The following is a 72,089-nucleotide window of genomic DNA, read 5'->3' as shown; positions in this document are numbered from 1 at the left end:
TCGATTCCCTGCCATTGTCCCCTCGCTGGGAGCGAGCAGGGAATCGGCGGAAGCAAGATCCGTCCTGTCGGATCTTATCAATCAAGCCGCATCAGCAGCTCGATTGATAAGGAACATCGCGGCTGCATCTACGCGTGTAGATGAGGCTTTAGAGACTTTGGACCCTGTCTTTGTGAGAGTATAGCCCCAATTGCTGACTCAGAGTCATCTACTTTAAGAATAAATGGTAATGTTGGATTTGCATGTTTAAAGGGAAGGTCCAAGCAAAATAAAAAAATTAGTTTCACTTACCTGGGGCTTCTATCAGCCCCATGCAGCCATCCTGTGCCCTCGTAGTCACTCACTGCTGCTCCAGTCCCCCGCTGGCAGCTTGCCGACCTCGGAGATCGGCAGGCCGCATTGCGTACATTTTTACGCATTCCCGCTACTGCAAACATTAACACATACATTTTTACGCGTTAGTGTTGCAACGCGTAAAAATGTACGCATTGAACCAGTAACGCGTAAAAATGTATGTGTTAATGTTCCTGCACTAGCGGGAATGCATAAAAATGTACGCAATGTGGCCCGTCGACCTCTGAGATCGGCAAGCTGCCAGCGGGGGACTGGAGCAGCAGTGGGTGACTACGAGGGCACAGGATGGCTGCATGGGGCTGGTAGAAGCCCCAGGTAAGTGAAACTCATTTTTTTATTTTGCTTGGACCTTCCCTTTAAGGATCGGGGCTGATGTAAACCAGTTTTTTCAACTTGTCAAATGCCGTCTGAGCGTCTTGATTCCAGAAAAAATGTTTCTGCTGTTTTGTAAGTTGCGTTATAGGTAAAACGATGAAGGAAAAGTTTTTGATAAATCTCCTGTGAAAGTTTGCGAATCCTAAGAACCTTTGAACTGCCTTCTTGTCCACAGGAGGAGGCCAATCCTTGATTGCTTGAATTTTATGTGGGTCCATAGTAAATCCTTCAGCGGAGATTATTAATCCTAACCATTGGATTATTTCTTTGTGAAATTCACATTTTTCCAGTTTTACATATAGATTATGTTGTTTTAATCGATTTAGAACTAATTGCACTTGATTACAGTGTTCTTCTTGTGAGGCAGAAAATACCAGGATATCATCAAGATATGCAATGACGAAGTGATCAATTATATCCTTAAATATATCATTGATGAAGTGCTGAAATGTAGCTGGTGCATTGCATAGTCCGAATGGCATAACTAAATATTTGAAATGTCCGAAGCGGGAACGGAATGCTGTCTTCCACTCATCACCGGCGCGTATTCTCACTAAATTATATGCCCCACGCAGATCAAGTTTCGTGAAAATCTTTGCTTCTCGTAATCTCTGAAACCACTCTGGAACCAATGGCAGTGGATAACGATTTTTAACCGTCACTTTGTTTAATTCCCGATAGTCCACACAGGGCCTTAAAGATCCATCTTTCTTTTGCACGAAGAAGATTCCAGCTCCGGCTGGAGACTTGGATGGCCTAATAAACTCTTTTTCTAGATTTTCATGGATATATTGCTTCAGAGCCTCCTGCTCAGGGTCTGATAGTGAAAACATGCGTCCAAAAGGGATTGGAGCACCAGGTACCAGGTCAATTGGACAATCATAGGGTCGATGTGGGGGAAGTTGGTCAGCTTTCTTTTTGTCAAATACATCCAGAAATTGATGATAACATTCTGGTATACTTTCAGCATGAAGGGATACATTCAGTAAAGAACCAGTAGATTCCTTGTATTCTGGAGTACAGCATTCCCCACAATAGTTGGATGAGAAGATGACGGATCCTGTGGCCCAGTTAATAATGGGGTTGTGGGCCTTAAGCCAAGGAAGACCCAGGATAATCAGAATCAGAATCGTTTATTTCGCCAAGCATAACAGTGTCATGTCCGGAATTGGGTTTGGCACAATACATAGCTCAAGAAGAAGACATGGATAGATAATGGTGAACAAATATGCAAGAGTAGACTAGCGGAGGAACAACAATCAAGTAGAGGAACATCAACCATCAATTACATTACATCAATTACATTTACATTACATTAATCACATTTACATTGTGCATAACAGATCATCCTGTATACTGTTCCAGTCTGACATAGGGATAGAGTTAGCCATTTGGTTTAATTGATTGATTAATCATGTCACTTTTGGGGTGTGTGGGCACAGATGGGAGAATGTGGAGGGAGTTCAAGAGGCTGACAGCTGAGGGGAAAAATGAGTTCATGTGTCTAGCGGCCCTTGTGGGGATGACCCTAAGCCTCCGGCCCAATGGAAGCAACCTGAAGTAGTGGTTGCCTGGGTGGGAAGGGTCATTTGCAATCCTCAGTGCCCCTAGTACGCAGCCTTGCATTGAATACGTGGGCAAGTGAGGGGAGGGGTCTACCAATGATCCTCTCCGCCGACCTGATGACCCTCTGTAGTTTGTGCTTGTCACTGGCGGTGGTGCCGGCATGCCAGACCAAAATTGAAGAGCAGAGGATCGATTCAATGGTGGCAGAGTAGAAGCTTGTTAGAATCTCTTGGGCCTTGCCGAACTTCCTCAGTTGGCGAAGAAAGAAAAGTCTCTGTTGGGCTTTCCGCTGGATGCTGGAGATATGAGCCTTCCAGCTGAGGTCGTTGGAGATGGAAGTGCCCAGAAGACGTGCGCATGATACCCTTGCTACCTCCATGCCGTCAATGCAGATCAGAGGTGGAGTGGAAGCAGCCTTCCTGAAGTCTATGATCAGCTCGACTGTTTTTGCCGTGTTTAGCACCAGACTGTTCTCCTTACACCAACGGCAGATTCTCTCTACCTGCTGGCAGTACTCCTGAACATTATCATTGGTGACCAGGCCAACAATGGTAGTGTCATCAGCAAACTTGATGACCTTAACAGAGTCAACTTCGGAACTGCAGTTGTTCGTGTAGAGGGAGAACAGGAGAGGCGACAAGACACAGCCTTGAGGTGCACCAGTGTATGTTGTCATTTGTTTTGAGTGGATGTTCCCCAGTTTGACGACTTGGGTCCTGTTGGTGAGAAAGTCCGTGATCCACAGGCGTAGATCGGGATGGACACCAAGTGTAGCTAGATCATCCTGGAGAATGCGTGGGCAGATGATATTAAAGGCCGAACTGAAGTCTAGGAGTAGTATTCTGGCATAAGTGTCTGGCCTGTCAAGGTGGTCATAGATGAGTTCCAGGCAGGTGTTAATGGCATCGTCCATGGACCTGTTTGCCCTGTAGGCGAACTGGTAGGGGTCCAGAAGGGGCAAGGTGGAGTGCTTGAGAGTGGATAGGACTGCCCGCTCCAGAGTTTCCATGATGACGGACGTCAGGGCCACAGGCCTAAAGTTGTTAAGTTCGGAGACACCCTGCTTCTTAGGGACCGGTATGATAGTGGACCTTTTGAAGCATTCAGGGACCTTGCCTTCCTTTAGTGACTTGGTGAAGATGGTGGAGCAAGTTGCCGAGAGCAGGTTTTCAGAGTGATTGGGGACACGCCATCGGGGCCGCAGGCTTTCCTAACGTTTAATGTGGACAGGAGGTGCAGCACATCAGCCTCGCCCACCACCAGTGGGGAGGGTTGATCCTGGGTGATGTTCTTGGGACCCAGAAGGGAAGTAGGTGTTTTTAGAAGCTCCCCGAATCTACCGGTCTATACAGTTTATGGCTGGTTGGTGCCTGTTGGGGGGGAGGCTTGTAGTTAGTAGCAGCCTTAAGTCCTTTCCGTACAGCATGTGAGTCATTTGAGCGCAGATCATGTCTCAACCTCTCAGCGTACTGCTTTTTTGCAGCTCTCAGCTCTCGTTTCAGGTCATTTCTCGCCCTCCTGTAATCCTCTTGGTTGCCGGACCTATGTGACAGGGTATAACAGGATACATAGGAGATGAGACCAAGTCGAAACTGAGAAATTCTTGATGTTGAGTTGAAATTGTGGTTAGGATTTGCGAGGTTTCCATAATAACAGGTCCTGAACTGATAGAAGATCAATCAGCGAGATGAATATATAATGGATTTTTCCAGTTTTGTAGAGGGAATTGATGTTTGGAGGCAAATGCTGTGTCCAAGAAACAGCTGCAGGCCCCTGAATCGATGATAGCCGAGGTGTTAAGGGTTTTTCCTGGGAGCTGAAAAGAAATGGAGTCAACACAGTAATTAGTAGGATCGGTAAGCGTTTCCGGAATAAAGGTGATGTTGGGCCTATTCTTACGCGCAGGTTTCACGGGACAGGTCCTCACAAAGTGACCGGCTGTGCCACAGTACATACATAAGTTCTCTCTTCGGCGGCGTTGTCTCTCCTCAGGACTTAATGAGGAATGAATCAGTCCGAGTTGCATGGGTTCAGGCTGATCTGAGGGATTAGGGGGTGTTGTCATTGGAGGTCGGTTCCAGAAGAGGCGAGAGGTGCTACTCTTCTCCAGTTGTCGTTCCCTAAAATGACAAACAATCTGGATGGCCAGTTGAATTAATTCTTCCAGAGTTCCAGGAATGCCTACACGGGCCAGTTCATCCTTCAAACTTTCTGAAAGTCCCAGACGGAATTGATGGATTAGTGCAGACTCATTCCAGGTCCTATCTGTGACCCAACATCGGAATTCAGAAGTATACTCCTCAACAGGCCTCTTCCCCTGACGGAGGTTTCGGAGCATCGCCTCTGCAGTAGCCAGCAGTTGCGGATCATCATATAATGAAGCCATGGCTGTAAAAAATGCAACCACTGAATTCAAAGCTGGATCTTGTTTTTCCCGAATGTTATGGGCCCAAGATTGTGGGTCACCCAGTAGTAATGAAATGACAAACCCCACCTTAGTGTTTTCCGTAGCAAAGGTGCGGGGCTGTAGCGAAAAATATAGTTCACCAGAGTGACGGAATGCTCTGAATTTTGTACGATCTCCGGAGAATCTCTCAGGCATTGGTACTCGGGGTTCCGGGGCAGCTACGGCTGCAGTTGGAGGATCCACAGGCAGAGGAGCTGCGTTTACAGATCCTGCAGCAGGAGGAGCAGTGCCAGAGGGCGGAGCTGATAACTCGTTAAGCCTAACTTCCAGGCGGGTGTAGCCAGCTTGCAGTTCTTTAAAGGCATCGGTTAGCGTCGCCATTTGTGGCGTTCAGCACACTCGCTGCCTCCCCAGACTCCATTCTGTGGCTGTTGTATTTTGTAACGAAACAGACCACGTACCTGCAGTATTGGAGTCTGAAGTGTGGAGGACCGCAGCTCTTGCAACTCACCCCACAGAGCCTCTGAAGTGAGGACAGAATCTCTGGGAAGCAAAGGGCAGAAGCGCTAGCAGACCAAGCGGCGTGATGACCAAGCGCGTGACCAAGATGAATCTGCAGCACTTCCACGGGCTGAGTACGGATGTGCAATAACTCAGCAACCGATGCAGGAGTTGGATAGTTAGGCGATAGGGTAGTCTTGATCCTTTTCCAGAGGTCAGCAACGAAGCGGGTTCTCATACAGGCCAGGGTCGATAACAGAGCAGGTAGTCGTCCAGAGCAGAAATCGGTAACAAATCGGGTAGTCAGACAAGCAGGGGTCGGTAACAAGGCGGATAGTCATAACAGGCAGAAGTCGGTAACCAGGTAGGCAATCATACAACAGGAACTCAGGAACAAGGGCAAAGTCAGAACTCACGTCACGGGAGAACCTCTCACTTGCTGCAATACAACAGCACTGAGGCCATGTTCTCTTTGGACTTATATAGGCCGTTTGATGCACAGCCGCGTCAACGCATGCATGCGTAATTACGTCATGTACACGTAGACGTCCCTCCGCAACGCGCCTGCGCAGTACACTCAACCCACGCCTTCCGGCGCTGAGGCCTATGCCACCGCACATGACACGTACGCAAAAAAACTGCCAAACCCCACGCCTAATGGAGCGGCGGCCTGCCCCAGGACAAACGCGGACATCAGTTCGTGTCAGCCGCCGAGTCCGCACAGGTAGGTGAGCGTGACATCACCGTTCGGGGAATAGTCACTTCTGAAGGCTTAAAGCCTGTGAGCAATGTGACGTTTAAAGAAAGGTTACTGGGGCCATATATGATGCAATCTCGATTGTATGTCCAATCGAGAAACTAAAGTTATCGATTTTGCACAGGAAATCGGGTACTAGCTAATCCTAGAGGGAAGAAACGGTTATTTACAACCTAGCTAGCAAATCAACAATTTATAAGAAAATCATAAAACAATGCGGTAGTATGACTGACTCTTCAGAGGGCAGATTCGTTGTAGCAGCAATCAGATGACCAGAACAGGCACAAGACTGAACGATAAAATCGTTAGTTTTTATTCTAAACCTACATACACATAGCCTAATTTAGTCCACAGGTAGATATACCTGTCCGGCAGAACAGATTGGTTTGATAGAAAGAGAGTAGAGATGAAAAAAAAAAACAGAATGTCTTATTGTATAGTTCAAATACCGTTATTGGTAGTCCATGCGGCAATCAAAGTCCAGAATGGCCGATTGCCATGCGGCCTTTGTGAGAAATAATTCAAGATGGAGGTTTTGGCCCGTGGCCTTGAGGGCTGGTCGATTTGATGTTAATTCGATGTCAGATTAAAGGTGAAGGACCCTGGATAACCTGGGCCCAGTTAAGTTATACCCCTCACTTCAGCAAGGAGGAGTTAGGGGGCGTGGATCACACACCTCTTTGGAACATAAGATGTGCCCGCCCCTTCTCATGGACACAGGAATATATCTGAATCATGATAGGTATGCAGGCAGAGAAAAGGATGAGAAATGCCGACACTGCTGTAAACTGCTTGTTTATTCATAACACATGGTGCAACATCGTGGATTCAAATGTATGCATATTGAGACGTAACATACCGTTTTGCTGGTAAAGCTGTGCGGTGGGTGCTGGGGGATGAGAGCCTTACAGCCGTTTCGCACAGATGCGCTTCTACGGAGGCTGCAGTAGAACCCGCAGCCTCCGTAAAAGCGCATCTGCGCGAAACGGCTGTAAGGCTCTCATCCCCCAGCACTCACCGCACAGCTTTACCAGCAAAACGGTATGTTACGTCTCAATATGCATACATTTGAATCCACGATGTTGCACCATGTGTTATGAATAAACAAGCAGTTTACAGCAGTGTCGGCATTTCTCATCCTTTTCTCTGCCTGCATATGATGTCTATCTGAGCCTGAGCACGCTGGTCTATCTGCATCGCACCGGATACCTGGTCTGCACCCCTGCAACCCTCCCTGAACCCTTAGCTGCAGTGCCAGCACCTTTCTATCCTACCTTCCATCATGATAGGTATTCTGTCTCCAAAACCGTACAGGTTATGTTAAATTTAATAACATTTTTAGGTTGATCAGAATTTATCGATAACAATGATATCAAACTTGAGAGGTCAGACCCCTGGGGTATTAGAGGGTTATTTTAAAACAGTCTTACTTCAGTTCTGGGAGTCCGATTGGTAAGGAAACCTTTCAGAACCAGTGTCACGTGAAGTCCAATAAACTCTGTAAATTTGTAGGACCTGCTATCTTGGTAACACCAGAAATATTACAAAACTGCCTATTATTAAATATAGTTTTTAAGGTTGGTTGAACTTTTGGGAGTCCCCAGCTGGAGTGATAAGGATCACTTCTGTGTCTTTTTCAACTCAGGCCAGAAGTCTTTGAAGCTAGGACAGCAGGGCTACGTGTCAGATTCCCTGCTGAGATCGGGGCCGATCAGTCTGGACAAGACTGCTATTTATGAGGTTCTGTCAGGCTGATATCTATCCTTCTTCTGATGGATGAGCTATATAACTACCCAGAAATGCTAGGTGACAAATTCCACACTTGGATGAGAGAGACTATGTGATTAGAAACAGCCAGTGTTTGCTAGCAGAGCCAGAGAGTGGGGAGAGGAAAAAAAAAGTTGATTTAAACCAAAAATGTCATTTTGGTTGTTTTGCAAAGAAACTTGCATTTGTGACTCCATGATGCATTCGATATGTCATATCGAAGGCGTCACAGTAGTCAAAATCCAGGCTGAGGTCAGTGCAGGCGGCAGGCAGAGCGTAGTCAAAATCCAGGCAGAGGTTGGTGCAGGCGGCAGGCAGAGAGTAGTAAAAATCCAGGCAGAGGTCGGTGCAGTCAGAGTAGTCAAAATGCAGGGAAAAATAAGTAACAGTAAGGTAGATCAGCAGAAACACTTAGCTCAGAAGCAGTTGGGAACTTAATGGCTATTTTGTTAACATCCTGTGCTTTCAAATGAGCTTATCTGCCATCTCTGCCATGGCAGTCAGGTGACACGGGAGAGATCAAATTACAACATGTGATTAGAGACAAATGAGGAATTTGACAGGCTTAGGCCCGGTTCACATTAGCGGTGGCCGTCCGGAATCGCCGTGCCGGAGCCGGACCGCTTGCAGAACGGACGGAACGGACGCACGGCATAGCAATGAAAGCCTATGCGTCCGTTCACATGCGTCCGTTCTGCCGGACCGGAGCCGGACCGGATCCGGACTCCGGCGTCCGTTCCAACATGCGCTATTTTTTGGTCCGGCTCCTCCGGCAGCCGTATCCGGAGCGGAGCCGGACTGCACCATCCGGCCAATACAAAGCAATGAGAGCCGGAGAGCGCACAACACACTGGCTACAAAAACCGGACGTTCTACCCCACTTCCTATGCATTTTGGATGGGGACCACATGGGCCCAGCGTTCAAAGAGTGGGGCAGCAGCGATTTCATGCTGGAGCTCTTTTTGGCAGCAACATGTCTGATATGTCTGACAAGGAGGCGAACAATGGGAAGGAGAGAATTCCCAGGTTTACGAGTAAAAAATGCCTGGATCCATGGTCCCAACTGCAGTCTCTGTATCCACGGATGGTCTCCACACGTCCACCTGTCTCCAACAATGACCCCAGACCCTTCTGCTGACCTCCCAGACCCCAGGTATTTACAGGATGTTATCTCCTTAAGAAACCGGATCCGGACCGCAACCGTGTTCACACCGCACGGAAACCGGATGCAAACGGACCGGATCCGGACCGGATCCGGATAGGAACCGTACGGATCAGGTCCGGTCCGGATACGGTGCGGTCTGGACATCCGGTGCAGTTTTTACTAAACCGCAAGTGTGAACGGGGCCTAAGACCTCTACATACATACAGAGTGGGTTTTACCTATGCTTACCTTCTGTCCTGCGCAGAGATCGGATACAGAGGGGGAATTAGACAGGTTACACTCTCTACCTACATTCAGGCTGCATTTCTCTATGTTATCCTTCTGTCCTGTGCTAGAGATTGGGTCCAGATGGAGGGATTAGACAGGCTTAACTTTCTACATACATCCAGGCTGCATTTCTCTATGTTTACCTTTTGCCCTATTCAAGAGATCGGGATCCAGAGGGGGATTAGACAGACTACAGTCTATCAGAGGAACTGTATTGAAAATAATGTGATTAAAGGGAAGGTTCAAGCAAAAAATAAAAAATGAGTTTCACTTACCTGGGGCTTCTACCAGCCTCATGCAGCCATCCTGTGCCCTCGTAGTCACTCACTGCTGCTCCAGTCCCCCGCTGGCAGCTTGCCGACCTCGGAGGTCGGCGGGCCGCATTGCGTACATTTTTACGCATTCCCGCTAGTGCAGGAACATTAACACATACATTTTTACGTGTTACTGGTTCAATGCGTAAATTTTTACGCATTGAACCAGTAATGTGTAAAAATGTATGTGTTAATGTTCCTGCACTAGCCGGAATGCGTAAAAATGTACGCAATGCGGCCCGCCGACCTCCGAGGTCAGAAAGCTGCCAGCAGGGGACTGGAGCAGCAGTGAGTGACTACGAGGGCACAGGATGGCTGCATGGGGCTGGTAGAAGCCCCAGGTAAGTGAAACTCATTTTTTTATTTTGCTTGGACATTCCCTTTAATAAAATTATTAATAGTCACAATTTTATCATAGGTGGCGACATCTTTACTGCTGGCTGGTGTATCAAAGCCAGTAGAAATATTACCTGGTCTCCCAGAATGCTCGGGGGGATAGAGATGCAGTATTACGCTATGGTTTTTTTCTTTTTTTTTTCTGTTTTCTTTTTTTGAGTGATATCACTACAAGAAAGCGAAGTTGGTGCATGAGAGCGCAGTATCCTGATGAATCTTGGATTATACACTACATGCTTGGTGAATGATATTGCGATCCATGGACACGTATATAATGTTCGACTAGAATTGGTGCACATATGTTGATTATTTTGGATGTAATTTGAATTGTAATGCTTAGCACTGTTTAGTGGAGTTCGTGTGAGCGCACATTTACATAGTTTATTGCTTGTGCAATGATTCCCTATGAGAGTGTTCATATATAAGCGCTGCCTTTACCATTTTTCTGAGCGCTTTAGCTGAATGGAAGGTATAGGGAAATCGCAATGCGCTTGAAAAAGCGCTTTTGTATAGTGATTTCCCGAGCGCTTTCATGATTATTTTTTTAAATACATTGTATTTATTCATTTCCGGGTGAAAGAGTTCACTTCCTGACTGAAGTCAGTAAGTGAAAAAAAATAATTGTTCTGCAAAAGCGCTAGAAAATCGCTAAGGCTGGGTTCACATTTGCGTTAGCAGTCAGGATTTTCCGGACCGGATCCGGAACGTATACTGTACTAACGGAACGGACGTTTGGCAAACCAATGATATTCTATGGATGCGTACATACTCGTCCGTTCCACGCGGACCGGATACGGACCGGATACGGACTCCGGACACTTTTCCAATTTGCTCTATTTTTCACGTACGTCGGATCCTGACTGCACCATCCGCACAGCTGAACCAATGAGAAACGGAAAGGAGGTAACACACTGACTATAAAAAATCTGGACGTTCTACCCACTTTCTATGCGTTTTCATGGGCCCAGCGTTTGAGGAGTGGAGCAGCAGTGACTTGAGGCTGGAGATATTTGGCAGCATGTCGGAAGGAAGAGGTGAGGCCCTACACACCTGAGGACCTGATTCTACAGGTGCAGCAGCTACCTGCCTGGTGCACCCACCATCTCCTGCGAGGAGCACGCCTTCTTCCCACATAGTATAGGTAAAAATCAAAAAGGAGACAATTCCCAGGTAAAATGAGTATAAAAACACTGGATCCATGGTCCAAACTGCAGTCTCTATATCCAAGGATGGTCTCCACACGTCAGGCTGTCTCCAACAATGACCCCAGGGCTTCTGCAGACCTCCCAGACCCCAAGAATTTATTTAGTCTGTATCTCTTTAAAAACGGATCCGGATATCAACCTGATCACCTACTGATGAAAAACCGGATGCAAACGGAATGGATCCGGACCGGATTCTGAGTGCAACTGTACGCATCCGGTACGGATGCGCACGGAACGGATCCGGACATCCGTTACGTTTTTTGCAAAAACGCAAGTGTGAACGGGGCCTAAGAAAGCACAGGGAAAACTCTCAAATCGCTCAACGCTTGCAATAGCGCAGGCGATTTATAATGTGAACATAGCCTTACTTCTTTCTTTCTATACTTTATACTAATACTTTATCATGCTTTTTAATACGTAGCTTTCCCTTTTTCCTCTGTCCTCTTCCTTCATGTTTTTTTCTTCTTCCTCTTTATTGCTTCAGTCTTCCTACATTCCTCTAAACTTGTCTAGTTCCTTTTTTTTTCTATTCCTTTCTCCTGTTCCATTTTCCCTCTTCTTAGGAAAAGTGCACACATAGCAGAAATGCTAGCATTGCGAAAAACGCTGCGTTTTTGCCGCTAATGGCTAAGCTGTGGTACCATGTAACCTTATTACCAGAACACTGGGTGTTCTGGCAATAATGTATTTTTAAAAACTAAGATGCGAGTGCGTTTTCTTTGCTATTAAAAGCTTAAATAAGATCATTATTCACGACTTTCAAAGCGCAGAGAGAGCGCTGTCTTCTGAAGCTTGTTATCTCAACTGTCAGTCACTGTATTTTCTTTTTCTCTCCAGAGGACAGTTCAATAATTCACTGGCCTGCTCTGTAAAATCATTTAGAATGCTGAGTAGTGTAAACTGCAAATATTAGAGAATTATGCAATGTTATAAAAAAAACAAAACTATATGACGAAAATAAAAATGAAAATATTTTCTTTGCTACTAATGTTCTAGTAATTAGCCATACTAAACAACAAATTCGTTATATCATAATTTTTTTCCGCTTTGGTGTCTTTAATGGAAAGAGTATGGCAGCGCAACAACTAAAACAAGAGAACACCACTTACCAAAACTTGCATACTGGACAGTGAGGGCATTTTTCAGAGACGCAATGAAGGTGGCAAGCAAGAAAAAAACTGTAGAGATCCGCAGCCAAGAAAAATATATTTTTTTGGCTGTTATGGGAAATGCCATATGCAGCACAATCCCAACACTTTCCATCACCCTTGAATACCATTACCACAGTGAGGCATTACCAATTTCTGCCAGAAATGTCAAACCACAATAAAGTATCTGTCCATAGGTCTACTTTAAAGAGAGTCTGAAGCGAGAATAAATCTCGCTTCAGACCTCATAGTTAGCAGGGGCATGTGTGCCGCTGCTAAAACGCCGCTATCCCGCGGCTTAACGGGGGTCCCTTCACCCCCAAATCCCCTCGGTGCAGCGGGGGAGCGCTTCCTGGTTGGGGCAGGGCTACCCGCCGCAGCCCTGCCCCACGCGCGTCTGTCAGACACGTCTCTCCGCCTCTCCCCCGCCCCTCTGTCTTCCTTCACTGAGAGGGGCGGGGGAGAGGCGGCGATGCGCGTCTGATAGACGCGACTGGAGGCAGGGCTGCAGCCGTTAGCCCTGCCTCCAGGAAGAAGAAAATTTACGACCAACTTGCGACCAAGTCTTGCGGGGGTGGGTTTGGGGGTGATGGGACCCCTGTTTAGCCGCGGGATAGCGGCGTTTTAGCAGGGGCACACATGCCCCTGCTAACTATGAGCTCTGAAGCGAGATTTATTCTCGCTTCAGAGTCTCTTTAAGCCATAGACTCAACAGAGCAGGGCTTTAAGGGAAAAAAAAATTATACACTCTACATGTAAAAAGGTCAGCTAGTACTACAGTGGCTTGCAAAAGTATTCAGACCCCTTGAAGTTTTCCACATTTTGTCACATTACTGCCACAAACATGAATCAATTTTATTGGAATTCCACGTGAAAGACCAATACAAAGTGGTGTACACGTGAGAAGTGGAACGAAAATCATACATGATTCCAAACATTTTTTACAAATAAATAACTGCAAAGTAGGGTGTGTGTAATTAATCAGCCCCCTTTGGTCTGAGTGCAGTCAGTTGCCCATAGACATTGCATGATGAGTGCTAATGACTAAATAGAGTGCACCTGTGTGTAATCTAATGTCAGTACAAATACAGCTGCTCTGTGACGGCCTCAGAGGTTGTCTAAGAGAATATTGGGAGCAACAACACCCTGAAGTCCAAAGAACACACCAGACAGGTCAGGGATAAAGTTATTGAGAAATTTAAAGCAGGCTTAGGCTACAAAAAGATTTCCAAAGCCTTGAACATCCCACAAAGCACTGTTCAAGCGATCATTCAGAAATGGAAGGAGTATGGCACAACTGTAAACCTACCAAGACAAGGCCGTCCACTTAAAATCACAGGCCGAACAAGGAAAGTGACGATCAGAAATGCAGTCAAGAGGCCCATGGTGACTCTGGACGAACTGCAGAAGTCTACAGCTCAGGTGGGGGAATCTGTCCATAGGACAACTATTAGTCATGCACTGTACAAAGTTGGCCTTTATGGAAGAGTGGCAAGAAGGAAGCCATTGTTAACAGAAAACCATAAGAAGTCCCATTTGCAGTTTGCCATAAGCCATGTCGGGGACACAGCAAACCTGTGGAAGAAGGTGCTCTGGTCAGATGAGACCAAAATGGAACTTTTTGGCCAAAATGGAAAACACTATGGCCTCGATTCATAAAGCATTACCTCATGCGGTAATGCTGAAAACAGCAGACTTTACCGACCAGTTAGCAAAATTTCAATTCATAAAGTCTGTTACCACATGAAAAGCTGACATTACCGACCAGGGAGATAAATTACCGACTTAGCTGCAGTTACCGACAACACGTCAGTAAATTGTCAGCAAATGCCAATTCATAAAGCCTTCAACAAGCGGTAAGCCTGGCGGTAGTTACCGACACCTCTAGTGAGGCGATAACATGTTACCGACAGCTCTGACAGCTCTGATTAATGCAAAGTGCAGAGAGCCGAAGTCTGTTTGAGTCATCAGTGGAGAGAGCCAGAGAGCCCTCTGTGTGAATCATTTCAACAGGCAGGGAAAGACTGTGTGACTCATCTGTCTGAGTCATCAGTGGAGAGAGCCATCTGCGTGAGTCATTTCCGCAGGCAGGGAAAGACTGTGTGACTCATCTGTCTGAGTCATCAGTGGAGAGAGCCAGAGAGAGCCATCTGTGTGATTCATTTCTGCAGGGCAAAGAGAGAATAGAGACACTGCTCTACTCTACCGCTCAATGGGCTGCAGTAATTTACCGACCTCCAAGGGCAGCTGGGGAAATCTTTCTGAATTAGCACACAGACTGGGAAAATACCGAGTGCGGTATTTTCCCGACAAGATTTTTTTATCGCAATGCTGTTTAAGAATCGAGGCCTATGTGTGGCGGAAAACTAACACTGCACATCACTCTGAACACACCATCCCCACTGTCAAATATGGTGGTGGCAGCATCATGCTCTGGTGGTGCTTCTCTTCAGTAGGGACAGGGAAGCTGGTCAGAGTTGATGGGAAGATGGGAGGAGCCAAATACAGGGCAATCTTGGAAGAAAACCTCTTGGGGTCTGCAAAAGACTTGAGACTGGGGCGGAGGTTCACCTTTCAGCAGGACAATGACCCTAAACATAAAGCCAGGGCAACACTGGAATGGTTTAAAACAAAACATATCCATGTGTTAGAATGGCCCAGTTAAAGTTCAGATCTAAATCCAATCGAGAATCTGTGGCAAGATCTGAAAACTGCTGTTCACAAACGCTGTCCATCTAATCTGACTGAGCTGGAGCTGTTTTGCAAAGAAGAATGGGCAAGGATTTCAGTCTCTAGATGTGCCAAGCTGGTAGACATACCCTAAAAGACTGGCAGCTGTAATTGCAGCAAAAGGTGGTTCTACAAAGTATTGACTCAGGGGGATGAATAATTACGCACACCCCACTTTGCAGTTATTGATTTGTAAAAAATGTTTGGAATCATGTATGATTTTCATTCCACTTCTCACATGTACACCACTTTGTATTGGTCTTTCATGTGGAATTCCAATAAAACTGGTACGTTTGTGGCAGTAATGTGACAAAATGTGGAAAACTTCAAGGGGGCCGAATACTTTTGCAAGCCACTGTATTTTTTTTTTTTTTAACTATTATGGTAAACACCATGGGCTTGATTCACAAAACGGTGCTGACTGTTAGCACGGGTTTTCATGGGCTTTACCACGATTTCACGCAAAAAACGATTTTTGCATGAAAAATGCGAATTTATCATGCAAATTCGTGAGAACGCAAATTTTTGCGCACAAAAAACATCACGCGAAATTTCACGCAAAGCACTTTTCAAAGCGTGCCAACAGTCAGCACCGTTTTGTGAATCTAGCCCCAAGTGTGGTGCAACACTTACCATCACCCCTAGTATACTGTTCCCACAATGAAGTATAGTAGTGCCTGGCATCATCAAGCTGTGCAGTTTTACACTGGCAGATAAGATAATTGGTTAGGATTTAAAGAGGAACTCCAGTGAAAATAACGTAATAAAGTGCGTCATTTTTACAAGAATTATGTATAAATGTTTTAGTCAGCGTTTTCCCATTGTACAAGCTTTCCTCTTCCTAATTTACATTTTGACATTTATCACATGGTGACATTTTTACTGCTGGCAGGTGATGTCAGTGGAAGGAGATGCTGCTTGCTTTTTTGGCAGTTAGAAACAGCTGTGTCCCACAATGCAACAAGGCTTGCAGTGTCAGAACCATGGTCCTGACATCACACTGTGGGAGGGGTTTCACCACAATATCAGCCGTACAGAGGTCCCTGATGATCCGTTTGTGAAAAGGAAAAGATTTCTCATGGGAAAGGGGGTATCAGCTACTGAAATTCAATTCTTGATTACAGTTTCTCTTTAAGGAAAGATGGATGGCAATGTTTTGAAGAAAATAGGTTTTCAGTGTATCAGAGAATTGTGACTGGGACAAATATTCAACTTCCAGCAAAACAATGACACTAAATGTGTTGCTAACCCTACAATGTAGTGATTTAGTGGAATGACATAATAAACAATCTCTAATGGAGCTGGAGCAATTTCATTTCAGGAATAGGGGAAACTGCCGGAGCAAGATGTGTTAAGCCAACAGAGACATACACCAAGACACTTGTAGCAAAAAGTGGTTCCACAAATCGACTTTGGGGACAAATACTTATGCACACTCAGTCTTGTTGTACCTTTTTGTTTTTATCTAGTCTTAAAAGAAAATATTTTATTGGTTTAGTTTCTAGTAGTGTGCAAGTCATAAAATTGATGTGAACCACTAGGCCATATTAGCTTGAGGTTCTCCAGAGGGCATAAACTATCATGTCATCCATGTTCTTGAGACTGCAGAACCATACATCTTGAGTACTGGTGAAAGGCAAACAAGGTAATACAATTGTATGGGTATGGTGTTCACATACGGTAACAGACTTCAATGCACCCTAAGGGCTGGAACCCACAGGAGCGGTTTTGGCAGCACTGCGATACGCTAGCAGTTTGCCAAAACGCTGGGCTAATGTTAATGGATGGGGCAACTTCCACAGGAGCGTTTGCGTTTCCCAGAAACGCAAACGCAGGACCTGCAGCATTTTGGGAGCGTTAGCGCTTCAATGTAAAGTATTGAAACGCTAGCAGAAACGCTCAGCAAAACCTAAACTGAGCGGTTTTGCTAGCGTTTTGCGGTTCAGCACACTGTAACAAAATTAAAAATAATTCACAGGACCAATCAGGATAAAAACGCAAAACGCTACGCACCCGCTGGGCAATAAAATACAATGTTGCAAAACACGACCAAAAACGCGCATGAATCCGCTTGCAAACCGCTCAGACAAAACGCTAGCGGTTGCGTTTTGCGTTTGCTGATTTCAGTGGGTTCCAGGCCTTACTGTCGGTAAGCCCGAGCTATATCTGGCTAGCCGCCAGTAGTTCAATGCAGAGTAAAGCGTGCAGCGGACATTTTTACTCACCTCCTGGGGGATCCAGACATCGGTAGCCATTCTCCTTCCTGTCCTCCGAGGCTCTGAATCACTCTGGTGAGAATGCAGTCAGTGATCTCACTACGGAGTTACAGCGCCACCCAGAGGATGGAGGAAAAACTGCAGTGCTGGAGCCCAGGGAGGCAAGTGAGAGCAGGGGCTGCTGTTGGCTTTCTGCCAGCATGATTTTTTTTCCTGATTTTTAGGGTCTGAAACATGTTGAAAAGACCCTAAGATCAAGAAATAATCATACCACCAGGGAGGTTAACCACTTCACAACTGAGGGGTTTTACCCCTTCAGCATCCAAGCAATTTTCACCTTTCAGCTCCTTCCATTCATTTGCCAATAACTTTATCTCTACTTATCAGAATGAAATGTGTTAAATGTGTTTTTTTTTTTATCACTAATTAGGCTTACTTTGGGTGGTACATTATGCCAAGAATTATTTTATTCTAAATGTTTTTAATGGAAAAAGAAAAAAATTGGAAAAAATCCTTATTTTTCAGTTTTCGGCCATTATAATTTTTAAATAATGCATGCTATCGTAATAAAAATCCACGTAATTTATTTGGTCATTTGTACCGGTTATTACACCATTTAAATGATGTCTCTATCACAATGTCTGGCGCCAATATTTTATTAGGAAATAAAGATGCATTTTTTTGCAGTTTTGCATCCATCACTAATAAAAAGCCCATAATTTATAAAGTAACAGTATTATAGCCTCTTGACATACATATTAAAAAAGTTCAGTCCCTAAGAAAACTATTTATGCATTTTCCATAATTGTAAATTTATTTTATTTTTTTACAAAAAAAAATAAATGTTGGTAACTATTGGGGAGTGTGGGAGGTGAGGGGTTAATTTAAAATGTAAAAACAGGTCTTTGCATTTAAAAAAAATGCTTTTAGATGTAGTTTTACTATTTGGCCACAAGATGGCCTCAGTCTTGTTTTTTTTATACGTCCTGTAAGCGAAATATGTATGCTTACAGGAAGTGTACTGAGGATGGGAAACGTTTATTTATTAGAATGATCGTGCAGCTTCTCATAAAAGGTGCCGATCATTGCTACGGGGACTTAGATCAATGATTAGGAATTGCTTTCTCATTCATTGATCTCCTGGCGGGCAGATGGCAACATGAACGAGCGCACAAATAAGCAGGAGCGGGTACAGTAGTGGTAGCAGCGGGAGTACGTATATTTACTCCCCTGGGCGGTTAGATGAAGTCTGCAGGGGAGTAGATATACTGTACTGGAGCTGTGAAGTGGTTAAATATGTCACCTAAATCTTTCAATGTATTGTCAAAATTTTCCTGTAATATTTTTACTTCAATGTTAAAGTTAAACAAATTGGTTAGCTTGCAGTTTTATATAGCAAAGTTAGCTAGGCTTTCTTTAGTAGCATGTCCAACATGAAAATAAACTTTACATTTACAGTGGAGGAAATAATTATTTGACCCCTCACTGATTTTGTAAGTTTGTCCAATGACAAAGAAATGAAAAGTCTCAGAACAGTATCATTTCAATGGTAGGTTTATTTTAACAGTGGCAGATAGCACATCAAAAGGAAAATCGAAAAAATAACCTTAAATAAAAGATAGCAACTGATTTGCATTTCACTTAAGAGTTCTGGCTCCCACAGAGTGGTTAGACACTTCTACTCAATTAGTCACCCTCATTAAGGACACCTGTCTTAACTAGTCACCTGTATAAAAGACACCTGTCCACAGAATCAATCAATCAAGCAGACTCCAAACTCTCCAACATGGGAAAGACCAAAGAGCTGTCCAAGGATGTCAGAGACAAAATTGTAGACCTGCACAAGGCTGGAATGGGCTACAAAACCATTAGCAAGAAGCTGGGAGAGAAGGTGACAACTGTTGGTGCGATTGTTCGAAAACGGAAGGAGCACAAAATGACCATCAATCGACCTCGCTCTGGGGCTCCACGCAAGATCTCACCTCGTGGGGTGTCAATGGTTCTGAGAAAGGTGAAAAAGCATCCTAGAACTACACGGGAGGAGTTAGTGAATGACCTCAAATTAGCAGGGACCACAGTCACCAAGAAAACCATTGGAAACACATTACACCGCAATAGATTAAAATCCTGCAGGGCTCGCAAGGTCCCCCTGCTCAAGAAGGCACATGTGCAGGCCCGTCTGAAGTTTGCCAATGAACACCTGAATGATTCTGTGAGTGACTGGGAGAAGGTGCTGTGGTCTGATGAGACCAAAATAGAGCTCTTTGGCATTAACTCAACTCGCTGTGTTTGGAGGAAGAAAAATGCTGCCTATGACCCCCAAAACACCGTCCCCACCGCCAAGAATGGGGGTGGAAACATTTTGCTTTGGGGGTGTTTTTCTGCTAAGGGCACAGGATAACTTAATCGCATTAACGGGAAAATGGACGGAGCCATGTATCGTGAAATCCTGAACGACAACCTCCTTCCCTCTGCCAGAAAACTGAAAATGGGTCGTGGATGGGTGTTCCAGCACGACAATGACCCAAAACATACAGCAAAGGCAACAAAGGAGTGGCTCAAGAAGAAGCACATTAAGGTCATGGAGTGGCCTAGTCAGTCTCCGGACCTTAATCCAATAGAAAACCTATGGAGGGAGCTCAAGCTCAGAGTTGCACAGAGACAGCCTCGAAACCTTAGGGATTTAGAGATGATCTGCAAAGAGGAGTGGACCAACATTCCTCCTAAAATGTGTGCAAACTTGGTCATCAATTACAAGAAATGTTTGACCTCTGTGCTTGCAAACAAGGGTTTTTCCACTAAGTATTAAGTCTTTTATTGTTAGAGGGTTCAAAAACTTATTTCACTCAATGAAATGCAAATCAGTTGCTATCTTTTATTTAAAGAGAATCTGTATTGTTAAAATCGCACAAAAGTAAACATACCAGTGCATTAGGGGACATCTCCTATTACCCTCTGACACAATTTCGCCAAACAAAATGGCCACCAAAACAGGAAGTAGGTTGATGTACAGCATGTCCACACATAGAAAATACATCCATACATAAGCAGGCTGTATACAGACTTCCTTTTGAATCTCAAGAGATCATTTGTGTGTTTCTTTCTCCCTGTTCTCATGCACTGAAGTTTCAGGCTGCTTGTTTCTTCCTGCAAACAGCTTTGCCTTTGTCTGTAATTCTTCAGTATGTGAAAACCCAGCCAGCTCAGAGGACGATTTATCCAGCTTGTAAAAGATAAGAGAGAAGAGAAAAGCTGCTCTAATCCTAAATAACACACAGGCAGTGTGCATAGAGGCCTGGAAGGGGGAGTTCATAGCAGAACCACAACACTGAAGAACTTGGCAGCCTTCCAGACACAGGCCGACAAGTCTGACAGGGGAAAGATACATTAATTTATTACAGAGACAGTGATAGTATAAAGTGCTGCAGTAAGCCAGAACTCATTAGAATAGCTTTTTGAACTTGTAGGATGATAAAAAACAGGATGCAATTTTTGTTACGGAGTCTCTTTAAGGTTATTTTTTCCATTTTCCTTTTGATGCGTTATCTGCCACTGTTAAAATAAACCTACCATTGAAATGATACTGTTCTGAGACTTTTCATTTCTTTGTCATTGGACAAACTTACAAAATCAGTGAGGGGTCAAATAATTATTTCCTCCACTGTATACTAGTTAAAAAAGTGCACAAGACAAAAACAGTTTAAGGATTTTATTTTAATGAACAAACCGTACAAAGCAATTTACAGTCTTGCCTCCAATCTGCAACAGATAAAATAACTTAATTCAGTTTGAAACATTTTTAATGGAGATACAAAAAAACAAAACCCTTTTGATTACATATTAAATAGCAATGATTTTTTTTTTAACAATAAAATGAGATAATTTATACTACATAAGCCTATAAGTACCAACCTGTGGTATAACATAAGTAGACCCTACAAATGTACAAAAATGGCAAAATGTGCTTGTTAAAATTAAGTATTAGTCACACAGAGCTTGTAGTTTAAAATCTTTATCTGATTTCCTGAATAGGTTAAAATGCTTTATTTATGAAAATAGGGTTTATGTTAAAGTGGTGCACAGCTATTGCAATAGGTAGTGCTTTTAGAACAGTAAAGATGTTTGACTCAGCATTCAATACCAACTTACAAAAAAGTGTGTGTGTGTGTATATATATATATATATATATATATATATATATATATATATATATATATAAATAATATTACATACATACACACATGTCACAAAAGGAAAAAACCCACAACAACCGGATTTTTTTTCTGACATAAAAGCTGACTTACTACCAGTGACTGGCTAAAAGTGTAGTTTTCCTAAGGGTCAAATAACTTATTTTATAAGGGCTGCAAGTTAAACACCATTTTTTTTTAATTTGAGACCCACACAATACTACGTAAACTTAACTCATACAGTATGACATATTTATACACATACGGGTATAGAAGTGTATACATTTACTGGAAAAAAAAAATCATTTTCCAGCTTTTTACGGTAACAAGCTATCCTAAGGTGACAGACTTATTTTGGGGGCTACATACAGCTCTCAAACATCTTCCTTGCAACCATCACCAATATGAACATTTTAAATCTTACTACAGTATCTTAAAATGATTGCAGCAGTTGTATAAAATATTTCTGAAACAAGCTCAGAGTTAATTTGTATGATCCAACAAATCTGTTCAGTAGCACATATTCCTCATCTCCCATCTTTTTCTTCTTCTTTTACTTTGCAATAGAGATGGTGAATGCAGTGCTACTAACTTCAAGTTCAGGCAAATATTGATAATTATATGCAAATGTGTTCAGCCTGGAACTAGATGAAGCAAATGTTAGGTGCCGGAAAGTTTCACTGCAATGGCCACAAAACTATGGTAGAAGAGGAAAGCAAAATAAAAGGAATAGACCAGAGATTCGCAGGAACCATACTGGGAAGGTATGAAGATTTGGTTAATTTTTTACCACTGTCTGTATTAATCTCAGTCATTAGTTATTTTTACATTTAGAACACCATGAATAGTGTAATAGCCACATAGCATACAGACCCACAAATCAAGTAAATGCAAAAGAATGGACTTTCTAAATATCTGTACAATACAACTGCACAAGTATCTACAACAAAATGTATTTAAAAAAACAATAAAAACATTTACATGGTTTTATCCAACCATTTGCACAGCCTGATGAAAGCGGTTATTGCCTGAAACAGCAGGGCTGTTGCTGCACAGCAGCACTCTTTTATGCCATTTTTTTTTTAATATGAAGAAATAAAGAGCTATGTTTTAAAAGAGCTATCATTTACAGGATTAGAGATGCAGATCTCTTTCTTGTGAACTAATTTCAGTTCGAGAAGTACTGAAGAGCAGCCAGATCATAGCTCCTCTTTTACGGTTTACACGTGTGCTAATCTTCTCTCTATTGTTTTATCCAACATCAGAGAGTTTGGCTTGAAACTGAAAGATATGCTCTTCAGATCATGGCCCATATGCAAGTCACATTTTCTTCATATTCTCTTTAAAATACATCAAAATTACTCTGAGTATTTTCTGGCTTGCTGGTAGCTTAAAAAGCATTTCATTGAGACGTTGTCAACATATCACCTAGGAGAAAACTCAGGAAAAACAGTGAATTGCATATGGGCCATTTGCTCTAGATCTCTATTGTAAAAAAAAAAAAATTAAGTAAACATGGCCAGTGCAAAAAACCCATTATTTAGGATATAATTTTAATGTTATAGCTATTGTAAGTCATTACCATTTCATGTTACAGCAGGAACTGCCAGTGTGGTGATTCACTTTCACCAATTTATAAGGTGCTGAGGGGTAAGTGGCACAGTCCTATTTACTTTAAACATTTGCAATCTAGACTAATGCTGGGGAAACACAGGTCGACCAGGCGGCTCGATTAGCCGCCGGATCGACCCCCGACGCCGACCGTATCAATTCCCACTCGTCCCCGCTGGCGCTTATCTTCTGCTCAACTCCCCGCTATTGTCCGCCCGCGGGGTTCGAGCGGGGAATCGATCTGGCGAGTCATCGGACCTGTCGGAAATTATCAGCTCCCAGCATCAGCGGCTCGATACACGGTACAGAAATGTACCGTGTATACCCAGCATTACATAGTGCCTCTAGCCCTGGCACTCCTCATATAGATCACATGGTGCTGCAAAAGGGAACATCCCTTTTCTGCAGACTCGTACCTTGATTAAACACACTAATGAGATGGTAATAATTACAGCTTGTTTGCAAATGTAATGAAAGCTTGGAAGTGGTCCAATATAACAATTTATAGGAAGAACATTTGATTTAATAATGTCATTTCCAAATATTTGCCAGTGTCAAGATGAAAGCTCCTAATAAGTTGCTTACAGTGAACCAAAAAAGAAAACCAGATAAGAATTGTATCTATACTAATAACCTTATGCTAGGAATACAGGATAAAATTTTTCAGCAGATTTAGTGTCCGATCGTTTTTCTGATCAATTTTCATTCACTTCTATGTGAAATCGATTGAAAATCAGATCGGACATGTCAGAAATTATCTATCGAACCATCTATCTGCCAAAAAATGTTGTGTGCTCCCATCATAACCGCTTTCCTGGAGTCCTATATAGCTATTTTGGAATTTTAACATCTACGTTTTTAAACTGTTTATTCAAATTTTACAGAGGATGATAGCACACTGAACTTTCTACTATCACACAGGTAAGATGTGCGTTTTATTTAACCTATTATACAATGAACAGTTTCAGGTACACTGTAGTTTGGTGTGACTTCAAAAATAACAGCCTACTTCTTATGCAAACTCTTTCATAACCACAGTCTGTGCACAATTTTTAAATTTATATAGAAGAGCAGTTACCTTGTTTTCTAAATTTTGGTATCCTTTTGTACATTTTTAGCTCTGGTGAGTGTTTTGATACCCAGCATGCAATTGTAAGTGCTCTAAATTTTAATTATAACAAATAAAAGATGTAGGACAGAAAATTCTAAGAACTCAGAGGCCTAGTGCACACCAGAGCGTTTCCGCTGCGGTTTGCGATCCTCCTGCGGGTGCGGATCCGCTAGGGTAATGTATTTCAATGGGCTGGTGCACACCAGAGCGGGAGGCGTTTTGCAGAAACGCATACTCCCGGGCTGCAGCAGATTTTGGATTGCGGATGCGTTTCTGCCTCAATGTTAAGTATAGGAAAAACGCAAACCGCTCTGAAAAACGGCACTTCAGAGCGGTTTGCCAGGCGTTTTTTGTTACAGTAGCTGTTCAGTAACAGCTTTACTGTAACAATACAGGAAATCTACTACACCAAAACCGCTACACAAAACCGCAAAACGCTAGCTGAAACGCTACAGAAAAAGAAGAAAAAGCGTTTCAAAATCTGCTAGCATTTTGCGGATCTGCTAGCGGTTTTTGGTGTGCACCAGGCCTTATAGTTAATTCCCATCCTCTCAATGTTTAATAGCAGAGTAGGGAAATGTAAAAGCTGCTTATTCCAGAATTTCAAGTTCTTGTGAGAAAACAGGAACTTTTTTTTTTTAAAGCACAACTGAAATAAGAAGTACATGGAGGCTGCCATATTTATTTCCTTTTAAACAATACCAGTTGCCTGGCAGCCCTGCTGGTCTATTTCGCTGCAGAAATGTCTGAAATAACTTAGAAACAAGCATGCAAGCTAATCTGTCATATCTGACAATGTCAGAAATGCCTGATCTGCTGCATACTTGTTCAGGGTCCATGGCAAAAAGTATTAGAGGCAGAGGATCAGCAGGGCAGCCAGGCAACTAGTATTGTTTAAAAGGAAATAAATATGGCAGCCTCCATATCCCGCTCAATTCATTTGTCTTTTAACCTCCCTGGCCCATCTGAGTCCCACACCATCCTCCCACAGACTGCCATTCAGCCGCAATCAGCCCTGGTAGCTGGCTTATTCACTTCAGATCGGTGAGTATCAAATCTTTTTTTCCACAGCTCTGGTACACTTTAAAAGGGACAATTTGGCAACCCTTATCTAACCTGAAGCTAGTTTCTCACTTCAGGTTCAGTTTAAAGTGGACCTCAGCTCAGAACATCCTCTCTGCTCTAAAAGATACGAAACCGCTTAATAACCTTTAAAGAAAACCTGAGGTGGGGTTCTGACAATGCTATCTGCACACAGAGGCTGGATTTGCCTATACTGCCCAGCCTCTGTTGCTATACAGTTACCCTTGCGCTCTGCTAGCCCCCATAAATCACAGCCGTGCTGTCGACACGCAGCGGGCTGTGTTTACCTCTGTACTGTCAGTCTTGCCGCTCCCCCGCCTCCTGCATAGCTTCGGGCCCCGCCCACGTCCCTTCCCGCTGATTGGAGGGAAGGGACGCGGGCGGGGACCGGAGCTATGCAGGAGGCGGGGGAGCGGTTAGTGACAGCTGCAGATGTAAATACAGCCCGCTGCATGTCGACAGCACGGCTGTGATTTATGGGGACCAGCAGAGTGCGGGGAGAACTGTATAGCAATAGAGGCTGGGCAGTATAGGCAGACCAAGCCTCTGTGCAAATAGCATTGTCAAAACCAGGGCTGTGGAGTCGGGGCAATTTTGGGTGCCTGGAGTCAGAGTCGGGAAAAAAATGCTCCGACTCCTAACGAATTTAAACTGTAATTAAAATAGAAAATATGATAAATGTTCTTTCTCAGATAAGTTATTAAAATAATTTATACATACAGTAATAGCTGTGCTTAGTCTACAAAAATGAAATAAACCAATCAAAATTAGTTACTTGTGCTGCTTCAATAAAGTAGTCCCCGTATTTTTAAAGTCAGATATACACATCTGATTGTGACTGCATATATATGTGTACACAGGAATCTCTTATATATACTAAATAACATCTATGCTGTAAGTATAAAGCCTGATCATGTGTAGCAGTGTCACTAATAGAGATGGCCAACGAGATGGAAATAATTCTGCGTTGATTCTGATTTATGCAAATGTACGCACTCCTTTGCTCATGAAATCAAATAATTTGATATGTTGTTAAAATTTGGTTTGGTGACTAAGAATTAAAGGGTGCCTGAGAAGGATGAAAAGAAAAGTTTTACACATACCTGGGGCTTCTTCCAGCCCCCTTCAGGCTAATCAGTCCCTCGCTGTCCACCTCCACCACCTGAATCTTCTGTTATGAGTCCTGGTAATTCAACCAGTCAGCGCAGTCTGGCTGCATGCCGCTTCCACAGCCAGGAGCATTCTGCACCTGTGCAATAGTGCTGCACAGTTGTAGTACGCTCCCGGCGGCGGAGTGTGTGCATTCGCACTACACCAGACTGGCTCAAGTACCTGGACTCATAGCAGAAGTTCCAGGTGGTGGAGGAAGACAGCGAGGGACTGATTATCCAGAAGGCGGCTGGAGGAAGCCCCAGGTATGTATAAAACTTTAATTTCATCTGTCTCAGGTTTACTTTGTTACACAGTAGTACTATACTCTACATATGCACTCTTCACAGAGCTGCAGGGAATCCACTGAGAATGTTTTGCACATTGAACACAGAGGTGTTGTCTTTATCGCCCATAAACCTGGTTCAGATTGTGCATTACGGCCTAGTGCACACCAGAGCGGTTCTGCGGTTTGCGATCCGCTTGCAGGTGCGGATCCGCTAGGGTAATGTATTTCATTGGGCTGGTGCACACCAGAGCGGGAGGCGTTTTGCAGAAACGCATATTCCCGGGCTGCTGCAGATTTTGGATTGCGGATGCGTTTCTGCCTCAATGTTAAGTATAGGAAAAACGCAAACCGCTCTGAAAAATGGCACTTCAGAGCGGTTTGCCAGGCGTTTGTTACAGTAGCTGTTCAGTAACAGCTTTACTGTAATAATACATGAAATCTACTACACCAAAAAACGCTTTACAAAACCGCAACATGCTAGCTGAAACGCTATAGAAAAAGCGTTTAAAAATCTGCTAGCATTTTGCGGATCTGCTCGAGGTTTTTGGTGTACACCAGGCCGAAGAATGTGTAATAGAGGAAGAATCTCCTTATTCCCCTGCAGAGTACCTGCATATCACTCTTACATGTACCCACAGTTACATTGCCTAGGGCCTGACAGATGTTCTTAGTTCTGGTCTGTACCTTTTACAAGTACTCTTACCAAGGACTAGTTTTAGTCTATTACTAAGGGGAATAAATATGGCAGTCTCCATATCCTTCTCACTTTAGTCATCTTTTAAAATTCCTAAGCGTTGCCAGTTAAGAGACGAATTTCATGTTATATACTTTCAATCAACAAGATTGTAATATGCAAATTAGAGGAGTCAGAGGAATCATAAACTGAGTTGGAGGATTTTTGTACCGACTCCACAGCCCTGGTCAAAACCCCACCTCGGGTTCTCTTTAACCTCCTTGCCGGTTATCCCGAGCTCAGCTCGGGGTAACCTGCGCAAGAGGATTTCTCAGGCCCCGCTGGGCCGATTTGCATAATTGTTTTTTCCTACACGCAGCTAGCACTTAGCTAGCTGCGTGTAGTACGCGATCGCCGCCAATTCGCCCCCCCCCCCCGCCGCAGACCCCCTGCGCAGCCTGGCCAGGCAGCGCTAAAGGGCGGATCAGGATTCCCTGTGACGTCGGTGACGTCCTCCCGCCACGTCACCATGGCGACCGGGGAAGCCCTGCAGGAAATCCCGTTCTCAACGGGATTTCCTGCATACTCTGATCGCCGAAGGCGATCGGAGTGGGTGGGGGGATGCTGCCGCTCAGCGGCTATCATGTAGTGAGCCCTGGGCTTGCTACATGATTTTAAAAAAATAAATAAAAAGTGCGGCGCTGCCTCCGTGCCGGATTTTTTAGACCGGCAAGGAGTTTAAAAACACTAAACATTTCTTAGTTCCACCTGATACAAACCCTGCAATCAATCTGCACTGTTTCTACTTCCTGATTCATGGAAGCAGACATAGTTAACCTCCTGCACTTTCAAATGGTTTTATCTGCCATCTCTGCCATACACAGTCATGTGACACAAGGGAAAGATCAGATTACAATTTGTGATTAGATGCAAATGAGGGGGAATTAAACAGGCTAAACTCTCTAACTACATACAGGATGCATGTCACTCTGTTTTCCTTCTGTCCTGTGCAGGAGTTCAGGTTCATTTTATACACACCAAATTAACCCCTTCCTTATCACAAGCAGCCAAAGCCCTTTCCATCACACCTGAATAAGAGTATTCACCAAGTTCCAGGTTGTGATGTCACATTTTCTAGGGTATATCAGTACAGAGACTGTGGGTACATTTTTGATGCAAACACTAAAAGATATTACAGCAGTTTCATTAAAAGTACCCTTGTTATTTTAAACTAGATTTTGATGGGTTTCAGAAGCCTATATTCTATACATGCTTCAAATTTTTTTAATGTTTAAGTCCTGATTCATCTCTGAGTAATTTTTGATTTGGGTGTAATAGGATTTTAAAACTTCAATTTAGAGCTTAATTTGCTATACTTTGTATATTTAATATGCCTATTAAAGTAAATATACCATTTTATTAGCAATAAAAAAAACTTGTCATGCCAAAACAAGCTCAAAATTATTTTCATGAGAAACCTTGTTACAGACCATGTTAGCAAACACACTCAAGCATAGCGGGTTTATGGATAAAGTGTAATGAACATGTTATATGCATGCTATATAACTTAACGTACATTATACCATGCAGAGTTTGTTTTAAGTAATATCTGCATTGTACTGTGGGCAATATACATAGTGTAAACTTGGGCTAACACTAACAAACCAAAAGCATAATCAGCCATTTCTACCAGTACGATATTGTGCAAGGATACAGATTACAATTTTTGTTCCATAACACATCCATAACTTTAAAGAGACTAACAAAAATGTCATCCTTTTTTCGACTATCCTACAAGTTCCTAAACCTATTCTAATGTGCTCAGGCTTACTGCAGAACTTTCTACTATCACCATCTCTGTAATAAATCAACTTCTCTTTCTCCTGTAGGATTTGTCGTCCTGTGTCTGGAAAGGCTGCCAACTCTTCAGTGTTGTTGATCTGTTATGCACACCCCCTCCATGCACACTCCCGTGTGTGTGTGTTATTTACATTAGGCAGCCTCTCTGCTCTCTTGTCAGTGTGAGAAGAGAGCTGCCTGCCTTTCACAAGCTGGATAAATCGTCCTCTGAACTGGCTGGGCTGTCACATACTGAGGAATTACAGACACAGAGCTGTCTACAGGAAGAAACAATCAGCCTGTCACTCTTCAGCAGATGATAGCTGCAGGGGGAGGAAGATAAACACAAAAATGAGCTCTTGAGATTCAAAAAGGTAGAGCGTTTTGCCGGCAATTCCGCTAGTGCTATAAAACCTTATGGGCCTGTTCTTACTTGGACAATTTACACAAATCACAACGCATAGCCTGCACCATTTTCAGGCGATTTCCCGGTGATTGCGTTTCAGTGCTATAGAAGCGCTAAACACAACCACGGAAAAATTGCCACAGTGTCCAGTGATTTTTCCACATGAAATAGAGGAAAAAAAAAATCACTCCTACAAAACGCGTTTTCAAGTGTGAATGGGGCCTAAGGGCTTGTTAACACTACAAGAGCTTTTCTAAGAGCATACAGTAATTTCTTTTAAAACTCACAAGCAGAATTAAGTGGCCCTGCAGTTAGCCCTTAAAGCTGCAGTAATCTAATTAGTAAAAAATGGCTGGGTCACTAGGGGGCATTTAAGCCCATGGTCCTTAACCACTTAAGGACCACGGGGTTTTCTTCTGATCGGTGCTGCGTGGACTCTCCAGCCCGCAGCACCGATCAGGAAATAGCCAGGGCGATCAGACTTCCCCCCTTTTTTCCCCACTAGGGGGATGTCCTGCTGGGGGTTCTGATCGCCGCCGGCTGCCTGCACTTTCCGGGGGGGGGGGGGGGGGGGGGGAGGGGGCTCTTCAAAGCCCCCCTCCGCAGCGCTTTCCGCCCTCCCCAGCTTTCCCTCCCTCTCCCTGTACCTGTGAGTGGCGCGGGACGGAGTTCCGTCCTGCGCCGAATAGGACAAGCTTCTGCCTATCAGATACCGGCGAACCCCGGCCAATCAGAGGCCGGGGATCGCCGATCTACGTCACGGCGCTGCTGCGCAGCAGCGCCGTGTGATGTAAACAGCGGGGATTTTTTCCCCGGATGTTTACATTATGCGTGCGAGCTGCGATCGGCGGCTCGCACGCTGTTCACGGAGACAGTCTCCGTGAACTAGCATGGAAAGGCCGCGTTTCCATGCTATACCACTAACGACCCGCCGACGCCTATAGGCGTTAGAAGGTCGTTAAGTGGTTAAAGTGTACCAGAGCTGAAAAATAAAAATTTTATACAGACCGGGTGGGCTTCCTCCAGCCCCATCTGCCTGGATCGCTCCCACACTACCGTCCTCAGATGTCTGCAGCTCCAGTACCAGGTCCCTGCACTTCCGTGAGTCAGAGCCAGTCTAATTTAAGAAAAGTGCGCAGTTTGCATATCTCTCCAGCAGCCGCTGGGGAGATATGTAGAGGGCAGACGTCTGCGTTGAAAGTTCAACTGCCCGTGGAAAAGAGACCTTAGGCCTTGTTCACATTACATTGCGCACACTATTGCCCGCGCTGAGCTATTTTTTTTTTTTAATCATTCTGCATGTTAAGCACTTTTGTAAGCGCTTTAGCAGAGCAATTATTTAAATTATTTCCTGATGCCAGTCAGGAAGTGATTAATTTGCCCCGGAAATAAATACAATGTATTTATTCATTAACCTCCTGGGCGGTAACCCCGCACTTTGCTAGCTGCGTCAGCACACCGATCGCCCCCCCAAGACCCCGTGCGCTGCCTGGCCAATCAGTGCCAGGCAGCGCTGAGGGGTGGTTCGGGACTCCCAATGCCGTCGGTGACATCATCCCGCCCCGTCGCCATGGCGACGGGGGAAGCCCTCCAGGAAATCCCGTTCTTTGAACGGGATTTCCTGATCGGAGTTCGCCTAAGGCGATCGAAGAGGGCGGGGGGGATGCCGCTGAGCAGCGGCTATCATGTAGCGAGCCCTGGGCTCGCTACATGATATAGGAAAAAAAATAAAACAACTGCTACGTTCCCTCCTGGCAGATTTTTTTTATACCGCCAGGGGGGGTTAAAGCGCTGGGGAAAATAGATATAGAAAGCACATTAAGCAATTTCCCTATATCTTTCATTCAGGGCAAATCGCCTTGAAAATGGTACATGCAGCAGCATCGCTTTTGTCAGCGGCAAGCAAACAGAACACCCTAATGAGATTGGACTCATTGGATAACATAGTGTAAGCGCTTTTAGGGTGATTTGTACAAATAGCTTGCGCTTAAATTCCAAAAACGCCTCTAGTGTGAACGAGCCCTTAGTAAGTTTGACTTCAATTACAATTAAAGCTCAGTTCCAGGAAAAAAAATTTAGTCCTTCAGAGTGTTCAAATATATCAGAGCATGTTATATTTTATTTGCCGTTGTGGTATTGTATGAGAGAATTCAGTTTTTGTCCTAACACAATGTAAACCTTTCAAATGATCTTTTAACAAAATCTGCTTGGTATGGTGGGAAGTAGTAACTTGCCTTCCAGTGATAATGTGATAGAGGTTACCAGGAAATCAAATAAGAATATGCAAATAATTCAACACTTTAATGTTTTTAATAATCAAATTAATGCCATTTCTATTAAATCCCAAAGTTCTGAGGCATCTTAATGCCGCTCTTTTCTGCTGCTATTTACAAGTATACATTGATCTGGAGAATGCACCCATACAATTATTGCCATTATTGGCTCCTTGGTTAAAAAAAAAAAGTCACTGAGATGCTTCAAACTGTTGGCCTTAATGGAAATACTGCAGCATTCAATAAATATCAAAACACTGCAGTGCTGACTTATTTGCATGTTCATTAAATCTTTGATGCAGTCAAACACATTGCCTGAGCACTTTTAACTCCCTGGAATTCTGAAGAAATAGCAGGAAACTGCTCCAACAGTGGCACAGACAGAAGAAAAACCCAGTGACTCCTAACACCTTTTTATACGATTTAAAACTCAAGTTGGACTTTAAAGAGCATCTGTGTACAAAAACTATGGTGTTTCAGGAGTTTTACTAATGGCTGCAAGTGCTTAAATTCTATACAGTGAATCTCTCGTATAACCTAGGCACCATGGTAAATGTGGAGAGACAGTAGAAAACGTATACAAACAGAGAAACCCTCATAGTTTAGTACCAGAGAAGGCAGGATACTGTTGCTACTTTGAAAAACATCTATAAGAAAAATACCAATAAATATCTAAGAGATTAAATGGTTTCCTTCCTGGTTAATATTGGCCAGTGTTTTGCTGCAAGTATTTACTAAAACAATAAACGGACATCTAATTGAAAAGGCTGAGCCTGCCAACTAACCTTTTATTGGGGGGGGGATTAGAATTTTTATTAAAATTAACATGAAAAAAACCAGTGAGTACCCAGAATCTAGTGCTCTAAAACTAATGAGTGCCAACCATGTAGTCACCTAGCTTAGAAAAACATAACATTGTATATTATCAGGCAAGTTGTCATGTAAAAAGGGGGGAGACAAATACTCATTACACAACCATTGTTGCAAAAGACAATTGTCAGCTCTGAGAAATTGAGGAACATCCATATGCATTAGCACATAAACCATTTCTGCAGTCCTGCAGGGGTTATCAGTGACCAGTTTGAATTATTATATAAAAAACACTGAAAGCACCCACTTTACATTACTACTGGATATAAAATAACTAGATTAAAAGTCAATTTGGAAATCATCAGTAGTTTAAAACTGGTTTCCACACAGGTCATTAAAAAGGTAAGTTAAAATTCATCATGTACACTCAGACATCCAATTTTATAAAATGTACTTTGGTCAAGTCAGTGGAACCTACTCCAGGAAATCCTTCAAACCTAATTAATGAAGCTGGAATCTAGAAATTCATGATTTAAGTAATACCCTTTCATAGTGGCATAACTAACACTCTGTTCACACTTGTGTCAGACCAGCAAGAACGGATAGTGTAATATCTCTCCGATGGTCCAGCTGCAGCCCGGAGTAATTGTACCCCCATAGGATAAGACTGGACAGAAGTGCGGTACTCTTACTGCCACATAAATAAAACAAGCCATTCTCTCCATGAGCAGAGAATGGACCAAAAAAAAAAAACCGAACAACATTTCTGTAGTGGGAACAGAACATTAATCTTCAGCAGGCCCGTATACATTTTGTAAAATATTTGTTCACAGTAATAAGATATGATCTTTCCATAGCTATTAAACATGAGCCACAGTTTTTTGTATAGGGGGGGAAGCAGAAGTACTGCTTTCAATCTGCAGATGTGACATTATACCAGGTGATAACTTAAACTTACACTAATTCATACAAAGCTATTTTACACAATAAACATTATCTGAATGCATATGTACACATAAAGACCATATGAATTCATTATGGTCCTAAAACAGTTTATGTATATTTACATATATAAAAATTTTAAAATATGTCAAACACCTGATACATAGCACCTAGCTACAGGTTTAATCACCATAGAAGCTTGCATTTGGAAGTAGAGATTGTGGTCATCTTATGAAGAATGTGTTGTATAACAGGAATATTCCTGACGTGCTGAATAATAGGAGACTGAGAACATGATCTAGGATTCATAAAAATTCACCAAGTTCATGAAGTCCATAAATGACAAATACAAATAAAATAACATCTGCTAGAACCAACTGGTGTACAGTTAACATACACATATACTTTTCCTGTGTTGGTGTAATAAAGGATGTCCAAGTTTCTTCTGGCCTCTAAGACTGCGTCTCATAATAACCCTGTCTGCATTCCTCCTTTTAGGCGTGCTAGTGGGGCTCTCGGGCTGCATGCCACCATTCCTGGCCACACTCCGCCTTGGCTTTTTTAGAGCAGGTCCACTATTAGACTCCTCTAAAGTCCGTTTTAAAGACATCTTTTCAGTTTCACTTTTTGAACCACTGCTACTTGGCGATTTAGAACCCTTTGCAATAGCTGAAGAGGTGCCAGGTAATAGACATATAGGAGGTGAGCTGCTTGGAGATCTACTGGCCCACTGACTATTCTCTTCAGGGTCCTCAGAATCCCCTGTTGTAAGTAAAGGGCTCGCAAGAGCTTTGGATTTGGTTGGCTCACAGACCCATTTGCTACAGCTGTCAGAAAAGGCATTTCGGCGAATAAGGGTTGGAAGGGGATCGGAAAGAGTAAGTCTCCACCATGGATCATCTTCCAGTATCTAAAATAGATGAACAGTTATTGGAAAACGCAATAAAGCCAGGTTTAATTAAATACAGCATGATCATTTTAATAAATGTGATCACTGGAATGGGCAAAATACAACAAATGTCTACCATATGTACAAATTTTAGTAGATTAGGAGATTGCTAATCATTAAAAAAAACAAAATACAAATAGTATTGTAAAAACACTTTATTGTCTTAAGACCAATATGGTTCTGGTTTCCTGCATTGCATCTCCACGGGATGTAAATCTTCACACACATTATGTGCATGAAACATACATCAGTCTATGCATAGTTGACAGGAAGCAACTAACACATTCACAGAATATATGAAAATGGTCAAACTTCTATGCATTCCATAGGCTACAAGAGAACCGTGTATGGTTTTTGCTTCTTAAATTAAAAAGGACCCCAGAAATAGTCCATGACCACCGAAGCCAAACTTAATGAAAGAAGTCCCTAAATAATACGCAAGATGGACATGATCATAAAAATACATTTCATCTTTATTTAAATATCCCATTTTAAAAATATTTGTGCAATTATCCATTTAATAGGTAGGTGCTCTGTCAGAGTTAAATCATATTCAATATCTATTAGCAAACAACCCTTTCATTAGATAAGTAGGTAAAAAACAAACAAACAAAAAATTCGCTGGGTCTATTACATCTCGGGCCTCTTGCACACTACATATGATTCTGATTTTTGTTTAATACGATCTGATTTTTTATTCAGATTAATAATAATAAAAAAAAAGTGTACTGCATGCTGCTACGTTTTTAATCAGAATAAAAAAAAAATCGGATTGTATAAAATACATTGTAATCTCATGTAGTGTGCAAGAGGCCTCACTCACTAGTGAAGTAGCTTAACTGGTTCCAAGGATCAGATTATTTACATTCTCTAAGGGCTCTTTTCACACTAAGACATTACTGTGCATGTGCAACACACACAACGCAGCAGACTTATTGCTATATGCACAGCATGCAGCATTTTCTAAATATTGCTACACGTTACAACGCAACGTGTGCACTGTGAATGTGGCACAGACTTTGCATTGCTGTGCGTTAGTCTGCGTTGGAACATTTTCTAACGTGCGACTTTAACGTCGCACTGTGAAAGAGGACTAAATGTTAGGAATATGCTGTAGACTTCACCAATGCTAGGTACACACGATACAATCTTCTGACAGATTTACTGTCAGATCGATTATCTCCAATTGGTCCAATCTGATTTCCAATCACTTTTCCATAGAAGTAAATTGAAAAAAATCCATCAGAAATCAGATTGGACCTGTTGGAAGTAATCAATCTGACAGAATCCGTCAAAAACTTGTTGTGTGTACCTAGCTTAAAAAGCTGTATTGAAAAGACAAAAACTTGTGGCAGTTTAAAAAAAAAAAAAAAAAAAATTATCACTGACATGCACATTTGCTCACTTCTCAATGTATAGAGCATAAAATCTATTACCAAACATAGTTTATAAATAAAATATAATACACAGACACTTTACTTTGTTTCTTTATGAGTTGCAGGTCAATAACAGGCTCATCGCAAGATTCTGAAATGCAAGCCCAACAGAGTCATGTGTTCTTTACCTTGATTGGTGGAGTGGAGCTTGGTGATGCTGTTAGAAGGTGCAAGTCCTGGCTACTGTAGTGTGGGCTGTCAGACAAGTTTATCAGCAACTCTTCATTAGCACAAGATCTCTGCCTTTCCGAGGGAGGCGATATACAAACAACAATTGCACTAGTGTTGTCTGCTCGTAGCATACGCTGCCTCCACTGTGTCAGCGCCCGGCTAACAAGCATTTTTGCACACGACTGGCCATATTCTCCCTGAAATACAAACATACATTTTGAGTTTCGCTTCTGGCCACATAAACAAAATATTTAAAAGGAAATCAGAGCGGAGAGAAATTAAGTCTTATACATACCTGGGGCTTCCTACAGCCCCATGAGCACGGATCGCTCCCACTCCGCTGTCCTCAGTCTTCTCCCTCTTCGGTACCCGTTCCCTCAACGAAGAGGGAGTAGACTGAGGACGGCAGCGTGGGAGCAATCCGTGTGCATGGGTCTGGAGGAAGCCCAAGTATGTATAAAACTTATTTAAAAAACTCAGCTTTGGTACAGTTTAAGGTGCCAATATACCAGAAGATTATGGGCAGATTTGATAAAGACATTTATCTCAAATCAAATATAATTAGAGATATAGTTATCTGTTCGAAGCTGCCTATATACTGCAGGCAGATTTCAGCGTGAAATCTTACAGGAATCGCTGTGCCCACCACTGCCCCCCAAAATGTTTTTGACTAGTCCATCTCTTCATGTGGCTTTTTTTTTTTTTTTTTTTTACAAAAGCACTCCCTGGAAAAGATCTATGCAAAGATGCAGGTGCCCCAACCCACCCACGTACTGGTTTGCACACTATTCTTGAAGTTGGACTAAGCAACTGTTGTTCACTAAGTGCTTTTGCAAATAGAAAAAAACAAAAACCTGAGATTCCCCCATGAGCAGATTGACTTATTTTAAATCTGTCAGCTCTGTTACATTTCAACTACTGTAAGTGACAGCAACGTATATGAAAGTTGTAGTTGTTTGAGAAATATTTGTGTTTTCATATATACATTTTTTTTCCCCCAATAGTGGTCTTTTAACATCTATGATTTACTTTTTAGAAGCTGAAGCTTCTTTGAACTCATAGAAAAATCCCACTTTCATTTACAATAAATGAAATAATAAAAATAATAATAATAATAATAATAATAATAATAATAATAAAATCCAATAAAATTAAGTCTAAAAATTAAGTTCTAAAAATAAGTCTTTCATGGCCAACCAACTATTCTATAATTTATATTTCCACTTAGCCCATCTTAAAACCTCCAATGTCCAACCTAATTTATGCTGGGCACAATTCATGCAGCTTCCTTTTTCTCTGCAGTGCCAGCATGTGACCTCTGCCCAGACTGATGTTTTCACTTATACAGCATAAGTGGAAGAGGGAAACTACAGACCAGGAGCTCCATGTCAGCTAGGCCAGGCACCAACATTTTAGCTTTTCCCAAACATGTATATTTTTCATTTTTGAAACATTTTCTACAAACTGACAAGGTTTATAAGGGTAAGATAACTAAATGTGATTGTAGTTTGCAATATTACATCTACTGTAACTATCCTGTTAAAACAAAATCAATTGGTGCGAAAAATTTAACTAAACCACATTTAATTGGAAAAAAAAAAAAAAAAAAAAAAAAAAATCAATATTGTGTATTCAGGCCAATCCAATGTGCAGATCAACTCCATAGTTACATAGTTATTTTGGTTGAAAAAAGACATATGTCCATCGAGTTCAACCAGTATAAACAATTATTGTTGAGTGTACAATGCCCTTCAAATTATATTCAGTAATTATCGTTTCACAGCGTGTGCGCAAATGTTGTGTGAAATTCAACTTCTGCCTGTGCATGTAGTGTTCACACAACATTATCGTTTGGAATATCGGTGCGTGTACAATACCATTAAACAAATCATTTATTTTTACCAAGTCATATAATTTGGTTGACGTTGCTCTTTTTGGAAGTAAAACGTGTGCAGATAGATAGATAGATAGATAGATAGTGCCTAGAAGCAAAACAAAAACATGAAAACTTCAAAACGTACCTAACTGTAAATACAACCAAGAAGATTAAAAGTTGGCAGGAAAAATATTTTTATTGGTAAAACACTAACTACTTACAGCCACAAAGCCTTTCTCCAGTTCTTGACACAAACCAACAGCATCTTGTGCAGAAACCATGTTCCAAAGACCATCACTACCAATGATGATAAACTTGTGCTTCTGTGGATCAATAACGTGAACACTTGTATCAGGCTCTGGAGACACCACAAACTCTCCGCTGTAGAAATCATAACTCCATAAATCTCCTGTAAACCAGAAAATATTTAGTAAATTCATCCACACATTTATTTAAAAGCTTCTATGTTAGTGATGGCCAACCTTGGCACTCCAGCTGTGACAAAACTACAAATCCCATCATGCCTATGCCTCCCGAGTTATGCTTAGAGCTGTCAGAGTATTGTAATGCCTCCCAGAACTTGTAGTTCCCACCACAGCTGAAGTGCAAAGATTAGCCATCACTGTTCTATGCACTTCTTGTTCTAAGGTAACTATAAGATCTTAAAGAAAATCTAAAAAAAAAAACACAAAAGATTAAACCCCCCCCCCCCCCCCCCCCCCAAAAAAAAAGGCGCCTGGTGCTACTTTGGAGTTTTACTGTTTTATACCCCTGTTCATTGCCTGAAGAAGCAGGTTATACCTGTGAAACACGTTGCAACTAATATTTGGGGAGTACATCATTAAATTCGTGTCATTTTAAATTGCCAGTCTTGTGTCTACTTATAGGAGGTAAGTCCACCACTGCCTTCCAAGCAATTTTAAACTTTTTAGACTATTTTATTCTATTGGCGTCTTTTTTTCTCTATTAAAGAAAATCTACAATACATAAAAAATAAAATAAAATTACTTTCCCTGCCAAACATCACCACAGACGTCTCAGCACTGGAAACATGTATCCCCCCCCCCCCCCCCCCCACCCATCTCTCATTCCAGAGACAGATGTAAAATATTGTCAAGGAACGCAAGGCAAGTGGAGATTTTCGTGTTCCTTCTACATTAAGCAGCACAAAAAGCATGAATGATAATAGATCTGATCACTGCTGAGATAACATCTAATTAGAAGGCCTTCTATACATAAGAGGACTGTCACAGGAAGAAGGACGACAGATTGGTGCATTAGGAGCATCACAGGAAGAAGGTGGGGGTGGTCAGCCAATGCCTTGGGCCAAGTTGGTGGATCACTTGCTGACATACACATGCTAGATTCACGACAATGGCAGTTGTTATTGGCTGCCTCTGTCAGGTTTAATCTAAAAGGTGTACGTAGCATTAACCACTTCAGCCTATCTGGACGAATATATTTGTCCAGCAAGGCTGCACTAACTGCCGCTGGCCCCGCATGCACACTCCTGTAAGCGAGAGGATGAATAACAAACAAAAAAATCACTGTGGCCATCTTATAACCAAATAGTAATACTACATCTACATATTTTTTTAAAAAATATACACAATCAATTACATTTAAAATTATCTGTTTACCTCCCCACTCCAAAAGACCCCAAATAAAAAACAAAACAAAAAAAAAGTTACCCAAGGGTCTGAACTTTTTTTAATATGCATGTCAAGAGTATAATACTATGCATTTTTTTAAAATTATAAGCTTGTAAATAGTGATGGACGCAAATTGAAAAAAAAAATGCACCTTTATTTCCAAATAAAATATTGATGCCATACATTGTCAGAGACATAATTTAAATGGTGTAATAACCAGGACAAATGGGCAAATAAAATACGTTGGTTTTAATTATGGTAGCATGTATTATTTTAAAGCTATAATGGCTGAAAACTGAGAAAATGATTTTTTTTCTTAATATTCCTTTTAAAATGCATTTAAAAAAAAAAAATTCTTAGCAAATGGTACCACTCAAAGAAAGCCTAATTGGTGGCGGAAAAAACAAGATATAGATAAATTAATTGTGATAAGTAGTGATAAAGTTATTGGCGAATGAATGGGAGGTGAACGTTGCTCGGATGCATAAGGTGAAACAACACTGAAGGCTGAAGTGGTTAAGGTGGCCATACACTTATAGATTTGCAGCAGATTAGACCATCAGAAAGATTTCTGTCAGATGCCTGTCAAGTGGAATCTGACAGGAATTTGATGTGTGCCACACACTAGGAACAGATTTTCAATAGATTTCAGAATTAAATTATTGAAAATAGATCTAAATGCATTATTGCACCATTAGATCCAATGCAACTCTATGGGCCATTGATCTGCTTTCAATTCTCTAGGCAGCATTTCAATGAATTCTTGACATCAGATAAATAGCTAGAAGGACTGTTGCTCTATCCCTTGAGCAACAGTTTGGGGCACAGTTCCGTTGGAACGTGCTGCTCTATGTTGACCACGGCTGGAGCAAGTGCATCTCCCTGTGAACCTGCGCATATGGTATTGTTTTATTAAAACTATGTGCATATTCGGATTGCTTTACAGGGTTGCAAGCAAGCGCAGTGAATTTTATGGTAGTAGTATGATTTTTATGGTTCAAAAGCTTATAAAAAAATTGCACAGTTTTCAGAACCTAAAATCTGGAAATTATCATACCACCAGGGAGGTTATAAAGCACTACATTTATATTTCTGCATTGCTATAGATAAAATCTGCAAACTATACAACTGTTGCAATCTTGTATGTACAGCAACACTGTACAATGCATACTAGAGAATTAAAACTAAACTTTATTAAAGCAAGGCAAAAAACAAATGTAAAAGGACAGATAAATAACTAACTGTTAAAGTGGGATGAAACTGCATATTAACTGAAAATAATTCAACCCATCTAATAAGAATTTACTTATTTCTACTAGTTTCCATCTTTACTGTTTCTCTGTGATGCGATGCCAAAAGTGACATCACTTCTGTCATTTTCTTCTTCTTTTGCTCAGTGTTAATTTATTGCTTATTTTAGATAACAGTACTGTCCCTCACACAGCAAGCATCACCTATATAACAGCCTCTTCAAAGGGAGTGGAGTATTCATTTACCTTCCAGTGTCCTGGTCTTATTTGAAATTTCTGTTAGCATTTTGAGCTAAACTTGTAACTGTAGTTAAGGCGCAGTTCCCAGTTGTGTGCCAGACCACGTCTAGCCAGCTGTCCGGTTGGCACTGCACAGTTCATAAAAAGCACACAGACCAATACAAAAAAAAAAAAAGGGGGGGGGGGGAGGGGGGCATAGAAGGTTGGTTACATAAATATTTGGGGAGCTAGTGTGGCACAAAAGCTTGGCAGATCAGCTTTTTGTCCCTATAGTTGTTGTAGAACTAACAATCTGCGTAAGGCGGAAAAAAAAGTTTTTGCCACCCTATTTACAAAGGGTTTCACAGTGAGAGCGATAAACATTTGAATATCTTACCTCACGAAGTAGTTATGGCAAACTCTATAGTTGCATTTAAAGAGGGCTTGGATGCTTTCTTTTTATTTTTGGAGGTTACAACCCCCTTTAAAATATGTAGTTTTACAGCCCACAACTTACCAAGTGCACGAGCCACTGCTAAGAACGGAATCTGATCAATAACTGTACTTCTCCTCACAGGACCATTGTGCGTTAAACGAGGCCTTTTCCACACCACTCTGTTTACACCAGACTTATTAATTACGCTGTATAGACATAAGATAAAAATTAAGAACTCAGGTAAGCATATTTAAGCCAAGTATGCACATTAAATAGCTGTTAGGGGTGTGGTGACTGATCTGCCAGTATCATATAAAAATCATGAATGTTGTCTACATGGATGGGTGAAAAGATAAGGGAACTAGGGACCTGCCACTGCAGAGGAATGTAGGATACTGAAATGCAGGACAAAATATATTAGGAACTTTTTACTTTTTATTATTTCACACTCCTTGGGCCCCTAACTAAGCTTATTTCACCCTGGTCCATTATCTTGGCTAGGAAGCTCAAATCCCATAATAAAAAATAAAAATTCTAAAATTAAAATTTATACAAAAAAAAAAAAAAAAAAAAAAAAAGAGATTTCAGTCAACACAAAAGTCAATAAGCAACAAAAGAATAAAGGAAAGGTCAAGCCACAAGCAAGAATAAAAAGGCATGCACAGATGGATATTTTTTTTTAAGGGTCTGCTGGAAAGGGGAAAGAGAATGAAAGCGAGAGAGAGCAAGCAAGCGAGTGAGAGCGCGAGAGCAAGCAAGCGAGTGAGAGCGCGAGAGCAAGCGAGCGAGTGAGAGCGCGAGAGCAAGCGAGCGAGTGAGAGCGCGAGAGCAAGCGAGCGAGTGAGAGCGCGAGAGCAAGCAAGCGAGTGAGAGCGCGAGAGCAAGCAAGCGAGTGAGAGCGCGAGAGCAAGCAAGCGAGTGAGAGCGCGAGAGCAAGCAAGCGAGTGAGAGCGCGAGAGCAAGCAAGCGAGTGAGAGCGCGAGAGCAAGCAAGCGAGTGAGAGCGCGAGAGCAAGCAAGCGAGTGCGCGCGAGAGCAAGCGAGCAAAAACAAAAACATGAAAGCCAAGATTACACTGTACAGGAAACCCCCAACATTACTACTGAACTTCAAAGTGTAAAAAAATAAAAACTAATTAGAAAGGCTGCAGGATATACTAGTGGCTTCATGCATGAAATTATGAAACAAAAACTTGGGACTGGAAAAGGTGGTAAAGCAGCTATGGAAAAAAAAAAAAAAAAAAAAAAAAAAAAAATCAGTCTTGGAAAAATAAAGTCTTAAAGAATTAAAAAACATCAGTAAGATTTTTAAAGGATACCTAAAGTGACATGATGAGATAGACATGGGTATGTACAGTGCCTAGCACACAAATAACTATGCTGTGTTCCTTTTTTTCCCTTTCTCTGCGTGAAAGAGTTAATCAGGTATGTAAGTGACTGACTCAGTCCCGACTAGGGCTGCACGGTTTTTCGGTTTAAAACCGAAACTGCGGTTCGTGTCAAGACGAGCTGGTGATCGTCAGCTTTTTGATCCCTTTCAGACCCTTTCACACTCCTAGTAGTTCTGGTTCACCATGAGCTCATTGGGAAATCTGTAACTAAACGTGTTGGAGGCTGAGGAAATAATCATTCTCATGGAGTCTCCCCTTAATCCTGGTCATATTAGTTTGGAACCTTATTCTCCCCCAATGGCACTGCATACATCTAATTAGAATAATACGGATTCCCAATTCCTAATACAGCAGTATTACTAAAAGTAGTTAATAAGTACTAAATATTCTACTATCCCCACTGTAACCCTACACTAATCCTTCCCTATCTATGCCTAACAATACCCTCTCCTAACCTATTCCTAACACTAATCCTCCCCTCAACACAAAACCCCCTTACCTACATGAACCTGTGCTACCCTGCCCATCTACCTTAACCACAGCAATCTTCTGAGGCTCCTACAATAACCTGGCTCCTAACTTACCTCCCACAGTGAGGGACCACATAGACTGATAAAGGCAGGTACACACGCCATACTGTAGCGAACGGCGGGTATGTAAGACCCTCACGCTGGGCGGACGTTCTGCCAACAGTAGCTCGTGTGTACACGCTGTCGGCAGACTGATAAGGCTGTTACTGAACGATCCGCTGAGCGGATCTGTTAGAAACATTCTTACCAGTCTGCCGACAGCGTGTACACACGAGCTACTGTTGGCAGAACGTCCGCCCAGCGGGAGGGTCTGACAGACCTGTCATTCACTACAGTATGGCATGTGTACGCACCTTAAGGGTTGGAAGCTCAAGGTACAAAAAGCTTAAAGGTTTACCTTTCAGCTCGTATATCCTTTTACAATATGGGAAACACTGATGAAGACAGACTGGAGACATTTGGGTTCTATTCACAATAAACTTCTCATAAATGACTTATTTATCACCTAAGTGATAAAAATAACCTTTCAGCACATTTACAAGCAAAATAATCCCTCAAAGTGATTTGTTCCTGATTAACTTCTTATCAATATTACTTTTCGTACCTTGATTATATTGCTCTTTGGGAGCTTAAAAATGTAACATAGATAAGATAAAAAAAAGCTTCATGAATCATGCCCAAAGACTAAAATGACAGGCACTGGGAATTACCTGCCACCAAGGCCTTCTATCCTTTCCCTCTCCTTGGGAAGCTCGGGTTTGTGGTCCTGTGTAACTTCTAAGGCTTTCATAGCATCTTTAGGGCTATTCTGGAGTCCAAATACCACACCAGAGTCACCAACGTGGGCAACATATAGCTTATTTCCACGAATAATAACAACACTTGCTGTAGTTCCTGAAGTGCTAGGGAGTCCAGTCATTGTTTTTGGCCATTCAGCTAAACAGAGGAGGGGGGGGAAGAAAATAAAAATAATTATATAATCATACTGTATGTCACCTTACCATATCTTTATATTAAACAATGCCAATGTGATATATGTGATGCATTCTCTAAACGGTATAATATGTGGCACATGCCATACATACAGTATCAATTGTAGCAGGACCTGCCACATGATCCCAAGTTCTCATTCTCTATATTTAACATCTTTTCAGCACCAAGTTAAAAAAAAAATAATCACTATTCAAAGAGAACGGTGAGAAAATTCAGAAGAAAAGCTTATTTAATTAGGGCTCTTGTTAGAGACTCTGAAGCCTCTTAACCACCCTGCCGTTCTATTGATTGCGCCACAGTGGCTGCGCAGCACTATTTTTTAAATTTTTTTTGTTCAATCATGTAGCTAGCCTAGCACTAACTACACGATAGCCGCTGAGCAGTGGCATCACCCCCGCCCCTTCTGATCGCCTCCGGCGATCAGAGCAGGAAATCCCTATACGTGTCGGGTAGCGGCGGATTGGCTTTGACGATCGCGTCCAACACGCAGCTAGCAAAATGCTAGCTGCGTTAAAAAAAAGAAAAAAAAAAATAAATAAATAAATAAATCGGCCCAGCTGGGCCTGAGAAATCCACCACGCCGGTAATGGAGGAGCTGAGCTAGTCATTACCGCCAAGGTGGTTAAAAATCCTTTTTTTTATTACACAATCCTGTTTAACACATTAGCCCTAACTAAACCGCCGCATCCCCGCCGCTGTAATCTATCTAAATCCCCCTAACTCCCTGGGGGGCAATCCGGGCAGCGTTTCCGTGAGAGGCAGAGCCCTGCCTCTCAGCGCGTCTGTCAGCCCGGATCGCCGCTTCTCCCCCAACCCTCTCAGTCTTCCTTCGATGAGAGGGACGGGGGAGAGGCGGAGATCCGCCGCTGATAGACGGGAATGGAGGCAGAGCTGCGGCTCATAGCTCTGCCTCCAACAGCAGCAAAATCCATGACCAAGAAAGTCGTGGATTTTGCGGGGGAGAGGGGGGGGGGGGGAATTTAGATAGATTACAGCCGCGGGGATGTGGCGGTTTAGGTAGGGCTAATGTGTTAAACAGGATTGTGTAATAAAAAAAAGGAGAGGCTTCAGAGTCTCTTGAAATCTCACCATTATAGTTGCTAAAGGCACACTAAAGGTAGCAATAGAACGCTACAATTAAACGATCCAATTTTACGGCAATTCGATACAAAAAAAAAAAAAAAAAAAAAGAGACTGGTTGTCTCCAAAAATGTAAAGTTTTTTTAATTTTATTTTCAAATCCAAATCGGATTTCCATTTTTTTTTTCAATATAAGTCGAGCAGAGGTGACCTCCGGTAAAAGCAGCTAGTGTTGCACAGCAACAGCACCGCCGTATACAGGAAGTTATCTCGGTTTAAGTCGGCGCAGTTCCTGTGGAACTCTATCCACCTTCACCACTGATCTGAGGTGTGAATTATGCCCTGCCGCCGGGCAATGCAGCAGGGGGGATCAGACTTTGTGGAGGAGGGGGCCTGAAGCAGAGAAAGTAAAGCGGCAGTGGGGATAGCAGTTGAACACCATTGCTCCAGTGCAGACCCATGCTCTTCTCTGTGTCCTGCTGCTAGGGTTTATTTTAGGGGGAGGGCTTATATTTCTAGCACACTCGAAAATCTGTATATGCTAGGGTTTATTTTTAAGAGAAGTCTTACTTTTGGGGGGAAACAGTATACATTTTAAAAGCTTAGACCCGAAGGTAACTATTTGTGGTTTTGTTTGTTTGTTTTTTTTAATTGTCACTTATGAATTATTATATATCTCTTACGCATGTACAAATTGTATCGTAAAAACTCAAAAATGTGTTTAAAAAAAAAAATCCAAGTACAGCTCCACTAGAACAAAACATTAACTTGTAAAACTTTACATTTATAGCTAAAATATCTTTTAAAAGCTTTTATTTTTAAATAGCTAAAAATAAATTTATGTTGTCACTTAGTGGCATGGACAGGGATGAGCAATGGAAACTGGAATGTCACTTTTGTAAGGTGCAGGACACGCCTTGGCTTCTACACAAGCTCTGGAAACCTGTTCTGAAACAGCTCACGCAGACATGTCTCGGCAAGAATCCTGACTATCAGCTGTGTGCTAAAGCACTGAAACTCAGTGCATAGTGCTCTAACAGGACGGATTATTTAAAAACTGCAACAGAATGAACAACTAAACCAGAGACAAAAAGGCCCGGGGCCAACTAGTGGCACTTTAGCAGAGCATACTGATCGCCGGCGATCGACATGCGCTGCAACAGTGAAAGGTAGCTCCATGTGCAGCATTTTTCAACATGTGCAACTCGATCGCTCCTGAATCAAATCCTGAATCGCCGGCAATTGCTGCAGTGAAATCACTGCTATATACAATTACACTAGCACTTTTCAAACCACTAGCAATCACCGTCAATTCGGGAATCTGTGGAAAACATCCTTACAGCAAATCTGGGAGATTGTGAAGTAAAAAAGGTAAATGCTTATCTCCGGAGAGCGAAGCCTTTGGATCCTACAGAGCCTTCCCTCTTGTCTCTCCATTCCAGTGTGAGACCCCCGATGATCCATAAAGCTTACCTGCACAGCAAAGGTGCAGAGGGGGTTTGCGCCTATGCAGTAGCTCAGAGCCATACAATTTTCTGTTAGATTTTCCTGTTATGATGGGCATACACAGCTCGATTTTGCCACTCGATCGATTCCCCGTCCGATTTCGCAGGCAATTCTCTTATCTTCCGCCGTTTTTTTTTTATCTTTTTGCATTGTGTTCAATACAGAATCGGGCGGGAGATCCGACATGTCGGAAATTATCTATCAAGCCATCTAAATGGCTCAGAATCGAGCCGTGTATTCCCAGCATTAAGCTTCATCTACACGGGTAGATGAGGCTCCGATCCGGCGGCTCGATTAGCCGCCGGATCGCCTCTTCCGCGTCCCCGCTTGCGCGCCGGATTAGATTCCCCGCCGGCGCAGCTTATCTTCCACTCGATTCCCTGCCATTGTTTCCTCGCGGGGAGTGAGCAGGAAATCGGCGGTAGCAAGATCCGACCTGTCGGATCTTATCAATCGAGCCGCATAGGCGGCTCGATTGATAAGCCACATCGCCGCCTCATCTACCCGTGTAGATGAGGCTTTAAGCCTAGTACACACCATACAATTAAGCATTGTTCTACTCAGCAGGAGATAACCAGAAGACAATGCACCAGAGATAATGACCAGTCTCTACCAGTAAGGCCCGTACACACGCCGGACTGCTGGCAACGACGTGTCACCTCCCGCTGGGTGGGCGCTCCAGCGACAGTCCGGCGTATGTACAGTCTGTCTGCAGACTGATACGGCTGTTTCTGAGCGATCCGCAGTCCGCCGCCGGACTGTCGCTGGAACGCCCACCCAGCGGGAGGTGACGACGGACCCGTCGTTGCCTGCAGTCCGGCGTGTGTACGGGCCTGTACTTTACAGAAAATAATCTACTTACAGAAACTCTTATCGTAGGTACACACTGAGATTTTATGGTCGATTTACTGTTAGAGCGAGTATTTCCATATATATACGTCCTATTAAAGTTAACGGAAATCTATCGGAATGCAAATCGGACATGTTGGAAATAATCGATCGGACAGTAAATCGACCATAAAATCTCATAATGTGTACCCAGCATTACAGAAAATTGTATGGTGTGTACTAGACATTATGCTGGTAATACACGAGCCGATGGTCCCCAGCCGCGTCCCCGCTCGTCCGGATCGATTGCCGCTCGTCCCCGCCGACTCTTCTTTATCAGCGCTCGATTCCCTGCCATTGTCCACCGGCGGGGGATCGAGCGGGCGGGAGTCGAGCGGCTTGATCGGGCCAGCTGCATATTATCAGCTGGCTGATACTTGGTACAGAAACGTACCGTGTATCCCCAGCATTAAGCTGGCCATACACTGGCTCAATTTGCCGATGTTTCGACAGCAGATTCGATCACTGGGATCCAATCTGCTGCCAATCGTTCGCGCTAAACGCACCCGCCGATCCGATTTCCTCCCGAAATCGGATCGGTCCGTCGATCGCGCAGTGCGGGAAATTACCGTCGATGTCCCGCGAGTAGGGAGCGCGTCGCTAGCTGCGGCCGATCCGATACAGGTATACATTACCTGACACTGGCTCCCGGGCATATTCTCCACGCTGCACTGCTCTGTTCCTGCTTCCATCCTAGCGTACATTAACTTTCTGTGTCACTCCAATGACCAGGAAGTTCAAATAGAGGGCGGTCTATTTGAACTTCCTGGTCACGGAGTGACACAGTGTACGCTGGGATGCAGCGCGGAGAAGAGGACCCGGAGCCAGCTTCAGGTAATGTATACAGGGGGGGGGGGGGGGGGTTACAGGCGGCAGGAGCAGCCAAACAGATTGTGATCGGTTTCAGGCTGAAATCGATTCACAATCTGTTTCCAGTAAAGGCAGCCATACGATCCCTCTCTGATCAGATTCGTTCAGATAGGGATCTGTCAGTTGGTCGATCTAATGGCAAATCGACCAGTGTATGGCTGCCTTTAGATTATTTTATGTAGAGACTGGTCATTATCTCTGGTGCATTGTCTTCTGGTTATCTCCTGCTGAAAAGAACAATGCCTAATTGCTAATCAGATCGATGGTTAGATAGATAATTTCCAACATGTTGAAAATTATCTGACAGGTAATCTAACAGAAAATCTAAAGGGGCCCATACACTGGTCGATTTCAGCAATCGATCAGAAATCAATTCTTTCAAATCAATCGATCGATTTGTGGCTGATTTCAATGGATTTGATCTGACAGGATGGAAGATCTAGGTCGAACTGCTGCTGTGCTGCTTGTAGCATATGCATGGCCAATAGAGTTGCATTGGATCTAATGGTTCAATAATGCATTTAGATAGATTGCCAATAGATTTCATTCTGAAATCTATTGGAAATCTGTTCCTAGTGTGGCTCACATCAGATAGATTCCTGTCAGATTCCACTTGACAGGCATCTGACAGAAATCCATCTAAAGGTGGCCATACACTCGTTAGATTTCTGATCTGATGAGTTTAGGAACATTTTTTACTAGGGACAAATTTCAGTATGAAAGCTATTGAAAATCGATCTGATGGCATTTTTTTGCCATCAGATTTCCATTAGGTCCAATGCAAACTGATAAGCAATCTTAACCCTCCAGGCGGTCAATTAAAACCACCAGGGGACAGCGCACCTGTATTTTTAAAATTATTATTATTATTATTATTATTATTATTATTATTATTATTATTATTATTATTATTATTATTATTATTATTATTATTATTATTATGTAGCTAGCCTAGCGCTAGCTACATGACAGCCACTGTGCAGTGGCATCCCCCCACCCTCTTCGATCGCCTCCAGCGATCAAGCTCGTCTGGAAATCCCGTTCTGAACGGGATTTCCATTAGGGCTTCCCCCGTCGCCATGGCGACGGGCGGGATAACATCATGACGTCAAAAGGGAGTCCAGATCCACCCCTCAGAGCTGCCTGGCACTGATTGGCCAGGCAGCGCATGGGGGGGGGGCTAGCTTACCGCCAGGAAGGTTAACAGATCGACCTAGATTTTCCAGCATGTCAGATCGATTGAAATCGGCCACAGATCGATCGATCTGCCGCTTATCGGCTCAGTGTATGGGACCCTTTATGGTAGGCCTGAACGCTACATCTTTTTTGGATCGAAATCGCGATCCTGGAAATGCAGATTATAGGATCGCCATGGCAATGATTCCCCCCCCCCTCTGTAGCCCTTCCAGCCGTCCCCTCTGCCGCTCTGCGCAGCGGCAGTTTGCGGTGGCTCATTGCTTGCACACACTCGTGCTCTGAGTGGAGGCGGGACACTGACTCCCACAACTTACGCCCACTGTGCAGCCAATTAGCGAAGCGGGCGGCAGGCTCCGCCCGCAGGCTCTCACACTACTCCTCCCAACATTAGCTGGGCGGCTCGCACGGCTGTCAATCGATGAGTGCTACGAGTGGCAGACTCCGCCCACCCCGGCCTGCAGTCTCTCACACCCCGTCCTGGCGGCTCAATATTCCCTGCACCTCCACATCATAAGGTGGTGAAGAATCCCCAGTAATTTAAATAACTTTTTGCCTTGTCCCAAGTATGCTTTGCTCAACTTCTACAGAGTGTGTCTTGAACTGTAATGTGTGATGCTGCTGGTAAGAACAGCAGACTCAGATTTGGGTATCATCATTAAGGTGTACTGTTGGCTGTTAGGTTGTGGTCTTGCCCCCTTTACTATAAAGTGCTAAACATTAGGCTAGATTGTAACTTCATGTGTGTTAAACTGAAATATTGGAGCCATAGGTCTCAAAAAAAAAAAAACTGTTGGATAGCACTATACTGAGCCAACACGTTTTTTGCTTGTTTCTAAAGTGTCTGAAAAAACTCCCAACAGGTCTACACCCTATTAACCACTTTACCCCCGCCCGTACGGATTTCTCCGTCCCTTTTCCCATCCTTTAACCCCCAGGGACGGAGAAATCCGTACTTTGCGCACTCCCGCCGCTGTCCGCGCTCCCGCTCGTAAACACGCCAGCCCGCCGCTAGTAAACACGCCGCCGCCCGCTCGCCCGGAGATCAATGAACGGGAAAATCCATTCCCGTTCGTTGATCTAAGCCCCACAATGATCCGCTGCTCTCCTATGGGCAGCGCGATCATTGTGAGCAAAAACAAACACTCACAGCCTCCTTGTCCGGACGCTCGCAGGTCGCAATAAACAAAAAGTTACTGTTGCCATCTTGTGGCCAAACAGTAAAACTACACCCTTAGCATTTTTTACATAGAAATAAATTAGTTTTACTCTTAAAATTAACTCATTACCTCCCACACTCCCCATTTTTTTTTTGTAATTAAAAAAATAAAAAATAAAAAAATTTACAATTAAAAAAAATACATTAGTAGTTACCTTAGGGACTGAACTTTTTAAATATTTACATCAAGAGGGTATAACACTGTTACTTTATAAACTATGGGCTTGTAATTAGGGATGGACGCAAAACTGAAAAAAAATGCACCTTTATTTCCAAATAAAATATTGGCGCCAAACATTGTGATAGGGACATAATTTAAACGGTTTTATAATCGGGACAAAAGGGCACATAAATTTCATGGGTTTTAATTACAGTAGCATGCATTATTTAAAAACTATAATGGCCGGAAACTGAAAAATATTTTTTTTCCCACATTTTTCCTATTTTCCCATTAAAACACATTTAGAATAAAATAATTCTTGGCATAATGTCCCACCTAAAGAAAGCCTAATTGGTGGCGGAAAAAACAAGATATAGTTCATTTCATTGTGATAAGTTATGATAAAGTTATAGACGAATGAATGGATGGAGCGCTGAAAGGTGAAAATTGCTCTGGTGGTCAGGGGGTAAAACCCCTCAGTGGTGAAGTGGTTAATGCACAGACTAACCAAAAACTCCAGAAATAATTCCAATGATCTGTCCAGCCATCTGTGTCAGTGGAGACCAAAGACTTTCACTTGACAATTATTTATGGATGCCATTACAAGTCTGATATGCTGCGAACAATCACTTTTTTGTATGGAGTGATTTGTGTCACTTTTTTTTTTTTAAGTGGTATCAACTAAGCAGCAGGCTCTCACCTGGCAACTCCCTCCTCCCAGTGCTTTAACATCATTTGCTGGGCAGGTGGCAGACTCCACCCGCATGCATGTCAATCAAACTATGTAACATGGCCATCAGACTCCGCCCACACTCCTGCATGTTTCTTATTAATAAATACAATTTAATAATAAATACAATTGAAAGCAATTCTTGGCTTTAATTTTCATCACTGCATTTTAGATTAATAGTGATTTGTTTTGATAAATTCACATAATGCAGTGACATTTACAAACATATCAATTTGATAGTATCAGGGTTGTGGAGTCGGTACAAAAATCTTCCGACTCCAACTCCGACTCCTCAGTTTATGAAACCACGACTCCAAATCCGACTCCGGGTACCCAAAATTGCCCCGACTCCTCGACTCCGACTCCCTAGTCTAATACTTAATAGGGCTGTGGATTTTGTACAAAAATCATCCGACTCCGACGTTTATAAAATCAACGACTCCGACTCCGGGTGCCCAAAATTGCCCCGACTCCAACTCCGACTCCACAGCCCTGGATAGTATGATGATATTGTCTGTCATCGCATGTTTGTAAATGGTACGGTGTACATTGTGAATTTAGCTCTAAGGCTTGATTTGAAGAAAATCGTGAATCGAAATCGCAATTTGACAGAAATCGTGCAATTCAATCTTTTCCTAAAATCGTTCAGGCCTACTTTATGGTTAAATCTGCTGCAAATCTATAAGTATATGGCGACCTTAACAGAAAATTGTATGGTGTGTACCAAGCATTAGAGGCTTCCCTCTCCTGAGTTAAGTACCCAAATTGAGACATTTGTTTCCTTTAGGTTTACTTTATAAGCTTTTGCTGGGAGTCATGCATAGAGGTAAATCCAGTAAAAGTAAACACTCAACATGAAGGAAAGAGCTTCCTTTCACCAGACATGTGGTTTAAAACTCATACTCAGTTATAAATGGGCCCGTTAACATCCCAAAAGTTCACCAGACTGTGAATAACAAACCTAGCAGAACAGGCAATGGGAAGGACTCCTGAAGGCAACAAGAAGCACTTAGATCTTCCGCAGTAAATGCTTTGTCCCAAAATGTATTTCATTTATGTCACTCCAGGTTTGCGTTAATGCTAAACAACATTATACTTGCAACTATGGATGGTCAGTGAAATGCTTATGATACTGTTTCATGCAAATTTAATGCAAAGGCTTCACCAACTTGGGAATGGACCTACCAAATGCAATTATTGCCGATTCTGATTGGCCATTTCCAAGATGCATGTGATTTACATTTTAAAAGTACGTGAAATAACCTGCAATATAAAAGGAATGGCGTTGTCGTGTAGCTTTAAAGAAGCATTATCCTCCATATGCAGCCTCCCGTATTCAGTTTCAGTGGGTTTAATTTTTAGATTACCGGGCAGACTATTAAGGCACAGAAAAAGCGTTCAGCTGAATTAGTAAACATGAGTGAGGTTTGAATCAAATATAACCATACTTGTGAACTTACGCTTTTGCAGCGAGCCTCTAAATTCACAAACCGTGCATGTCTAGTTACAGAAATTGCTTGTGTATAAACAGTTCATTTTACTGGGCAAGCACGAGTCCTGAACTCATGCATACCCAATGCAGATATGCGAGTCCACAGCCATGAGCACATCTGGGTGGCGGGAAGAGCATCCAATTAGTACCGTTGCTCCAACTGATTTGGAACAGAACTCAAATTTAAACTGATGTGCATTGCCCTCAACGTTGCATTTAAGCTCTCCAGCTACTTTCTCCTTCACAGTGGGAGAAGTAGCTTGAGAACTGAAATGCCACGAAATGTAGATCAATTTCTGTGAGAGATTGGGTGGCCATGTCCCACCTGTGCCATCGGGTGGCATCAATCTCTGGCATATTCGATCACAGTGATCCACTCTACTAGAGAAAAATCATTAAGTGTATTGCCAACATAACATTACAAAAATAGAATGATCAGACTGATATGGCCTTCATCTGTGCAAGGCAAGATGTTATGCAGCTCTACGGGACCTGTATATCTTTCCACACTGTATTATACATACACAATATTAATTAGCGACAGGTGTGCCATGACTTCAGTTCTGGATGTTCACCTTACATTTCAGTCACAAAGCCATCATTTAAATATTCATTCACTCTTTTGAAATGATGCATTACAGGTGTCATACCTTGCTTACATAAAGGCAAATACTTGCAAATCTCAGTTTTAGGAAGTCAAAATAAGGCCCGGTTCACACTTGCGGTTCTCTGCCAAACAGACTGGATGACCTGACCGGATCCGGACCGGATCCGGATCGGAACCGTATGGTTCTGATCCGGATCCGATCAGGTTGCATCAGGTGTTCATCAGGATGCGATCCGGATCCGTTTGGCAAAAGATAGTAGAAATAGAATAAAAATGTTGGGGTCTGGGAGGTCAGCAGAAGGTGGACCTGTGGAATCAGGCCCTCCGCTGTTTAGCACTCACCTCCACCTCCGACATACTGCCAACATCTCCAGCACGTTTAAAATCACTGCTGCTCCACTCCAAAATGCTTGCCCATGTGTCCCCATCCAAAATCGCCGCTTCAATACGCATAGGAAGTGGGGTAGAACATCCGGATTTTTAGCCAGTGTGTTGTGCGCTCTCCGGTTCTCATTGGTTTGTATTGGCCGGATGGTGCAGTCCGGCTCCGCTCCGGATACGGCTGCCGGAGGAGCCGGACCAAAAAATAGCGCATGTTGGGTCTTATGCCGGAGTCCGGATCCGGACGCATGTGAACGGACGCATAGGCTTTCATTGCTATGCCGTGCGTCCATTCCGTCCGTTCTGCATGCGGTCCGGCTCCGGCACGGCGATTCCGGACGGCGACCGCTAATGTGAACCGGGCCTTATACTGTGCACGGTACAAATATATCTAAGGAGAGCATTTAAAGAAAATCTGTAACGAAAATAACCTCCCCTAGGGGGTACTCACCTCGGGTGGGGGAAGCCTCCGGATCCTATTGAGGCTTCCCCCATCCTCCTCGGTCCCACGGTGGCAGCGAAAATCCTCCCGGAGCGGCGGCGATCTAAATATTTACCTTTTAGCTCCAGCGCAGGCGCAGTATCTGCTCCTTCCCACGGAGTAGAGCGGATACTGCGCAGTAAAGCAGACCCGACGGAGATCGGCTATTTCCGCCTACCTCCGTCAGAAGAGCCGCAACAGCGCCCCCGCTGGAGCCTGGAAAGGTAAATATTGAACAGGCTGTCGGACCTGTCAGGCCGCTATTTGGAGGGCTGCAGCGAGAGCCCCGTGGGACAGAGGAGGACGGGGGAAGCTTCATTAGGATCCGGAGGCTTCCCCCTCCCGAGGCGAGTACCCCCCAGGGGACGTTTTTCTTGTTAAAGTGTCTCTTTAAAGTACGTACACCTAATCTAATTTACTTTTACTCACCTCTGGCTTATTCCAGCCCCCGTAGTCTCCTCGAATCTGATCAGGGAGGGATCTATTGGCTGCCCATACACTGCACACAGATTTTGAATCTATTTCAGTATGATATCGATTCACAACCTGTGGAGCTGCCGCTGCCTCTGTTCCCCTGGCCAGCATCAATACATTACCTGTTCCAGCAGCGCAAGTCCCCCGGGTCCACGCTGTCCCTTTCTCCGGCTGGCCTTCTCCATCTTCACTTTCTGTCCCGTCCTGTTAGAAGGGGAAGTTCAAAGCGCTCTTTTCTGTTTGAACGTCTGCTGGTCACAGGATGGGACAGGAAGCGGAGAGAAGATGGAGAAGGCCAGCCGGAGAACGGGACAGCACAGACCTGGGGACTCGCGCCGGCGCAACAGGTGAGATTATAGCTACGTCGGTCATCGCTGAATCGAATGGCGCTAACGACACACGCTCCCGACTCGCCACCGGGCGGCCAAACCCCCATCCCCCCGGCATACCCAGCTGATCAAAGCTATTCCTCTCTGTGCACAAGTGGTCACTCCCAGAGAATAAACCATGACCAACCGCTGGAATGGTGGACTGGGTAAGGACTATCCAGAGGATTCCCCGCATCTAAATTGTATGCATTTTACACAGTATTGCTTTAATACAGCTCAGCCTCCTCCTCTGAACAGCATTACAAAGTACCCAGAAGGCTCATGGTGACCTAGTACCATTAGGAGGTTATATGCTTAAATGGACTAAAAGGTCAAAAAAAAAAAAAAAAAAAAAGTTATGCTAAACATTACATTACTCTTCTTAAAACAGAAATTCTTTGCTTCCCTGAGCAGTAATGATGAAAGCCAGCATGGTTGAGGTGAGGCAGAGTGAGAGTCCATAGGGTCCAATCACAGCATAGTCTTCAACTGAAAGCATTCCAATTAGTCAAACAGTGTGGGTGCGTATTACTACTACCTATCGAAACCTAGTAGTTCAAAAGGGCGCTGTCCACCCAATCACATTCATGGAATTGGGCTTTTTCATTGCCTTACCTCAACCATACTAGCCTATAATGATGTGCCCCTATAACAGAAAAAAAAAAAATCTGATTACCGTATATACTCACTGGCCAGGGATTTCTTCTTCCCTTCCAATTTTTTTATTTTATTTATTTTTGAGGATGGTTCACACGGGCGACTATCGTTTTCCGCAGGCCGCGGCAAGCGCTGCTCATTAAAATTAATGGGCAGTGCTTGTAGCGTAGTTTACCATCGTTTGCACGAACGCCACGATCCCCATTCTCCCAGTCATTTCAGCCAACCCTGAAAGCAACATGCTACTTCCAGGGCCACTTACCATCATGTCCCCCTGTGGGAGTGACAACCACCTGAAGATGCCAAATGCTATTTTACATGCTTGCAGAAAAGCATTTGACTGACACACTGAGGGCCCTTTTACCACTAGCGCGTTTGCGCTGGCTGAATCGTAAAGTCGCAAACCGCTAGCGATTTTACAATCGCTGCGGTTTGCTTTTTAACATAGGAATCGCGGTAGGTCATTTCCACTACCGCAATTCGTTTTTTGCAGGAACGCGAACGCGCGACGGAGCGATATTTGCCGCGATTTTGCTATGCAGTGCATTGCATAGCAAAATCGCGGCCGCAAACGTCGGGAAATTGCCGGTAATTTTTTTGCTTTGCGATTCAGTGAACGCTAGCGACTGCTAGTGGAAAAGGGCCCTGACAGACACCCGTGTGAACCAGCCATTATGTTTTTTAACAATTAACTCAAAATTAGGTGTTTTTCTTGTTCCACGAGAGGCAGAATTGCTGTGAGCAGAGCAAGAATTTTGCACAAGGATAATACTTCAAAACATTTGGTTAGTTACACCAGATAATTAATCTTGCTGTCAGGTATCAATCATTAGCCTTCAGTTTCTGATCAACTTAATGCAACAACGCATTCTTGCTCATGCCTTGTTGAATTTCACAATTCTTACAAAGCATCAATAATGTAAGCAGTATACAATAAAAAACACAGTATAACAGTACACAATACAATAACTGGAACTAGCAAGAGCTAAACCAGAACTTTGCGCGGGGCCAAAGAGATTTGCAAGCAAATGCTTAAATTATTCAATGTTATTTAATTATCAGGTTCCAAAACTAATCTCGCAAGCCCCCACTAAATCTGGATCCCGTAGGTTGAACAGCCAATGTTAAATGTTCATCGGTACACAGCAGGATGAGAGGGAGACCCTGTCTGATTAGGGGCGGTTGAGATGGACAGCTGCCAGCGGCTCATTGAGCCTTCGCTAACCGCTTTTATGCTACCAGAAAGCGTTTAGCAGAAAAGCATTTGGAATATATTCCTGGTATATCACCATAGCACTTTGAGCCCCTAGGGGCACACAGAACCACAAACGCAGCTGACGCTACATGCAGCATCTCAGAAAACGTAATCAGCTGTGGCAGAAACAAAGTTGGCAATCGCATTAGGATGAACGCACTATTATTATTGATTTATAAAGTGCCAACATATTCCGTGGCGCTGTACAAAGTAAGAAACAAACATGGGGTACATAATACAGACAATGGTGTACACCAATATACAAGATACATAATTAGTGACAAAATACAAAGAATGATACAAAATACAAATTATAGAATTGGTAATGACCTTGATAAAATTAACATGATGAATAAAATGTATAATGGTTACCAAGACACAAAAGGGGGAGAGAGCCCTGCCCTTGCGAGCTTACAATCTAAAGGGAATGGGGGGGGGGTAGTATGCAGCAAATATACAGAGGCTTTGTGTTTTAGTATACCTAGTAGGAGTGCTATTTGGTCTTAGTACAAAGGAAAGTGGCCTAAGGTAGCGCATATGCTTGTCGGAACAAGTGTGTTTTTAGAGAGCGTTTAAAAGTAACAAAGGTTGGCGAGTGATGGATGTGTTGTGGGAGGGGATTCCAGAGGAGGGGTGCAGCGCGTGCGAAGTCTTGTAAACGTGAATGTGAGGAGTTGATTCTAGAGGACAACAGAAGATCATGTGCCGATCTGAGATTGCGATTGGGTTTGTATCCGGAGATTAGTGAGGATATGTACCGGGGAGAACGATTGTGGAGAGCTTTGTAGGTTAAGGTTAGGAGTTTGAACTGAATCCTCTGGTTAATTTGCAGCCAGTGAAGAGCTTGACAGATAGGGTCGGCAGAGGAAGATCGAGAAGAAAGATGAATGAGATGAGCAGCTGAGTTCAGTACCGACTGGAGTTAGCCGGTAGACCACAAAGTAGTACGTTGCAGTAGTCCAGACGAAAAATTATGAGAACAAGTATTACCATTTTAGTTGTGTCTTGAGTGAGAAAGGGACGGATGCGAGATATGTTTTTGAGTTGGAGATGGCAGGAGCTGGTTATGGAGTGAAAATGAGGAATAAAAGAGATGAGCCGAATATCACCCCCAAGCACCGAGCTTTGGGAATTGAAGTTATGGGAGTGTTATTAACATTTATTGTTACTTCAGGCAGGGAGGTGGACAGAGACGGTGGAAAAATTAGTTCAGTTTTACTCATATTAAGTTTTAGGAAGCGAGAGGACATGAAGGAGGATATAGCAGACAAGCAGTCAGCAACACATTTAAAGAGACACTGAAGCGAAAAAAAATATATGATATAATGAATTGGTTGTGTACTATGAATAATTACTAGAAGATTAGCAGCAAAGAAAATATTCTCATTTTTATTTTCAGGTATATAGTGTTTTTTCTAACATTGCATCATCCTATAATATGTGCAGATTACACAACACTCAGCATTCAAAATGAGTCTTTCAGAGCAGTCTGTGAAGTAATGAACTCTCCTCTAGCAGAGGAAAAGTAAACAGTTCAATTACAGTTGAGATAATAAAAGTCAGATAACAGCCCTCTCCACCACCAAGTTAGTCAGAGAGCTTAATAGCTTTTTTGCATAGAGATAACAACTGGAGTTTCTCAGCTCTTCCTGTACTGGAAACAATTAGACTGATGTATCTGATCTAAGGGCCTTTTTCCACTAGCCTGCGATTTGCTTCTGATCGCAAATCGCAAGGTACATTAAACTAATGGAAACTGCAGCAGCAATTTCCATTAGTGCGATCCGATTGCGATGCGATTTTGGTCAAAGCGCAATCGTCGTCCTGCCGCGTTTTGTATGCGATTGAGCTGGACTATAATGAGTATAGTAGCTCAATCGCAATCGCATTGGTGGAAATTGAAACGCGATTGCGATCGGAATCGCAATCGCATTTCATAGTGGAAAAGAGCCCTTAATGTTTTTTTTCTTAGCTGTACTACACATACAAATCATAATACCATCATTTTTTTTTCGCTTCAGTGTCTCTTTAAGGAGGGTATTAAGGTCTGGGGCAGAGAGGTACAGTTGTGTATCATCTGCATAGAGGTGGTATTGAAACCCGAATGAGTTAATTAAATCACCAAGACCATGCATGTAGATGGAAAAGAGGAGGGGACCAAGGACAGAGCCTTGGGGAACCCCGGCAGACAAAGCATGAGATCCGATCTGAGTGGGAGACTGAAGGACCTTCCAGAGAGGTAGGAAGATAACCATGTGAGAGCAAGGCCCTTTATTCCGACATTTGAAAGTATTTGTAGGAGTAAGGTGTGGTCTACAGTATCAAATGCTGATGACAGGTCAAGATGGATGAGTATGGAAAATTGACCTTTGGGTTTGGCTGCAAGAAGGTCATTGGCCACTTTGGTAAGGGCTGTTTCCGTGGAGTGGTTAGAGCAAAAGCCAGACTGGAACTGATCAAGTAGGGAGTTAGATAAATAATGGCTTAATTCTGCATGTATATGGCGTTCAAGTAGTTTGGATGCAAATGGGAGAAGTGACACTGGGCGGTAGTTGGCAAGTGTGGTAGGGTCTAGAGAAGGTTTTTTAAGTAGTGGTGTCACAACAGCTTTTTTGAGTGGGGACGGAAAGATGCCAGTAGAGAGGGACAGGTTAAATAGCATTGTTAGTGCAGGCAAGAGAGATGAGGATAGGTGCGGAATGAAAGGGGAGGGAATAGGATCCAAAGAACAGGTGGTTAGATTAGCTTTGGCAATTATAGAGGAGAGAGAGTGTTCAGAAGAAAGTGGAGAGAAGGCAGTTAGAGAACAGTCAATGAGAGGTGTGGAGGTGGGATTTGAGGGCTGCATGGAGAATTCACTTCTGATTTTGTCAATTTTATCAGTGAAGTATGTTGCAAATTCTTCAACTGATAAGCAAGATGAAGGAGGAGGAGGGGGATGGAGAACGGAGTTGAAGGTGCTGAACAAGCGTTTTGGATTGTGGAAATGGGCGGATATTAGGGAAGAAAAATAGGACTTTTTTGCCACAGAGAGTGCGTTTCTGAAGTTGTTCAAGGCAATTTTATATAAGATGAAGTCCTCACTTGTGTTACTTTTCCTCCAGCGCCGTTCAGCTGCTCTAGAGCATCTTTTTAACTGTTTAGTGGTTTTGGTCATCCAGGGTTGGCGACAGACACGGTGAGGGCGGGCATTGACGAGGGGGGTGAAGTCATCCATGACTTTTGTAATGGAGCTGATGTAGTGTATAGCAGCCGAGTCTGGGTCAGTGAAGGATTGTGTGAGGAGAGGTGCCAGGGCATCAGAGACAGTTTGAATGTCTAGATTGCGATATTAATGCGGTGGATCCAGACAGTGAACATCATGAACAAGCTCCAGCAGTCGCACATCTTAACTGTCTTACTTAGGCTTATAAACTTTTCTGAATACTGAGTATACACTAGGCCTGAACGATTTTAGGAAAAGATTGAATTGCACGATTTCTGTCAGAAATCTCGATTTCGATTCGATTCACGATTTTTCAAATTCAACAGTGCCCCTAGGCCCCCCACTTCAGCTTCGCAGAATTGATCACCACACAGTGGGCCACACCACAGCAGTCATCATTATCACGCTGACACACATTGCAGCCTGGCAGAGGCATACAAAACTTGACTGACAGGAGTGTGGGCGGAGTCTGCTGGCCATGTTTCATAGTTTGATTGACACATGCGGTTGGAGTCTGCCGCCCGCCAAATGATGTTGAAGCACTGGGAGGAGGGAGTTGCCAAGTGAGAGCTGCTCATCATACCACAAAAAAAAAAAAAAAAAAAAAAAAAAAAAAAAAAAGTGACACAAATCACCCAGTACAAATAAGTGGTTGTCAGCAGCAGACTCAGCCTGCCACCTGCCCAGCTTATGATTGATGTGGAGGTGCAGGGAATATTGAGCCGCCGGGATGGAGTGTGAGAGCCTGCGAGCTGGGGTGGGCGGAGTCTGCCACTCGTAGCACTCAGGGTGATTGACAGCCACGTGGGCGGAGTCTGCCACCCGCCCAGCTAATGTTAGGAGAAGGAGTGGGAGAGCCTGCGGGCGGAGCGGAGCCTGCTGCCCGCTCCGCTGATTGGCTGCACAGTGGGCGGAAGTTGTGGGAGATAAGTGTCCCGCCTCCACTCGGAGAAATGTATGCAATGAGCCACCGCAAACTGCCGCTGCACAGAGCGGCAGAGGGGACCGCTGCACGGGCTGCAGAGTGGGGTGAATATCGTTGCCATGGCGATCCCGGAATCGGCATTTCCGGGATCGCGATTTCGATCCAAAAACGATATATCGTTCAGGCCTAGTATACACGATGCAATTTTCCATTAGAACGACTGGTCAAAACAATTTCTGACATGTCTGATCCATTACCAATCAATAATGGGATCGATTTTCAAATCATCACTGCACGAAATCAATCAAGTAGACCCAACGTCAGAAATTATTGTTTCGACCCATCAACCTGACAGAAAATTGTACAGTGTATACCTAGCATGGTATATTCAATTTTAATTGGCCAAACATCCAATTTTGCCACTTCCATTTGGTATGATAATTTACCTGCACAATCTGTCCATTACATGGAGGTGGAAAATTGTGTGGTGGAGGGGGCTAGGATAGCCTTGGAGGAATTGCGTTAGGACTGGTTCAGACAGACGCTTGCGGAGCGTTTACCGCAGGTGTTCGAAACGTTGCGGTAAACGCTCCCATTCAAGTAAGCGTTTACACCGAGCTTTTGCACAAGTTTAAACGAACATGGCGTTCAGGTCCCGATTTTTGTTAGCGTTCGAGCTGTCCCTGGAAGTGACATGTAGCTTCCAGGAGGCGGCCAACCGCGACAGCTAATGTCCCCCTATGGGGAAGAAAAACACGGCCGCATCCGGAACGCAGCGTGAAGGTTACTGAAAGCCTGACCGCGCAGCCACACAGACGCCCGTCTGAACCAGCCCTTGCAGCACCAAACGGCATACTACCCAGTAGCTGGCACCCAATGCCTTACCAGCCCCCAACCTCAGTCATCCAGTGAAGAACTTCATTTATAGAGACAAGCATATGCTAACTGGAAAATAAACACAGCTCACTGTTGGCAGTGCAGGACTATCCGCTTACTCTATACAGAAAATTGGATGTGTGTCCAGGCTTACCCAAACCCGCATTACTTAACAGGCTAAAGGTTTAAGTAAAAACAGGATAATGATGAATGTAATCCCCCAGGCAGGGGCAGCGAGTACATAATACAGAGCTGCCATAACCCCCCCGTCCAGGACACAAATACACTTACGGAGCTTCTTCCACATTGCATGGTGACAAGCCACAAAGCCCTTGCGGATGGCGGCACACACTTCCTCCGAATCCCGAGACATGAACCCCCTCTGCTTCCTGATGAAGCCCCAGAGGTGATCCCGAGCAAAGTGAGCGGCCTCCCGCCCACCGTGACCGTCAAACACGGCAAAGAAAGCCAGGGACTGGCCGCTCTTTTCGGCCCGGTTGTGGTTTGGAGTCCGGCTCAGAGAAGCTCCAGCTGCTGATTCCTCATCATCTTCCTCCTCCTCCTCCCAGGAAAGTTCTCCTTCCCCGGGCTCCGGCTCCACCAGCACCTGGGTAACATCCTCCATGTATTTCCTACCGCCCTGATCGGAGGAGACGCTGACCCGTAGGAGAAATGGCCTCTCCATAGTCCCGTCCGCACTATTGTCGCCGCGTCCCGGCCGGGAATGATCGCTATAGACCAGTAGCGCCTCCTCCCTGTATACACAACACCGTGACGCTGCCGTCCGTCGGATCGCACCGCTCGTCCCTTCTGCTACTATCCGCCCGCGCTTCTTTATTGTTTATTTTCAACACTCTTCCGACCTGTCCAACAACCGACGTGACATCACGCAGCCCAATGGAAGACTCAGCTGTACGGCACGCACACTCCTTTACCCGCCCCGCCACGGTGCGCATGCGTGCTGATGTCACAATCGAGGGGAAGTCTCCGCTGTGTGGGCAACAGACGGTCGGCTGGTGGGTTAGGGAGGGCGCAGGATGGAGCGACTGAGGGCTTCTCGAATTTTCTGGGAAGGCAGTCAGCGTCCATATTTGAAGATGGAAAATCCTTGAAATGGTCGCATCGCAATTATAGGTTATTTAAATAAACAACGGCAGTTTGAGAGCGATGTTTTGCAAGAGCCATAAATGTGCGTGCACCGTGCTAGAAACAATAGAAGAAGCAGTTCATTTGAATACGTCCATACACAAATGCCCCTTCCTAGCTAACTCGAATTGCTAGTAGGGAAAGTGGAAAATATTAACTGTGAATGTACTGCACACATTTCTGGTTTCCTCTTTGTTCCGTGTTGATTTAAGGCCCTGTTCACATTTGCAAGCGTGGACGGCTGTGCGTTCGGAGCGTAACGCATACGAACGCACACCATCCGCGTTTGTGTGCGTTGCGTGGCTGATCCCATTAACTGAAGTGAATGGGTCAGCCGCGCATTTCTGGGAAAAATGCATGCAGCATGCGTTCCTGGACCGCCTTGGGCCTGGAACGCATGCAGTGTGAACAGCAGACAGTGCACACTGCACTGTATGATGTCGTGCGTGTCGACCTCCTGCACGCATTCCCGAAACGCGGATGGGAACGCGTGCAGTGTGAACGGGGCGGACCTGAACTTAGAACTTCCTCTTTGCTCTAAAAGATATGCAACAGCATACTAACCTTTAAAGGGGAACTGAAGAGAGAGGTATATGGAGGCTACCATGTTTATTTCCTTTGAAGCAATACCAGTTGCCTGGCAGCCCTGCTAATCCTCTGCCTCTAATACTATTACCCATAGTCCCTGAACAAGCATGCAACAGATCAGGTGTTTTAGACTTTAAAGTCAGATCTGACAAGACTAGCTGCATGCTTGTTTCTGGTGTTATTCAGATACTATTGCAGAGAAATGGACGAGCAGGGCTGCCAGGCAACTGGTATTGATTAAAAGGAAATAAATTTGGCAGCCTCCGTATACCTCTTACTTCAGTTCCCCTTTAAAGAAAACTTTTTTTCCATATGCCTCCATGGCAGCATGCATATGGGTTAAGCCCCACCCCTACCAATTAACAGGACCTTAGCTATAAAAGAAAGTGACCCCTAGTGAGCAGCATTCTAATTTTTGTTCTCACCTCGAAACAGGTTCCTTAGTGTTTCAGCGCTATTAACCCTCCTGGCGGTCTATTAAAAACCACCAGAGGGCAGCGCAGCATTTTTTTTTTTGTAAATCATGTAGCGAGCCTAGGGCTCGCTACATGATAGCCGCTGTGCAGCGGCATCCCCCCACCCGCTCCGATCGCCTCCGGCGATCTGCGATGAGGAAATCCCGTTCAAAGAACGGGATTTCCTGGAGGGCTTCCCCCGTCGCCATGGCGACGGGCGAGATGACGTCATCGACGTCGTGACGTCATCGGGAGTCCCGATCCACCCCTCAGCGCTGCCTGGCGTTGATAGGCCAGGGGGCGCAAGGGGTTGGGGGGGGGTCGGCGCGGCGGGTAGCGTTGAATCGTCGCGGAGCGGCGGCGATCGGTGTGCATACGCAGCTAGCAAAGTGCTAGCTGCGTGTAGCAAAAAAAAATTATGCAAATTGGCCCAGCAGGGCCTGAGAAATCCTCCTGCACGGCTTTTACCGCCAGGAAGGTTGACCAATCGTTCACCCATAACTTGTAAAGATGCAAGCATGGTTTGACATGTCTACAGGTCGTATTAACCTAGGTAAAATAGTCACAACAAAGCTGCTCGATCCCTGCAATTATACTCAAACACAGGGTGGCTTATATGGTGCTTCAGACCTTCAAGAGAACCCGAGGTGGGGTTCTTCCATCACAATCCATATACAGAGGCTGGGTCTGTCTATAGAGCCCAGCCTCTGTTGCTAGTTCGTCTCCTTCAAAGCCCCCCTGCGCGCTGTCAGACCCCATAAGACACGCAGCGTGTCGCAGCCGGCTGTGTTTAGCTCACTACTGTCAGTCTCGTCGCTATCCCGCCTCCTGAATCGCTCCGGTCCCCGCCCACGTCCCTTCCCTCGTCGCTGATTGGAGGGAAGGGACGCGGGCGGGGACCGGAGCGATTCAGCAGGCGGGGGAGCGGCCAAAACTGACAGTAGTGAGGTAAACACAGCCGCGTAGCGTGGCTGTGTTTTATGGGGTCTGACAGTGCGCAAGGGGGGGGGGGGGCGTTGGAGGGAACTAACTAGCAACAGAGGCTGGGCTCTATAGACAGACCCAGCCTCTGTATATGGATTGTGATGGAAGAACCCAGCCTCGGGTTCTCTTTCAGCCATCACTGGGATGAGACGTCAGTCTTTGATATCAGGTAGTAGAGGGGCACAAGGAGTCTGCTTCTCATGTTAGAGGTCAGCAATATTATCTCCAGTGCAGAGAGCAATCTCTGCAGCATCATGGCAGTTTATCTCATTGGGCCTCAGAACTCTGCAGCAGATTTTCTCAATCACCTGGACTGAGACAATAGCTTGTGGCCACTCAATAAAATATATCCAGAGTGATCTGTGACCATTGGGTAGGTGGACCTGATGGCAACCTACATCAACTAAATGCCAGCTCAAGGAGATTCGCCCCCACATTCAAGAGCTCAGGGTGCTCTGGCAACACCTGAAATTTCTGTTTTGCTTCCTCCAACTTCACTTATCTTCAAAATTCTGAGGAGACTCCTCCTAGAACAAGTGGTACTCCTGGAGGTGGGTCCATTTTGGCCATGCCAGCCATGAGTCCCTCTAATTTGGAGCCTGAAGTTGGAACCTCCTATTCCTCTTCCAGTCAGACCAAACCCCCTGTCCCAGGACTCAATATTTCCTTATGCCTCCATGGCAGCACATTGGGTAGTGGCCCCGCCCCCGCTACCCCATAGGACCAGTGAATATTAGAATTGAATTATAGAATTGAATAATAGAATTGTGAGGAGGTGCTCGCTGTCTTTTTTTCCAGTCCTCACCTCATATGGACCTTCTGCTTTTCATGCAGAACATTTTTCTTTTGCACCTACCTGACTGTATCTTGCAGTCCCCACACACCTGCCTCCCTTGTGTGAAGGCCCCCTGTCTGTCCTATAAATTAGGTCTATGGTGGACTCCCCATTCTGCTGGTCTTAGGGGCTTTTTTGCAGAGCACAATATATCTGTGGTGCTAAATTGCACACTCACCGGATCGATCTCTGCCTTGTCTTTTGGCTCTAATAGAGCCTTTACGTGGCCAGTATCCTCTTTCACCTTTTTCTCCTCTTCGGCGTGCGTTCCACCTGTTTTGGATTGCCTGGAACGCATTGTAGCCATTTCGGAGTCCGGCGGGGGGGGGGCGTGGTTGCCCGATGATGTCAGCACTCCCGTCCCTCCGCTCTGTAGCATCCGTGATTGGTGGGCAGCTTAGGTCCGTTCTGCCTCTCTCGGAGCGTCCGGGGAGGGCGTGGCTTGCGCGATGACGTCGCTGCTGGACGCAGACTGCGTCCCCGCCTCTTCCTCTTGCCTCCTATGGTTGCCTGGCAGCGTAGATTGCGTTCCAGCTTGTGGGCGGAAATGACCGCCCTTTCTCCTGCTCCTCCCCATTAGGAAGTGTATTTAGATACACTTAGCGGCGTCGCTCGTCGCTACTCTCTTCGCCGTCAGTGCTGTATACTGCACATACTGTACGGCTGCTAGCAAGCGTGGAGCCTGGATTACATATATATTTTTCACTATGGAGGCAGAGGAGTAAGTTTATCGCTGTCACTCTTCCTAGACTTCTCTCTCTTTTCATACTGCTTTCTATTATAACATATTACTGTAAATTGTTTCTTTTTCTCAGCGGTCATTTGTCAGCTGATTCTGTGGACACTCCTGCGCCAGATAAAGACCAGCAAAAATTGATAGGTAGGTGCATATCAGGTAGGTATACTTAATTGAGTATTGGGAGTGCAAAAAACTGATTAGTCTTATATGACTATATCTTTCAGCCCAAGAAGACAACATCCATCAGGATCCGGACTAAGTAAACAGCCGGAAGATACTGATCACAGACATCACTCTTCTAATCCGGGGGAAAATCAACAAATAAATCATCCCCACAATACTACTATCCATCGCGCTCAAACCAATATCGGTCCAGAAGCTGTTCGCCACCTCACTACGACCACTAATATGATGACTATCACTACCATCACAGAAGAAGCAGATCTCCAAGGAGACAGAGTTCTCATTATTATTAATCAAGCCACCACAATGGTTGTTGGGCATGCGGAGCACCAGTTATGTCAGGGAAGCAAGTCGGCGCAGATTGCTTTGCGGAAATGCAAGAACCAGAACAATCCTTAGATATATCTGAAATGATTAAAAAAGCAGTTCAGGACTCCATGAACTCATATATAGCAAACCTCCCAGCGGCACTGAGCTCGGAACCTCGACCATGTACATCTGCAACCTCAGACCCCGATCTTGAAAGTGAGTTAGACGTGGGTTTCGACTTTTCTTTGGTACAGCCATATGTCAAAGCTGTCAGAGAGGCCATAGAGTGGGAGTCGGACAAAGAAACAGAAGAGCAAGCTACAAAGAGCAAACCCAAGAAGATTTACTACACTCATCTTAAAAAATCGGCAGACACCTTCCCCTACATGTCAGAAATACAAGATGTCATTGCAGAGGAATGGCAGAAGTTGGAGAAGAAACCTCCTCTATCAAACAGACTTTCAAAGTTGTACCCTCTGCCAGAGCGAAAATCAAAATCCTTGGACAATGCCCCAATTGTCGATGCCTCGGTCATAAGACTTGCTAAACATATGACCCTACCTTTAGAAGATTGCATCTCTTTCAGAGACGCTCTACATCGCAAAGCTGATTTAGATTTTAAGAAAGTGTATACAGCGGCAGGAGGCGCTTGCAAGCCAGCTATTGCGTTAGCCTCAGTGGGAAAAGCGGTCAGAGTCTGGACTGACAATATAGAGGCTGTAATCAAGGCAGAGGTAGATGAGGACGCTATAGTGTCTGCCTTAGAAGATTTGAAACTTTTTTCAGACTTTATAGGGGAGGCAGCTTTTGATGTCGTGAGATGTTCCTCGCAAGCCATGCTATACTCGGTCACAGCTAAGAGAGCTTTATGGCTAAGATCTTGGTCCGCTGACCCAAACTCTCGACAGTCGGGGTGCAAAATACCGTACGATGGAAAATCGCTATTTGGAGACAAGATGGATACGGCCATCAGCAGAATTACCGGTGGGAAGACCGGTTTACTTCCACAAGACAAACGTCCTCCAAGACAGAACTATTCTAATTCCCAACAGCAGAATAGACTAAGGAATGCAAGATCCTACCGTCCTGGAAAAAATTCCAAAAGAAATTGGCGAAGTACACAAGGTTCTCTAAACAAGTTAATGAAACAGAGATCAACGGAAGCGAGCTCTACACAGAAAAAGTCTTTTTGACATTATGCCAGTCTAGAATATACCAATTGGGGCAAGACTAAAAGCCTTCAGGGAGATCTGGAGCTCGGAAATCAATTCAGACTGGGTGAACAGAACCATTGCCCTAGGTCATTCTTGGACTTTCAAAACAGAACCTCAAGACAGCTTCATACCGACAAAGATTCCAGTATCAAAGGAAAAGAGAGCCATCTTGTTTTGTTATCTGGAAGAATTTTAAAAGAAACAGGCCATATTAGAGGTACCTTCAGATCAAAGAGGCACGGGATTTTACTCCCCACTCTTCTTGGTCAAGAAAAAATCGTGAAAGTTACGTCCTATCCTAGACTTTAAGAAACTGAATCGGTACATTTCACTAGATACCTTCAAGATGGAGTCTCTCCAATCCATCAGCAAGGCCATAAACGTAAACGATTGGATGTTATCAGTGGACTTAAAAGATGCGTACCTCCACATTCCGATAAGACAAGATTTACAAAAATATCTAAGGTTCTCGGTAGACCAGAGTCACTTCCAATTTGTATGCTTACCCTTCGGCATCTCCACTGCTCCCAGGACTTTTACAAAAGTTCTTGTATCCGTGGTAGCTATCCTGAGACTAAAAGGACTTCGTCTCTATCACTACCTAGATGACCTACTACTATTGGGGGAGAACTTAATAACAATCCAAAAACACAGGGATATTCTCCTTGAAACTCTAGCAAGATTCCGCTGGCTAGTCAACAAGGAAAAAAAGTCAACTAACTCCATCACAGGATTTAATATTCCTAGGAGCTTGTTTCCAGACTCGGCACAACTCCAAAGAGTTCTGAACACAATGATGACCAAGACATCATCCGCAAGGGATTGCCTGAAACTCTTAGGCACCCTGTCGGCGACCATAGTTATGCTACCATGGGCCCACTGGCATATACGCGATTTCCAAATAGGGTTCCTCTCCCAGTCGAACAAGACAAACTTCAATCAAAAGATATTCATATCAAAGTTCATGAGGGACGGCCTGAACTGGTGGTTATCAGACCAGAACATTCAGCGGCATGTTCAACTGTCTCCCGAACCTCCAATAATAATAACTACAGACGCCAGCAAGAGGAGCTGGGGAGCGACCTGCCAGGGACTAACAGCCCAGGGACAGTGGAATCAGCAAACTTCGCAGGAGTCGTCAAACTCATTGGAACTCAGAGTGGTCCTTCATGCTCTTCAAAATTTTTTGAGTGTAGTAACCAACAGGAACTGTCTATTAAGAATCGACAACAAAACTGCTGTGGCTTACATACAACGTCAGGGCGGAACTTGCAGTCGCCCTCTCCTGAGGATAGCGAGCCAGATATTTTCTCTTGCGGAGCAGAACTTACGATCTCTGAAGGCAGTATACATTCCGGGAGCCCTGAATACGAAAGCAGATTTTCTAAGTTGGAAAACTTTAGACAACAACGAATGGTCTCTAGATCATGACTCATTCAATCTAATATGTCGCCATTGGGGGAAACCCGAAGTCGATCTGATGGCATCCCAACAGAATATGAAATGCAGCAGATTCCTGTCAAGATACCCGTTCAGAGAGGCAGAGGCAGTGGATGCGATGTCGGCACCCTGGAATTTTACAATAGGGTATGTCTTTCCTCCGATTCCAATGATCTACAACATACAGAGGAGACTACAACAGGAGTCAGTTACGTTACTGGCAGTGATACCACACTGGCCTCGACGTCCTTGGTACCCTCTGTTACTCCAACTGGTGGAGGGGGACCCACTGCCGCTCCCTATCAACAAGAAACTTCTCACCCAGGGACCAATAGTACATCCAAATCCCACCCGACTCAATTTAGCAGCTTGGAGGTTGAGAGGCGGAAACTGGAACAGTTAGGATGTGCAGTAGGAGTGATTGACACCCTCCTACAGGCTAGAAAACCATCCACAAACCGTTCATATCACAGGATATGGGATAAATTCTCAAGTTTTGCAGCCGCGTCCGCTTTTGTTCTCTTTGGAACTTAACACTAAAAACCTCGTTTTTAGTTGCAATTACATCTGCTCGTAGAGTCTCTGAGCTGGGTGCTCTTAGCTGTAAGGAACCATACCTAACGTTTTTCCACGATAGAGTTCAACTTAGACCGATGGACTCATTCCTACCGAAAGTAACCAGCTCGTTTCACATCAACCAGGAATGGTCTTTACCATCTTTTCACGACGTTGATAATGATACTTTGCATTCACTAGATTTATCTAGAATTCTGAAAACTTACCTCAAAGCAACGAAAGAAATTAGGAAGACAGATCGCCTATTTATTGTTCCTGCTGGATACAGAAGGGGTCAGTCAGCATCATCCAGGACTCTGTCCTCATGGTTGGTAAAGACGATTGAAAATTCCTATCGGGCTATCAATTTGCAACTGCCAGATTCGATAAGGGCGCACTCGACGAGAGTTGTCTCATCCTCCTGGGCCGCGTATTCCAATGTATCAGCCTCAAAGATCTGTCAAGCAGCAAATTGGTCTACTATAAAAAATTTTATCACACATTATAAAGTGGATGTTTTAGCCACATCATCTGTGGAATTTGGGAGAGCAGTGATCTCCTCATCTATTTCTAGTCTGAAATAAAATTTTCTGTTATTTTCAAAGCATAAATTATGTCTCCCTCCCTCTATTTTATTGCTAGTTCGATCCCAATGTGCTGCCATGGATGCATAAGGAAAACGGAAAATTGTATACTCACCTAACGGTAATTTTCCTTTCCTGATGCATCCATGGCAGCACATGGATCCCACCCGTTATTTGGTGAGTCAATAGTTACAAAGACAGCGAGCACCTCCTCGCAATTCTATTTAAATATTCACTGGTCCTA

At 43.8% G+C, this 72,089-nt stretch overlaps 1 protein-coding gene across 1 annotated transcript; it reads right to left on the bottom strand.

Moving 5' to 3' along the window:
• Positions 1 to 30,088: 30,088 nt before the first annotated feature.
• On the bottom strand, positions 30,089 to 63,744 carry PPM1D (protein phosphatase, Mg2+/Mn2+ dependent 1D). The gene is made up of 6 exons (XM_068268727.1): positions 63,105 to 63,744; positions 44,163 to 44,388; positions 41,615 to 41,739; positions 38,198 to 38,385; positions 36,058 to 36,297; positions 30,089 to 34,454 (listed from the first exon to the last, which is right to left on the bottom strand). Exons 1-6 carry the CDS (start codon positions 63,496 to 63,498, stop codon positions 33,933 to 33,935), a joined length of 1,695 nt encoding a protein of 564 aa, XP_068124828.1. The 5' UTR covers positions 63,499 to 63,744; the 3' UTR covers positions 30,089 to 33,932.
• Between the last annotated feature and the right edge of the window lie 8,345 nt (positions 63,745 to 72,089).

The sequence above is a fragment of the Hyperolius riggenbachi genome, chromosome 2, assembly GCF_040937935.1.
Source record: "Hyperolius riggenbachi isolate aHypRig1 chromosome 2, aHypRig1.pri, whole genome shotgun sequence".
NCBI classification, from domain to species: Eukaryota; Metazoa; Chordata; class Amphibia; order Anura; family Hyperoliidae; genus Hyperolius; species Hyperolius riggenbachi.
Note: the sequence above shows the minus strand (reverse complement) of the source record. Positions and strands in the feature narration are given on the sequence as shown.

What these genes read in the sequence shown, in the direction of transcription:
- PPM1D (XM_068268727.1), bottom strand. Translation starts at nt 63,498, where the DNA reads ATGGAGAGGCCATTTCTCCTACGGGTCAGCGTCTCCTCCGATCAGGGC. An exon ending in TGCAATGTGGAAGAAGCTCC is followed by an intron (nt 44,389 to 63,104) that starts GTAAGTGTATTT and finishes TCCTCTGTTTAG; the next exon opens with CTGAATGGCCAAAAACAATG. An exon ending in ATAGAAGGCCTTGGTGGCAG is followed by an intron (nt 41,740 to 44,162) that starts GTAATTCCCAGT and finishes ATGTCTATACAG; the next exon opens with CGTAATTAATAAGTCTGGTG.